Source organism: Primulina tabacum, chromosome 6 (genome assembly GCF_025594145.1).
Source record: "Primulina tabacum isolate GXHZ01 chromosome 6, ASM2559414v2, whole genome shotgun sequence".
In the NCBI taxonomy this organism is placed as follows: domain Eukaryota; kingdom Viridiplantae; phylum Streptophyta; class Magnoliopsida; order Lamiales; family Gesneriaceae; genus Primulina; species Primulina tabacum.
This window is the reverse complement of record NC_134555.1, coordinates 39191018-39243452: the sequence shown is the minus strand read 5'-3', so window position 1 is coordinate 39243452 and position 52435 is coordinate 39191018. Positions and strand designations below refer to the sequence as shown.

The 52435-nt window shown below is 36.4% G+C and overlaps 5 protein-coding genes and 1 pseudogene across 11 annotated transcripts; 3 read left to right on the top strand and 3 right to left on the bottom strand.

Moving 5' to 3' along the window:
* Positions 1–1466: 1466 nt before the first annotated feature.
* LOC142549434 (subtilisin-like protease SBT6.1) lies at positions 1467–9300 on the bottom strand. The gene is made up of 10 exons (XM_075658378.1): positions 8718–9300; positions 7378–7506; positions 7126–7278; positions 6625–6741; positions 5642–5826; positions 4228–4491; positions 3085–4153; positions 2151–2648; positions 1982–2042; positions 1467–1884 (listed from the first exon to the last, which is right to left on the bottom strand). Exons 1-10 carry the CDS (start codon positions 9210–9212, stop codon positions 1793–1795), a joined length of 3063 nt encoding a protein of 1020 aa, XP_075514493.1. The 5' UTR covers positions 9213–9300; the 3' UTR covers positions 1467–1792.
* A 1149-nt stretch (positions 9301–10449) lies between these two features.
* On the top strand, positions 10450–13506 carry LOC142548196 (uncharacterized; annotated as a pseudogene).
* Positions 13507–15726: 2220 nt separating this feature from the next.
* Positions 15727–24981, bottom strand: LOC142549436 (uncharacterized). Of its 2 annotated transcripts, none has more exons than XM_075658382.1 (15): positions 24655–24981; positions 24471–24548; positions 24232–24281; positions 24027–24080; positions 23790–23842; positions 23491–23563; positions 22897–22958; positions 22273–22341; positions 21723–21828; positions 19259–19326; positions 17935–18035; positions 16893–16988; positions 16739–16806; positions 16200–16242; positions 15727–15816 (listed from the first exon to the last, which is right to left on the bottom strand). In XM_075658382.1, exons 1-15 carry the CDS (start codon positions 24844–24846, stop codon positions 15739–15741), a joined length of 1191 nt encoding a protein of 396 aa, XP_075514497.1. In that variant the 5' UTR covers positions 24847–24981; the 3' UTR covers positions 15727–15738. The 2 variants fall into 2 exon arrangements, with proteins under 2 accessions (XP_075514497.1, XP_075514496.1); XM_075658381.1 differs by having other exon boundaries at positions 19259–19329; positions 24655–24980.
* A 1128-nt stretch (positions 24982–26109) lies between these two features.
* On the top strand, positions 26110–30533 carry LOC142549435 (calmodulin-binding receptor-like cytoplasmic kinase 3). Of its 2 annotated transcripts, none has more exons than XM_075658380.1 (8): positions 26110–26317; positions 26799–27419; positions 27560–27811; positions 28177–28481; positions 28953–29112; positions 29205–29294; positions 29396–29691; positions 30063–30533. In XM_075658380.1, the coding sequence occupies exons 2-8, from the start codon at positions 27131–27133 to the stop codon at positions 30270–30272; spliced, it is 1602 nt and encodes a 533-aa protein (XP_075514495.1). In that variant the 5' UTR covers positions 26110–26317; positions 26799–27130; the 3' UTR covers positions 30273–30533. The 2 variants fall into 2 exon arrangements, with proteins under 2 accessions (XP_075514495.1, XP_075514494.1); XM_075658379.1 differs by having other exon boundaries at positions 28947–29112.
* A 4514-nt stretch (positions 30534–35047) lies between these two features.
* LOC142550258 (transcription factor DIVARICATA-like) lies at positions 35048–37150 on the top strand. Its single transcript, XM_075659495.1, is given in 3 exon segments — positions 35048–35427; positions 35461–35520; positions 36781–37150. Coding segments are annotated over 3 exon segments (810 nt in total).
* Positions 37151–41240: 4090 nt separating this feature from the next.
* LOC142549433 (plant intracellular Ras-group-related LRR protein 4-like) lies at positions 41241–44362 on the bottom strand. 5 transcript variants are annotated; one of them, XM_075658371.1, is made up of 5 exons: positions 44052–44362; positions 43091–43757; positions 42084–42997; positions 41811–41994; positions 41241–41540 (listed from the first exon to the last, which is right to left on the bottom strand). In XM_075658371.1, the coding sequence occupies exons 2-4, from the start codon at positions 43731–43733 to the stop codon at positions 41848–41850; spliced, it is 1704 nt and encodes a 567-aa protein (XP_075514486.1). In that variant the 5' UTR covers positions 43734–43757; positions 44052–44362; the 3' UTR covers positions 41241–41540; positions 41811–41847. The 5 variants fall into 5 exon arrangements, with proteins under 5 accessions (XP_075514486.1, XP_075514492.1, XP_075514489.1 ...); XM_075658377.1 differs by having other exon boundaries at positions 41883–41994; XM_075658374.1 differs by having other exon boundaries at positions 43091–43754.
* Positions 44363–52435: the final 8073 nt, after the last annotated feature.

Genomic DNA, 52435 nt, shown 5'->3' with positions numbered 1-52435 from the left:
TTTCATTGTAAACAATAAAACTATAATCGTAATACATTGATTTTATATTCATGTTGCCAAACACAACCTCAGTCTCTTTGTCAAGAATAAAACAACTGTCCTTATCGGACATAGGTCCTGTATGGTATGTGTGATTACCCGAGGATTACAAAATTGTCCGATGTTTGGCTGGTTTTTAAGGTAACACGTGATAACCACATGTCCGTGAATATGGAAATGTAGACGAAGAAAAAGACCATAAAATAATCTTGAGTTGGGGAATGTATACTCAATCAATATTTGCACAGTAGCAGATATTATCATGATCATTAACACTAATACCATTTCCCTAGGAAGACCAAAAAATTTCTTTGTACACTTATGTAGGGATTGCAATTTTCCCCGCGAGTTCAGGGCTCCGCGGAGAAAACCCGAAACGGGACGGGTTCGGAGATATGAGTTCGAGGATATGTTAATGGGTTTGGTTTCGGGTTCGGAAATTTTTAAAATCCCCGAAATATATTGGGACGGATTTGAGAATCCTATCCTCATACCAAACCCGCCCCGATAATATATAAATATATATATATATAAATTCAGTAATACATTCGGGTATTTCAAACGGGTTCGAGGACGGGGATTTTATCCCCACGGGTTCGGGGACGGGGATTCCCCGATTAGGCAGATCCAGGGATGAGTACGGGGATGAGAGCGGGGATATAATTAGGGAACGAGGATGGGGATGGGGATGGCAAACCCACCCCGTCCCGTCCTATTGCCATCCCTACATTTATGTAGAGCGTAGTGACTGGCCGTTCACTGTTATGAATTAACGCTTGAAGGACCTAAAAAACCAGTACCCAAAAGAAGAACTTGCATCACGTATGAAGATTCACAAAATTGGTAGACGTAAAAAATTAACAGCAAAAATATGATTTCCATGTGCGCGAGACATTAAGATATTATGAGACTGCAATGCTTTCACCTACTCATTCGCCCTCCACAAATTTGGTCGCAAGAAGCATGATTGTTCAAATGCTAGATCTGGCAAGCTATGGCGCTGACAAAGTTTAGTTTAGGAAGAGGAAAGTTTTTTGATGCACGAAAGTTATTTTATTATTTTATGTTGTCTAAAAAAGTAATGTAAATTTGGATATTCCAAAAGATATTTTCGAGAAAAGTTAAATTAATCACAATATTCACAAAAAACCAACCAAACAAAAACATATAATCTCAAATGATAAATATCCTCATATAAAAATAACTTATCCCTCACATATTTTTATATAAATAATCTAATCCCACGTACCAGGAGTATCATAGTGTACCAAAGATAAGTTTGCACTTAGCACATGCAAGCAAGTCATTTTAAAAAATGCGTGATTGAGAAAAAGAATATATATGTATAGTACAATATAATGATTGATGTAGCTTATTCTTTACTACCATACCAAAGTTGCCAGACCATATAACTCCTAATTTTACCAGAGCAAAAAAACATATTACCTATTACATACTGCAAATTCTAAGCGGCAATTGCTCAAAGACTTGCGTTTTCATTTCCTAACAAAATAAACCATTTCAGAAATTATTTCCTATTGTTCATCAAATGACAATCATATGTGCATTAGTGACTGAAAATCAAATACTTTCTTCTTCGTACAAAATTAACGAGTAGCCCTTGGTAAAATATATGACCATCGATACAAACTGATTCCGGTAATTAGAGCTACCCAAGAATGTCATAATACACTAGGAAAAACTTGTGTACTCATTTGTAGAATGTCTTCATTTTCTAATTCTGTATCGAAAACTAAGGGATAGTTAAACGAGAAGAACCTGATCCTTTTCTCCTCCTCCGGCCTTTCTGCCTAATTTTCCAAAAACTGCAGAGGAGCAGAAACCCTGCAAAACAGCAGAACAAAATTTTAAAGCCCAACCACAGGAATGGGCCTACAAATCATCCATCGACATGGGAAATCAGCCAATGATGCTCACTCACCAGCAACAGCAACAACAACAGGGATAAGCCAATGGCTGGCAACTAATTCTGGTAAATCGAGCTGCAAACAAAGTTAAATTGATAGTAACCTTCAGTCAGTGCAGTACCAATTACTGTTTATGATAACTAACTAAATTTAGAGCAGTCATGTCAAAAGTATGGTTCTTACATCATTTCTATATAAATAATGCAGGTATCGGTTCCCTGAAGGATCTTCATCATCTTTCTCAGTTGACTTAGAGTCACTAAAAATTGGAATTTCACGAGTAAAATTCAAACCTCCGCCCAAATCAATGCCAGCATAGCCAGGCAATCTACGATTTCTTCCCCTGACATGCAAAGCATAACCCTTTGTTCCCCGTACCTCAAATCTTGAGTCACTACCGCAGATCAACTCTTTCCCAACAACCCTGGAGTATGCTGAGAAATTTACATCAGTTCTACGGGAGGGTAATTGATTATCATTCAGGTATAGTGGTTGATCTTGTCTACTTGAATCTGAGAAGAGGACTGGATCTTTTATGTTTTTGGCAGTAAAATCAAGTATTTTTTTCAGGAGCCAATAACAATTTGTAACCATATGGCTGCTGTCCAAACAATTTGAATCTCCATAGATTGCAATTCGTCCGCCAGCAACCTCCAAGAGACCAAGAATAGGGGAATCTGCCTGCATTGATAAGAACTCATCATTAAGAACAGAAACGGAGAAGGGAATTTCAAATCATGCTATGGATATTAAAAAGAAAAGAAAATCATAACGCACAACCAACATACTAAGATATTAAGTGGAAAGAAGGCCAGTCTTGAGATTAACTGATTCCCTGACAAAAGTTTAGCCAGAGAAAACTCAAACCATGTGAAAGAAAAGTGACAGGAAGTGAGCGGTTTACACAATATTCAGGCACATGGTCATCTAGCCAAACGTTTATCATCACATCAGAGGTGTATGGGAAGGACGCTCAAACAATTATACAGTTCCATTAAATTTGGAACGTATTGATGGCCATTATTTCATCTTAATTACCAGCCATCCAGTTCTTGTGACCCTTTCAAAGACAAGATGACAATTTAAGAGAGATCAAGAACAAACCACATCAACTCACCTTACTCATACCAGACAAAAGAAAATTCTGGGTCGCACCACTCTCTGAGCTATCCAGGAAAGGGAAACTGTGCAAGTATCCTCCTCCAGGAAACTTCACGATATCAGTTCCAGATGCATATCGACTCTGCTCGGCATTAATCACAAAATCACCATTCAGAATCTTATCTCCAAAAGCAATTCCAAATGGGGCCAAGAGATCATTCAGCGCAGGCACGTTTGCACCTCCAGTGACTGGAGTCCACCAGCTTCTCGTGTTATCATCAAAAAATTTCATTTTCATCATAGAATCCACATTGTACCAATCAGCAAACACTGCAATACCTAGTCCATCATTAATGACATCATCTCTCAATTTTTTCAGTTCTTCAGGAAAGTATTCATCCTCAAGATCCACTAACAAAAGCGTCCCATATTGATGAGCATCAAAACAAGTAAAGGGTGAACCCAGAGTTTCCACATAATATCCTGCATCTCTCAACATATTAAACATGATGTGGAAATTTGTATGGAGGTGGTCCCCATGCCAGTCGAGGATGTCATTCCTAACATCCAAGGAATCTCTTGGGATATATCCAGGAGGGTATTTGATACTATGAAATTGATCCCATAGGATCCTTACTGATCTTGCAGGAGTAGGAACAACTTTTAGTTTCAATTGAAGTATACAGGTACTTCTTCGAGGGCTTTTCTCTCCTTGAGCAGGTGGGCTGTAGATATCAACAGTTATATTACCCTCGATTTGCCCAGAAAAATGTGCCCCTTCATCTTTGATTTGCATGTGAAGTGCCAGATAACCAGTCCAGGGCCAAATAACATTAGAGTGGGTGAAGTGAATGCTGAGAAGATTGCCTTCCTCATTTGTAGGATGCCAAGATGGAGGACTTTCAACATAACCAATTACACCCATTCCATTCAAAATGGTGGTATTAAATATGACAGGCATGGCCCCTGCATACAGAGGTTGACGGCAGAAAGGCCAAGAATAAGGGCAATCCATGTTGTCGAGGACACTGGGAAATATGCTAGCTCGAGGTTCATAGTTCTTTAAAATTTCATATGATTCCAGCCTGACACAATTCAGCATCAGCATTAAGAATTTGACAATCAAATATTATGTATAATGCTATTCAAATTTACTTACAGATCAACCCTTCCTGCCCCCTGCTCGTACATGTTCGGACCTAAGAGCTTCGAAGCACCTTCAACCAGCGCTTGTTTCATACTGGCTGGGTTTATAATCTCTTTTCTCTTGTCGTCAGGAATGACACTAACAAGAAGGCAAACTATGCCAGCAACCACAGGACTTGCTACACTGGTTCCAGATAAGCTTTTACAACCTCTACTAATTTTGGATCCCATTATTTCTCGTCCATAAGCAACAATATCAGGTTTAATGCGACCGTACCTATTAAAAAGGTGTCCTCATCACAAATCCATGATCCACCCACCATAAATAAGTTATATGCAGTGAATTGTTCGATGATTGGTAGATCCTCAATCACAATGATTATGATGAACTATTACGGTAATAGTTTCACAATCACATATGTTTTACACACACTGTGAATGATGATTAGAACATGATGACCAACTGCCTACAAACTTGTCATGCCCAAACATCTTTCTATTCACATACTAGCATCTCCCCTGACCCCCCTCCCTCCCCCAACTTCTCATGCTCCACAATATGCAGCCTCTATATCATTTGAAAGGATGCTTAAAGAACTCAATAGATAATCTAAGAGCAGAAGTATCTCTGAACAATGTTGTGGGATGGCTTTCCATGTGTTAACACTTCAAAGTAGAAGCATTTTACAATAGTTGAGATGAGTAAAAACTTTACTCCTAAAAAGGGGTAACAAGGATATGATAACGCTGGCGAACAAAAATGACCTAGTGTATGGCATTAGTATCATCCTTTCCCAAATCAACCACAAAGATCTAACGTTCGCAACTGGGTAAAAAACTTGACATCATGCTTTATTTTTTCCTCTTTCGGATAATAAACGATAAACATCAACTTTAAATGAAAATGAAATTGTTTCAACATTCACATCTACACATTTGGTACATGTCCCTAAGAAAAATGATGTCTCACAAAACATCTTAATATTTTTTTTTTATAGGAAACATTACTTTTTTATTATAATAATAGACTTGTTACAAAAGTAGCGGATGAGTAATCCGCAAAATATAAAAACGCTACGACAGTATCATCATGACCATATATACTTCCAATCCCTAACTAAGTTTGAAATAGATAATAATTAAACTCTGTCAGCTTAGTCGCCCAAGTCGCAACCCTGAATTTGATCATCTCCCATACAAAACATCTTAATATGTGATAATGTTTGACTTCAGATTCAAAACAAATTCAGGCATAAAAGGATTGCATGATCATTTTTATCTATGTCTATCAATGGAACTGGCAAAACTCTCTGAATATCATCTCAAAAAGAAAACAAAATCCATAATCACTTATAATCAAAAGAATGAAAGATTAAAAAAGAGAACAAAATTCAGGAGCATAGACAGAAGAAATGAAGATACAGTACCCATGAGGAATCTCCCAAGTACTCATGCCACGTGAAGAAAATGATGCTATGTGATCATTATAATCAATGCCACCAACACCAATAACATCACTTTGATCAGCAGGATTGTTCAGAGTTCCATAAAGCGGTCCATCGTTTCCAATCGCTGATACCATTATAATATTATTAGCTGTAATTTCCCATACCTAGTAAAAACAAGAACAAGAACCAAAAATAATTTTAATCAACAGAAAAGCCATAAATTCAGATGTTGGATGATATTCCATTCTTAACGTAGAGAAAGACATGCAATGTTTTTAAAGCAAGAAAACTTGTTCGTTAAAAAAAAATGATATATTTTTTAACGAGTTGTCAATAAACTCATTCTTCGATGAAATGCAGAATGTTTGATACATACAGTCGATCCAGATCGGACAGACTTTTTCAAGAGAATATTCAGTCCTCATCTAGATGAATGCCATGGGAACAATTCTAATTATTCCAGTCTGTTTACTTTTATTGCACTCTATTTATTTACAATTACAACACATTCCTCGTGCCTAACATCTTTATTCATTGGCAAGTCCAACACCACATAGTTCAAACTCAAATTAATCATGCAACTGAATTCAGGTAAAATAGATCTTTAAAACAAGCATAGTGCAGTTAGCTAAATCCATAAATGGATTGGAATGCGAGAAAAAAACTCAATATCATAACATGAAGTGAATATCCATAAATGGTCTATATCGCTGGAGAAATCCAATAACATAGTACGAAGAAAACATGTTTTAATGAATCAATTCCAGACCATAAACTACTTCAGTTTTTTCCAAGATCTCTTGAACAGAAAGCAGAAAACCAGAGGGAAAAAATGTTAAGTAGCTAAAAGTTTTTAGGGGAAAGTACATAAATTGAAGCCCCAAAAAATTCTGAATATTATCATCATACACCGGTCAGAAAAAAGGTGTTGAAGCAAAACCAAAAGGTCAATGCAGTTTGACCTTCTCAATAAACGGGAGATCAAGATAATCAGGTCCACCGATGCTCAAATTCAGCACATCCATCTTGAGTGCAATAGCATAATTGAATGCATCAAGGAACCATGATGTGTACGAGACCTGCAATGAGCTGAAAAAGTTTCTCATAAACTTCCTTAGCATGTTTCCAAGTAACAATAAGAAATGGAAACATTTGCAGAAGAAACCATCATGCAAGCTTCAGGAACAAAATAGAGTGGAATGAGCTCCATTCTTTGCTTTCTTGTGATTATTTTTTATGTAAGATTGTAATCGGTGCATGTGCATAAATTGATTGGATGAATTCAGTCGGATGTATGTTTCTTTGCATATTATTCAACCTTATATTACTTTGCAAATGATTTCAACCACAGCAATGAAATTAAACAAAGGTCAGCAATAATTCAAATAAATTTGAGTATGCCTCTTATCATGTTCTTGTAACTAATAGTCACAACATGTTTTGCAGTATACAGTTTCTGTTACCTGTGCATCAGTGAACACACGAAAAGCATAAATCTCAGTGTCTGGAGCAAAACCAAGGCATTCTTCATCTTGACTAGCAATAACACCAGCCACAAATGTCCCATGTCCAAGATTATCATTAAGAGTATCCTCACTGGTCCAATTGGTGCGTTCCTGAATATGGTGAGTAATTATCAACAACTGAAATGAGAAAAAGAAGAAGATGAAAAGGAAATGTGGCATGAAATCTTTTTTCTGTTAGCAAACACAAACCTTTATATTGCGGAAATGTGGGTGATCAGCGCGAATCCCGGTATCAAAAATAGCCATTTTCACTTTAGAGCCAGTATACCCCTTTGACCAGAGGGTATCTGCTCCAAATAGAGATGTAACTTGAGATTTCTGCAATATGGTTAATCATGATAGGTGAAGATACGCTTAACCAGGGAAATGGAAGTGAAAAAGAGAGACTAATGTTGAGGTGTCCATTTCATAGCCAATTCCTAAGTTACCAAATAGAGGTCTAAAGTATTTACATGTTATTCAAAGCGCTAGGGAAGCAGGTAAAACATAACATAAACAACAGTTCAGAAAGTTTCTCATGTGAATACAAGCTACGGAAAACAAAGCATGTTGTCCTACAAGTAAGAACTAAAGAAATAAAAAATAAGAACTACAATTTCCTTTTTTCTATGGATAAAAAAGGATCTAATTGTTAGTTAAAGGAAAAGAAAACCACCCTCACCCAACCTAAGGCATGCCAATAGTACCTTATGACACATTAAGAGAAGATGCATGACAATCCTATTTTTCCAAGTAAAAAAAGAACAAATAACTGGGTATTTTCATTTAACTCTCTCTTAAACATTCAATACGGTAATCATATATTTGAGCATAGATATTGATTCATCTTTACTGTTCTATGAGTAGATGCTCTGTTCTTCACGGACATACACAAATCTCAGTAACTAAAAATGTTTGTGCCTACTTACACAATCACTCTACTCTACTAACATTTTACAGGTTGGACAAGCCATGAACACTTGAAGAAAGACTTGGCAAAGGCCTACGCGGACAAAATTGATTCTAAACTCATTAATGATCATGGTTAATCTGCCAATAAGATTCCATATACCAAATGTGGAAAAGTAGAAACAGGCTTCTTCAATGATTTGCAGAAAATCATCAAGACTCCGAAAAAATAACAGGCATCGAGATCCAAACCATCTAGAGCAACTATCCCTTCCCAAGTTCAGCAAAGATAATGAACTCAAAAGACATGCAAGGCACGAGTTATGTAGAATCAAGACTTCTTTTAAACAATTATTCAATTGTATATGAGTATCTCTAGAAGATTTGGTTAAGAGCAAAAAACAACAAAACTCGTTAAACAAGAACATGCATGATTTATCATTTGTGTGGGTAACTGAGAGTAATGAGCGTATTATTTCCTATTTCTTCTCCTTATGGTATCAATTCCTATCAGCATGATTTCCATTATTAATAAAATTGCATTCATTTCAGGTGTTATCCAACATTTTCTGTTTGGATGTAATGAAGACATCACGGATATCAGTTCACAACCAAAAGGCAAAGACATGTCAAAAGGTCACCTGCATCAACAGATTCCTCCCTGCGCTGAGTTCGACCCCACTGCCGTTTGCTAAGTAATTCTCAAACGACATGGCGGTTAAAATCTTGCCGGGTCTCTTCTTTCCATCGCCAAAGGCCCCACGTTTCTCGTAAAGAACATCTCTTTGGAAGCTTAAATCCAAGGAAACATCCTTGACCAGCTCCAATTTCATAAACTCCCCGGTCAGTAAGTCAACAAAACCTTGCCGGATTGCCACTAACGCAAAATCCGTTGGAAACTGCATGGCTGGGTTGTTCCTCCCAACCCATTCCCACCCTTTTGATTTGACATTGCGTGCAAGATATTCCCTGAATTCATCAGCTTTCTTGTACTGAATGAATCGGATAATGAAATTATCGGCACGGGGTTGCGTAGAAGTTTGGGTGGTGCCGGAGTAGAGGAACTGGTACGTATAGATGGAGAAGAGGAGGCAGATAAAACAGACGGAGAAGTGGGAGAGGGGAAGGCGGATCATGGCGGCAGAAATCCCTCATGTGCCGAGGGAGACGAATGGGGTTTCAGAGTGAGGAGGGATCCTGCTTACAAAATCTCAATTCAACGGGATCGATTACTGTATTTTCTAAATAATAAATAATATTCTCTTCAACCCAAATATAATATTATTTCGTCAGTTAAATTGATTGAACTAAATTTTCAAATCTAAATAAATAACTTCATATGTTAACTTATTTAAATGTTATTGACATCTCATAAATTTAAGATTAAAATAGAAAATTCTAATATAATAGAAAATAATTGTCTTTAATCATTGTATAATCTTTTCGATCGTATTGCACGTTGCTTCGCGGGCTTTACCCAATCCGATCGAGTTGCATAAATATTCTTCGATACAACATAGGTTATTGAAGCGTGCATCTTTCAAAAATGGAACATGAGAATATAACCAGCACTTCTCTGGAGTATACTTAGCCAGTTTTGTGAGAAAATTTCTTGATTGTTTCGTTTTTCTTTCAAACTCTCTTCTAACTAAAATTTGAGAGAAGATGTCACTTGTCACTTTTGTGGGTATTGCCTGTCAAATGTTTTGCTTGATATGGTATCATTGGAGTATTTAATTATCAAAGATACATAAAATTTTTAAGCCTATTGAATCAGTTTTGTTGTTGACAACAACTGATTTGTGTTCTTTGCCTCCATGAATGGAAAACTATTCAAATTTCGTTTATATTTTCTATGTATGTCAATTTTGTCTGACAGAATACATTAAAAGTAATCGAATCTGTCCTTGGGTGGATGGTTGGTTGGCTACGACCAAGCCCTCTTGTTCCTTCCGTTCCCGAACCTGTTGGTTCTTATTGTAAAAAATATCGACCGAGAAAACTTTCTTGTTATGCTTGTAGGATATCTCAATGTGAGACCACCGTCGTCAATGAGGAGTTGAACCTAGAAATTCTGGGACTTAAAGTTGAAGGGACTACAAATATGCCGAATTAAAAGATATCACAGAAGGTTCGACTATATTTCAAGACTCGGAAAACTATGGAGGACTATAACCCTCGAAGAACCCAATACATCAATGTGGTAAAAATCACCGTGAGCTGGTTTCTTATTTCTTGGTCAATGTACTTGTCGTTATCTGAATTCAATTTTACATTCAAAGGGTGATTCACCTTTCCAATTTTGAGGTCCTTTTGTGGTAAACTCCATTTGCATATTGGTTCAAAAGTTTCTATGCCTTGATCACTGTATCAATGGTTCACCGTACAGGACGCGCTCACAAAAGAGAGACAATTAATCACCTTCTTATTCTGCCACTGATTTCTAGCACTGTACCCTCTTGCCCCATTGGCTTGAGCAACGATTGCTATCAAATAGTTCGATCAAGAACCAAATTGATGAATATTTTGATCGAAAGGGGGAAGCCTCGTGAAGTGCATTCAGTTTTTAATGTTTTAACTACTCTTTGTGTGGAGGTACTTTCTAGGTCACTCAAGCGCATGTCAAGAGCAAGCTCGTTTGGTTTCCATCCGAAATGTAAGATCTTTCATGTAACACACTTAGCGTATGCAGATGATTTACTCTTGCTTTCTCGGGGTGACGTACAAAGTGTTTCCATGGTTATGAACTGCTTGAATGAGTTTGGGGATATGGCAGGGTTGCAAGTTAATCTACTGAAATCGAACATTTACATGGCCAGCATTGAACCATATGTCCAACAGAGTATTTTGCAAATAACTGGTTTCTGCCAGGGTGGCTCCCTTTCCGTTACCTTGGGATACCGTTAGCTTCGAGGAAGCTGCGGTCCTCGGATTATAGCCTACTTGTAGATGCTGTGAGGAACAAGATAAAAGCATGGTCAAGTCATTCTTTGTCGTATGCAGGGAAACTTGAACTCATTAGATCGGTGATTCAGGGAGTGGACAGTTTTTGGCTATTTATTCTCCCGATCCCGACTAACATCTTAAATGCTATTCATTCTATGTGCAGGAAGTTTGTGTGGCCAAGCAAGCTCCGATTGAGGATGAAGAATTGGGGCTGAAAAATCTTAAAGCATGGAATGAGGCATTGATCTGCAAAACATTATGAAAAATTCATATGAAGAAAGACAGCATGTGGATTAGATGGGTGAATCACACGTACAACATGTTTGGTGATGTTTGGCGGTGGACATGGAGAGGGGAAGACTCACCGTTGGTTAAGCAGATTTTGTGTATCAGGGACAGGTTGGTGGGTGCTTTGGGGTCGGTGCATGCAGCGGCCACGTGCTTAGATGGTTGGTTTAATGGCAAAACAGGGCTTCGTCATGCATATCAGTTCTTTGCTAATTCAATAATCTTTCATCCTCCCAAAACACCGAGTTGCCCTTTGGTTATTTGCTCATAACAAGTTCCTTACTCGGGATCGACTTGGACATATCACTGATACATCTTGTGCACTTTGTACTGTCAATGCTGAATATTTTGATCATCTATTCTTCAAGTACAGTGTCTTGACTCGTATCTGAGATGGAATTCGAAAGTGGCTTGAGATGAGGAAGTCCATGGGATCTTCATCAGCTGTGCTTAAAGCTTTTAGAGGAGTTTACCGAGGTAATTTAGTCCTTAATAAGATAAGGAGTGTTGCTCTTGCAGCTACGGTTTACACTGTTTGGAATGCAAGAAATCATGTTATGTTTGAGAGTGAGAAGCCAGATGTTGAAGCCATAGTTAAGAATATTAAAATTTTATGTTTTCGTCGTATTCTCACTGCGATTTTAGTTATTGATGATTTGTAATAGCATAGGCAGGGTTTCGAACCCATGGTAACTTTTCTCCTGGGGATGCCCAGTGTAGTTGTACATGCACTATCTTTTTACCTTATTTAATGAAAATAATTTCATTTAAAAAAAAAAAGAGGAAGTTCACAGGCCATCTCTTCTCACATACACTACCGTTTTAACAGCACTGACTATCCAGAAACGTTTCAAGTCCATTCCTTCTCTTCTGTCTAAAGTGGAACAAAGTGGCCTCAATCCTGACTCTATATTCTTCAATGCATTGATCAATGCATTCTCTGAATCTGGGATCAAGGAAGCGATGAAAATATTCCATGAAGAGAGAGAAAGGGTGTAAGCCGACCACCAACACTTTCAATACCTTAATTAAAGGGTCTGGAATCATTGATAAGCCCAAGGAATCTTTGAAGCTATTGAAGATAATGTTGAAGGAAGACGGTGTGAAACCGAATGACAGGACATACAATATACTTGTTCCAGCTTGGTGTAACAAAGGAAACACCTGACAAGCATGGAAAATAGTCAATGAGTTGGTTTCTGGTGGTGGGAAACCTGATACTGTGACATATAACATGATCGCAAAGGCTTATGCAGAGAAAGAGGAAACCAGCATAACTGAATCTATGATTTTTCAGATGCCAATTTCCAAGGTGCAGCCAAATGAGCGTACATGTGGTATCATTGTAAATGGTTATTGTAATGAAGGAAACCTCGCAGATGCAATGGCATTTGTTTATAGGATGAAGAATCTTGGAGCGCAACCAAATTTTATTGTTTTCAACTCACTTATCAAAGGATATTTGGACAAAGCTGATACTGATGGAGTACACAAGGTAAACCTTCTAGTTTCGGTGATCACGTGTTGAATTCTCATTTTTGTGGAATGTTTCTCTTATTTGTAATTTTGCGTAGCGTAGATAGAATGGTGAATTCTATTTCATTTTTAAACATTATGATTCGTGCAGACACTTACATTGATGGAAGAGCTCAGGATAAAACCTGATGTAATAACATTCAGCATCATCATGAATTCAGCACCATCATGAATGCCTGGAGTTCCGATGGACTCATGGACAGATTCAAAGAAGTGTTTGATGATATGGTAAAGGCTGGGATAAAACCCGACATCCACGCATTCAGCATTCTTGCAAAAGGCTATCTACGTACTGGATAACCCAATAAAGCTGAGGAACTTCTGGAACTCATGGCCAAATCAGATGTTCATCCTAATGTTGTCATCTTCACTACCATCATCAGTGGATGGTGTAGTGCCATAAAAATGGTCTGTGCTCTTAAAATATTTGAGAAGATGCGTCAAATGGATGCATCGCCAAATTTAAAGAATTGTGAGACTTTAATTTGGGGATATAGAGAGGCAAAACAGCCATGTAAATCAGAAGAGTTTCTTGAAACTATGAGAAGGGATTGAAACTATGAGAAGGGATGGTGTTCTTCCTCAGAAGAAAACAGTACAGCACTACAGCTTGTTGCTGATGCATGGCATGCCATTGGTTTTCTTACCGAAGCTGAGAGACTTGTAAAATGTTCGGAAGATACTTCGATTGTTGCAGCAGATCCAACCTAGTGTGAGATTCAAAAAGATAGTTATGCGGAAAATTTTCGTCATAGAGAAAAAATGAATGGTTCCTTTCTGAGAGTTTTGCCCATGTCTGGTGATTCGGTTGCTGTCACCTCAAATAACCAGATGGTACTAGAAAGGTCAGACTCTTCTTCTGGACGCCTGACTACCTCTGTCAAGTCCGTCTTGCTTTCGAAAAATTGTGGGTTCAAAAACCATTGCTATCACAGAAACAGTACAAAGCTTCAGTAATGAATTGTGGGTTCACGAGTTCATGCAAAGTAGTATGTTAAGAGTTGCCAAAGCTTTGTGTAGAATGTTTACTCACATTGAAATTCACAACCCCTCCAAGAAAAACAAAAAGAACAATTGTAGTCAGAAATTTGCTCTTAGCTGTTCATTTACTAGCGGGGAAGGAATTGAAGAGCAATTCTCATTCAGTTTGTGTCTTGTTTTTTCAGTTCGCAACCGCCTTTGAATCATGCATAAGTTTCATTCTTTGAGCTGCTATGTCTATCAGCTCATTAGGAATTTAGTATGCCTGTGGAAGGATAAGTTGACAGGAAGACAAGATGTATTTGTTCTGATCTATTTTACGTTCTTTAATTTAATGTGTACCAGATACATTAAACAAATTTACGAAGCGCTCTGAATCACACGTTATCTCATGATATGCGGGTGTTTCCCTTGAGGATGGGAAATTATTGTTCTAAAATTATTATCAGTGTTTATTTTATTAATGATAATTTTGGGAAAATAATTCGGGAGAATCTTTTGGAAAATAATATTTATATTCAAATTTATTTCAAGAGAATAAAATTGCTTAAACGCAAAAACTCATTTGAAACAATATTACGGTTCACTTTTATGAGACAATTTCTGATCAAACTTACGGAAAAAATATTAATTTATGCCAAAAATATTATATTCACGATAGTTATAGATCGAGTTGATCCCTCTCACGGATAATCGGATATAAACCTATAAAACTGTCTCACAAGATATTTAATCGTCAATAATTGTCGGATGAGATTAATTTGAATTTTCAAAATTCATGTTGTAGGTCACTTTATAATTTAATAATGGAATGTTTTGGAAGTAATAATCACATGAAAAGTGTTAAGATGTCTTACATCGATTGGATATAGTTATTCAGAGTTGTATATATGTATTTCGACAATCCTCCCACCTTGAGCTAGCTTTTGGGGTTGAATTAGGTCCACGTTTCAATCTTAACATGACATCAGAGCTCATGTTCCATTGTTATATTGTGTACGGCCCATAGTTGGGTCATTTGTAAATATCACGCTGCAGATGTTCATTGTTTGATGTGAATAAGGGTGTGTTAGTTGTCTCACATCGGTTGGATAAAATTTCTGTGAATTGCATACATGGACTTGGACAATCCTCCCCCTTTGAACTAGATTTTGTGATTGAGTTAGATCCAAGTTCCAATCATAACATAATTTTTTTTCCTTAAATCAATTTTTTCAAATCCAAAACAGTTGATACAAATCTATCATTAATGCAAACCATTTGGCCTTAAGCAATGAGAGCTGAGCTTTTCAACTCTTCTCTTTTAACATGATATCAAAATTCAGATCCACCGTTATGTTTTGAACTACCTATAATTAGACCACTCATTAATGTCGACGCTCCAGTTGTTTATTCCTGGATGTGAAGGAGTGTGCTAAGATGTTCTACATCAGTTTGATAGATTTCCTGAGAGTTGTACTTGGACAATCCTCTATCTTGAGCTAAAATTTAGTTTTTGTGAAAAAAATAATCAACAATGCTTGTTCAGGTTTTGGTCCATGTGTAAATACTTATATAAAACATAAAAATAGACCTTGTGAGATTCCTTTCAGTATTTGCGTCTTAACTCTCCGGAATGGGAAAAAGATAATGTACATTAGTTGGTTTTATTATTTTATCGAATACAAATAATAGATAAAACAGAAAGTTCCAAACTGCTATAAAGAGAAAGTGGGATACAATATAACAAACAAGATAGGAGAACCAAGTAATCTACAATGCCCAATGTCAATGAATAATCTCAAAATGCTAAACCAATTTGAATATTCACATTCTAGCACAGAAACTATTGACAAAAAAGAAGGAAAGAAGAAGACAGATTCGTAATGACTGACATACAATGTTTTTTTCCCGAAAGAATCCGTCAACAACCTATTTGAGGTCATAATACTTGTCCAGCAGTTTTTCAGTATAATCTCCAAAAGAAACACACTCGTCGGGCACCATAAACTATGAGGAAAAAACACCAGAAAAAACTATGAATAAAAAAAATTAAAGAAAAGAGAAACATAAATGTTGCTATTTTTCTTCGATTTCTCTTATTTATATCTTCCAAAACTTACAAATGCAACATTTTAACTTCCACTTGAGTTTGGAGTGAAACAAAGTTTTTTGAACATTTTAACCTTCGTACTATTACAAGAAATGCTTCTTATAGATGTATATTTGTACAAAATTTTTATACAAATATTGAATGCGCATGTACGGTGACTATTTTCTAGAACAAAATGTAGCTAAGGAAAATAGATGATTGAAATTGATTTTCAATACCTCATAAGAAGTGCAGCATTATTATAAAATTGTGGTTAAAAAAAGTGAGCCAAAAGACTCACCTCATGGATACTCACGTCTTTGGGAAATCTAAGCTTTTCATCCCTAACAAGAAAACACGGATCAAAGACTCTCAGAAACATTGATACAACTAAAAAAGGCTCAACTGTCACATATACACACCAAAGTCCAAAATATATCAGGATAGGTTGGTTCAACCATTATATATACCCATTGCAATGGGTCTTTCCTATTACAATGGAGATAAATTCCTGTACAGTCTAGGTTCCGTAAGATTTAGGTGCCAAGTTGCGTTGTCACTTTGAATTGCATAACAATTCCCCACTCCATTCATGTATTCGTATTTCTATGTAATTAATCAGCATGCTATATTTTCGTCTCACATGAAAATCAATATAAGAATAAAAATTTTAGCACCAAATACTATATCAGGTAGTACGCGCAGAAATGATACCAATCATGATGCCAGTAATTTAATCTAAGATAAGATTGCTAGCTCCAAAGAAATGCCAATTGTAAATATAGGAAAATAATTACATTGAACAAAAGACCAGATGAGGTTTAACAGTAGCATTTATACCAGTTAGGCTGCATAAATAAGGCAAATGTAGAACGCTCAACACCAGCTGCTGCCTCCCCTTTCGGTGCCTAGAAGAATAAATACCGTAAGTAGTCAAGAATATGGATAAAATCAGTGTTTCCCATCAAACAAAGAAATCAAATAGCCAAATTACCCGAACACAATGAGGTGTTGCACAAAGCCGACCTCTTGACAGTATCTCTGTTGTTTCACCTATTTGATATGCTATTTCATCTTCTCCATACACCACCTAAAACATTAAGAATATGGGAAATTTCGACCAACATACTTCGCAAGAGTATAAAAAAAGATTGACATTTTTCTAAGTTTTAACCCTCAACTCAAAAAATTCATCTCCATTCTAAAATTTCTTTCGATTTGTGACTCATCTCATAAATATTGTTTAAACCATCAGTTTGACAAGGAATTCAAATCACAATTCATAAAACAATGATATTCAAATCTGTTAAATTGCTTGCAGTATCATGCATTATGATAATCTTAAAAGAAAAGAGGAGGGGAAAGAGAACGAAAAAATTGGCGGCAAAGCTGCAGTGGTGTGTTTAATTTTCTTAATTTTGATAGCATTTGTAGCACGCCTTGAAAAGTGTAATTCTACGCTAAATGATCCTTTCCTTTTATGCTGGATGAAATTATCAAACTTCTCTAATATCTTTTCTTAAGAATCAGATCAACAGAGCTTACTTATGACACAAATTTTAACCTCCATTTTCAGGAAGAACATTTTGCATATGCAATTTTTCACCAGAATTTGCAATGCACGGTAACTTTTGTCCAAAATGGGACAAGAAAACACATTGGTCAAGTCCTGCTCTTACATGTGCTGAAATAAAAAAAATATCCACATGTATGAAAAAAGAATCTTGAAAATACTTCTGTTCTACTAATAGAGACCAGGTTTCAACGTAAATAAAAATAAAATTGTTTTTAGGTTCAAAATTTTGCAAGATGTAATCTGTAGATAAAAGCTTGAATATCGATGGCCCATACCACAATACCTCATGTTGTTACCTTGTGTATAATTCATACCATTTATGATTTGATTTAATTTTACTTGGAGAACAATTCAACCTATTGCCTGGTAATATACAAGAAAAGACATTCGAGCTATTTAGCATGGAAACTATCAAAAAACCTTTGGCATTACTCTAGTTATGAGCAGAAGGATATATTACTTTCATAATTTGACCTGACTGTGTTTTCACATAAAGGCCAGCTGCACCGTCAGGGCTGGGCAATTCTACAGCATCTTTCATAAACATTCCGCAAGTAAGACCTACGCTTATGATTAAAGCAGTAATGAGGCACAATATAAGAAAAAGAAAAGCAATACAGAAAATGTTCAGGATAATTATTCATTATGAGATCTGATATATCCAGTAAATCAGAGAAAGACCCGTTAAACTTTAACCAAGATTTCACTTATTTCTTTGTTGGCAGAGGACCATATAAGTTGCCATGAACCATGATCACTAGATTCTCATAATAATGTTATGAATACAAGATTCTGATTACTTCATCATATCCTTGGAGACAGAGCTATTGAAGTTCAACATTCGTCCACCTTCAGATTTTAAAGTGGTTGTTATAGAAAAAATCACCTGCTTGTTTCTGGTTTACAATTAGTGATGATGATTAGTGATCGTGTCCCCAAAATACTTGATACACAAAAAGAGAACTTTACTCATTTGGTAATGCTATGTTTAATAAATTTATGCTGAAATTGCTAAAATAACCTCTTCAAAATTTTTGTTTGGGGGCACAGCCTCCAGAACCCCATCAGGGACATGCTAAGCTGCATTATAATTGGGGGTCAGCGTGTAATAGCTTCCTTGAGTCCTTTTGTTATCCTTGAAAAACTATATTATCGTCCACATAGTTTTTCTGAATAACTTACTTGTAACATTACATATTTGCCTCGTCGATCCAAATACTTCTTTCAGAGCACCATTTGGTACGAATGGTAACACATAAATTATTTCCACATCTTTGTTCATCCAGCAATTGACTCGAAATGTAAACTAATGGAGTTATACATCCTTTTATTTTCCATATCTGACGATTTACTATTCCCATGTCATACAACTTTCTATTATCACATCCCACAAACTAAGTGGTGCCTAAGAATACGAATTTATCGCCATACAAACCATTCCTTATTTTAAATTAAAATTACTAATATTGTAATAAAGACATGACGCAGTTTACTTTATACAAGCACTTTAAAGGATTAGCGGGTTAATCGAAGTGATGAGAAATAAAATCATCTTTCAGGTTCCAGTCATGTGCATAATTGTACATTTTTAATACCAGCTAGAAATGAAACTTCTGTCAAATAGAATCCTGAGGATAGTGGAACCACAGTTCCCATATATGTTTTATTATGCTAAGCTTATATTGATTTGAACATCATGAATATTTACCTCGAGCACCTAAACTATCCAACCAAGGTAACCACATTTGTGATTTTTTTTATCCAAATCTAAACAATCTGCTCACCTGTGAGAGAACCATGATCGGTATGCCATCCACACCATGATGACATTGAGTCGCCATCTTCTATGGAGCTGCTGCAAAGAAAATAATTCATAAAAAATCAACCATCCGTAATGGAACTTCAAATAGCAAACCGCTCCAGAGAACATGCAAATACATTTCTTGATAAAAAGATTCCATGACTGAAACGGAGAATCAATGTCCTCTATACTCTATAGGATCAACAACCAATGGTTCTCATCCTTCGAGGCTCAAATTGGTTTTCCCCTCTGTGAAGTAGTCCATTTAGAAAAAGTAAAGATAATGTAAGTGTCCCATATAAATTTCAAACTTCATTTTCCGATGTTGTACTTTTTCAGTTTTTTTTCCTTTAGCCTAAAGTAATTTTGGTTATTAAGTATAACAAGAAATCTAAATATACAAGCCTCGTATTATTCAACTTCAGAGAAATCAATATATTTGTCAATTCTAAACACGTGCATTGACAAAAGAAGCATGTATACTAGTACCCCATGCATTGTGATTAAACAAGTAATATATTAGCTTTCACTGCTCAGCGGTAATACAAGTCCAGGTTCAAATGGAACTGACATCGCCTCCATGTTGGAAGGGAAGAATTTTTTAACAAGAACTGAGGAGGGATGGTGTTATGGGTCCAACGCATCCATATGGGTTTATAAAGCCAAGCTAGGGCAAGAAAATAATTAAGTGAAGAGTCATCATATTTTTTTTGATCGTCTTTTAGAGTTCTAGCTTGTGCAACAGGCAAGGGTGATTTCATTTCTTGTTAAGAGCTACATGTGTTAGGGGTAATCCTTATCTATAAAACAGTTGTGTCACATCAAAATTCTTACTAGATTGATTGCTCAATGTCAATTCTAGGAAAAATTTCATCTTCATGTCTTACAATATGTTTGGCAGAATGGAATTGGATGAAATTTGGTGAGATATGGAATCACAATTCACAAATAACATTTTAGATTTCAAAATGTGATTGTTATTTGATGGGATTTCATAAGATTTCATTTAACTAAGTGAAATTTTTACAAAATTGGTAGGATTTCATGTGATTCTTTTTCCACTATTAAATTTATATTACTTATAAATTTTACGTTTTTTTTTAAATTACAAAATATCATTTATCCAAAATATATATTATCAATTAACACTATTATGTTATATTTTTTTTTGAGAAAATAGAATAAAAAATATTTTTATATTAAAAAATTTCTATAAATTATCTCTTTTTCTAAAAAAAAAATTCATTCTTTTTTATAATAAAAACCTAACTTAACAAAATTTGTTAACTATATTTTAAATTTAATGTCATAAACTTTATATTTTTCATTCTTAAAAAAATATCCAATAAAAATATTTTTTATATGTTAAAAATAACTCTTTTTGTTCTTAATAAAAATATATGAGTATTTATATAAATATTAAATAATTTTTAAAAATAAGTGATTCAAATTTTTTTAATATAAGGAATATTAGATTTAATTGTCAAATCAAATATCAAATTACATTTTAAATATTTGCCAAACACCAAAATGGAACTCCAATTCCATGGATTTATAATCAAATCCCAATTCCAATTTCAATTTCAAATCTAATTCCAAATCTTTTTTATAAATTCAAACAAACTGTTAATATAAAACCTTATTGCCATAATATTGTTTCTTATTCCATTTTACTTCCTTTGTTTATTGTCAAAAGTATATTGTAGGAATAGGCACATGGTGACATAAGATGACAAATATTCCTAAAAAAACTGGGAAAGGCATCCACCGACTACTATCTAAATCACTTCCTCTGGCTCTCATCGTGGAGGTTCGGTTCACCACACAACTGCCCCTATCACGAACTGCTCACTAGTAATAATAGTGCAATCTTTATATGCCTTAATGGCAAAACAACGATCTCAAGGTTTCTAGGAAAATGGGCTCATCCTTGGACTCCAAGGTCTAAAGAAGACTTAACTATATTTGATATATTTATTGTCTCCCTCAACATCATGATATATGAACCATCAAAATCTTGCCTGCGGTCTTCCATAAGCTCCTCGGGCATATTAAACTGTCATGTATTTGCACCTTATGCATAATGTTCACGCATCTGTACCGATTTTTCAAGACACAACCCATGAAAAATAATAACCCCCCTTATAACCTGTGCTTATAGACCTGATCTATTTGCAACATATACCAATGATTTGTGAAATTATTTGAAGAAACAACTCAATCCCCACCATTGTCTAGGAATGCTTTAGGTGGGGGCATCTAAATATAACGAGCAAGTATTTTAATGCTCATGCGGCTTACTTTGATGAATGAATGCATACTGCAAGAGACTTGAATAATGTAAAAACAATGCCCATTTTTACTTACTCAGAAGTAGCCATAAAATTTTGATAACAAAACATACCTCTCTAAATGGTGCTATAAAAGTTTAAAGGAGAACAAAGTACCTCTGAAGAGAAGGAAAATAATAAAGGAGACGACCTTTATGACATCGAGATCGAAGAAGTATTTGTAGAAGACCTTCATCCTCATGCACTGTGAAACCATTTGATGCTGCACAAGTAGAATTCAAGAACCAACGCATTAGATGAAATATTTCAAAACTGAAACAGCAAACACAAGGTGCAATTTAATGCCTTCTGAGTTCTGAGCAGCAAATGCCCAACCAAGTCACCCACAAAGCAGACATGCTTAAAAATTCAGAGCTTATAATTTTTTAATGCATGTCAAATATTTATTCCGTTATAAATTCCCAGCAAGACATGTTCTGATATTACAACAAGACTTACAGAACAGCGTTCAATTTTTAAAGTTGTGGATCTGTTGTTAATCACGGTATGATGACTTTCGAAAAAATCAGTAATTTGAAAAAGAAACACATCAACGATTAAAAATTAAAGCAACAAACAGCAAGAAAAATGGCTCATAAACATTTTGTTGACAGTTGAATTTCATTTAGACTAGTAAAAGAAAAATAAAGTCCCACAAATTTCTTACCATACCGATCACAATGATATGCAAGCAGTAATCCAACATCCAGAATCAACTTTCCAAGAGCTTTAAACTCTACATATTAATATGAAAAAATATAAGCGATATAGCCAACAGTAAGAGTGAAGGAATTGTATTAAAAATGGAAGAACCTAAGAGATATCTCATAGCAAGACAAAAACTAAAAGTCCATAAATCAAGTAATTCCATGAAACTTTTGAGAGGACGAGTCAATTGAAAGCAAAATATTCTGGTGATAAAAAATTAGGACAGCAAAACATTTTATAAAGTATTGATACACAGACAAAATTTCCGGTTTATTATTTAACAGCGAGGAAACACATTAAATATGGTGTGTTAACCATTAGAAATTCAAATTTTAGCGCCATCATAAAACAAATAATCAGAATTTGACTCATAAACTATTATCATATTGCCTGACATATTTTGTAACTACTTCGTGTTCAGATAAATTGCCAAAGGTAACCACCACCAACAATATTCTGAAAACCGGTAATAACTCAAGGGTTAAGGAGAAATCCAATAAATTTAAGTGGGGTTAAAAGTTAACTGTAATAGAAAATCGATGAACACTGCTGAAACTTATAAAAAACCAGCTAGCACTCATACCCGTTTCAAGTTCTGGCACAGCATCACGAGGCCATATATTTGGCCCACAGTACGAGGGATACCTACAAATAGAAGACCCCCATTAAATGGATATGGACACTGATTCGATATTATAGTGCACACAAATTCAAGAAATGAAGAGTGGAGCTCTACTTAACACATACTACTACTCAGTACTCCCAGAAAAATAAGTTTCAGAGAACTATTCAGCAGAAAAGAATAATCAACAAACATATTCCTTATAATAAATTAGGCTTTTCATAGAATGTGTACTGGACAAATTTGAAAAGATTATTTTTGGTAGTACAGTCTCGACCATCCTTTAATCAGTTAAGCATTATAGCCCTTCAAATAATTAAGCATTATAGCCCTTCAAATAAAAGGGGTACACTAATATTTTATACTTCTGTGGTTCAGGAACAAGTATAAAAATAAGAAAAAAAACAAATAGCAAGTTCACAAAAAACCTGAGAAAGAGAGGGGGCATAAAACAATGCAGATCGATATTTTAAGCTATCAATTACCCAATATCATAAGAAATGATGCTTATTATTAGTTATTACTCATGAAAAGGGTGGTAACTTCTAGCAATACCGTTCAACATGTGATAGTTCAGTTGTAGGTACATCAAGTATCGGATTAGCATAGAAGGAGCCTTTCATCATATCTGCAGCAAACCAAGTTCCTCAGGTTAAAGAATGATAAAGTAAAAAGAACATAAATAGAAATTAATCATATTGATTTATCATCATAATGTAATTCTAATTTTACTGAAATTCTACATCCAGCTATTATCTCACATAGATGCCACGAATGCCACATGCATCCATAAGGTATGCTTACGGAAGAAAGCTTAGTTCCTTTAATTTAAGGACAAAGGATCAATTTATTACCGGGTTTTCCAGACTCAAGCTGCTCCTTGCCATGACTCCATCCGATGTTGTACCTACATGCATGTACTCAACAAACTTTAGGTTAATCAATATTTTGAAGTCACAAATGAATCACACCATATAGGAAATCCAACTTATAAAGCAGCGGGGACCGAAATTAAGCGAAGTAGAAAATAGCTGATAAAAAACCAGTAAAAGGTGTGATAGGAAGATTAATCAAGAAATGATTGGCAATACCTGCTACGAGGGTCTTCTAATTTGTTTTTTACCTCATCTGGAAGGTTTGCTAGTCTGTTTAGGAAAATAAAATATTCAAGTAAATTAAGAAGCAAATTTTTCTTCATGCTCTAAGTGAACGAAAAGTTTCAAAATTTAAGTTTCTATCGTCTTTGCCAATTCTATATTCAACGGACAGAGTACAAGTAACTCAGTAAGTTCATACCTAGGTGCAAGTCGTAAAAGATTTTGGCGCAGTGAAGTATACCCTGGAACCTACCAAGAAATGGAACACAATGCAATCATAGACGTACTAAGAAAATTGCCTTAAAAACAAGTCTGATCTCAAGACAGTGTATAAGAACGTGTGAAACAGTGGTAATCTCTCAAAACCACCACAAAGATAAGAGAGTTAGTCATCGTAAATTAAACCAGTTGGCAAGGATGCATGCAATCATTCCATACCTCTGATATGGATAGAATACCCAGGCCATTAGGCCCAAATCCCTGCTCTATTTTTCCTGATAAATCAGCACTCTGATCCTACAATTATGAACACACACAAAAACCAAAAATGAAAAACAAGCATCAGGACACCGATAATCATCCAGAAAACAAACAGAAACGTGAATTTTGAAAAAACATAGACCTTTAGTTCCGTGTAGGGAATAGTAACCGTAGGAACCGATCGATGTGAGATTTGAGAAAATATCCGAACCATTGCAGAACGGCGAGGTTCATGACGGCGGAATTTGGCGGAGATAGCGTCATTTGTAAGCCGCTGGGAGGGGAAACGAGTTCCGGTGTTGCAGAGGGGTTGCGAAGGCTTCAGCGTATTCATTTGGACACTGCAACGGCCAGAAACCTTAAAATTCGTCTCTTTGGAAATATAAACGATCAAGAATTGCAAATCATTTGGAAATCAGATTCCCAGAAATTTTTCTGAATCTTTCCACAATATTATATTCCATACGTAAATATTATTCCATGTATTTATGAGCAAAAATGTACCAATAAAAAAACCATCTTTTGTTACCATAATTGAAAAAATCTTCATGAGCAAAATTTTACCATATTGAATAATAATTAAATACATTGCGGTGTAAATTTTTTTAGTAGACTTTATGATTTATATTATATTTATTAGCTAGTAATGAAACGTAAAATGTAATTTTATTTTTACATCAAAACATATTAAAATTTTTAGTTTTTTTCCCATGATAATCAATTCAAAAAAAATATTTACTTATATTAATTTTTATATGTAAAATATATATATCTGTCAAACAGGTCAACCCATGACGAAACGGGCCCGATCAATCAAAAACTCGTCAAATGGCAGGCTCCCAACCCAACTCATGGTGGGTTGCGGGTTAGACGGATTGGCTAAATAAATAAATAAATAAAAATCATGATAATTAATGAAAAAATTATTTCATAAATAAATAAATATTTATAAAAAAATATCAATAAAATTTCTAATTATTTTTTTCAACACATATACATTTTATACAAAGTAATTAATATAAAAAATTCACAATTTTCATTAAAAAAGGTAATTTTTTTCAAGCTTGTGGGCCAACCACCCCGCGATCGGCGCCGTTTACCATCTAAGAATGTCTTTAAATGAGTTAAACTTAAATTGTATGGCGGGATGAGCCGTTTGACGATTCACAAATAAAATGCAATTTTTTTTTAAAAAAAAATTGTATGTAAATATAAGGAGTAGGTCTCTTGTGAGACGGTCTCACAAATTTTTATCTGTGAGACGGGTCAACTATACCAATATTCACAATAAAAAGTAAAACTATTAGCATAAAAAATAATACTTTTTCATTGATGACCCAAATAAGATATTCGTCTCATAAAATACGACTTGTGTAATCGTCTCGTACAAATTTTTGTCAAATATAAGTTCCTATGAAAATAAATATTTTAAATATTAAAAACTAATATGGTATGAACTTGGTGGTTATGTGAAATAAGTGTTTTAGAAAATTGAAAAATAAAAATATGGAAGGTGGTTGGTAGGGACGATGGACCCCAGCATTAGAGCCCAACAAGGTAATAAATAAAACCAAAAAAAAAAAAAAAAGCGAAACCAAATGTGTTCACACAACGGAGCCCACCATTTTTGTAAGATTGGTCAATCGGAAGCCGGTCTCTTCGAACTTTCCTTTGATTCTTCTTCGACATTACCACTGCAAGCATTCAAATTATACACTACACATTCCACAGCCAAGAAACGCACACTTGTGTTGTGTATGTGTATCCTTTCTCCGGTCCAGCTATCAGCAGCCACCTTTACTCAGGTTTGATTTTTGACTTGCGTTAATTGATGACCTGTCTTAATTTCCCTAGTAGATATATGTTGGTATTTTTTTCTTGGGTACATGTTGGAATTGAAATACGAGCGACTCTGAAGCTGTCTTCGTTTGGTTCTGGTATATTTCTATTAGCCTATGGTGGGTTTGTGGTGGGTTTTTTTTTTTTTTTGGATTAAATTTTTTTGGCCAGTCTCACGTTATCTGAAGTTTATTAAAGGGCGTTTTATGAATTGGGGGTTGGCCTTTATTACGGTCTTGGTCTGTCAAGGCGTGTGGCAGGATCTTCATAGTTCCAGGATAGTCAATTAAAAGTCTGATCGAGATAATATCGGCTTCGGTCTGGCTATTTTCATGGGTTTTCAGAAGTCTATTATGAATTAATGGTTTTCGGTTTCCGGGTTTAAAATGTTTCCTTTTGTGGCAACTGCTTGACCACTGGCATCCTTTTTGGTTTGTTTGTTTGAAGGGAAACTTGAAGTCAAGGGAGTAGATTTTAATTCCCCGTCTTGTGCTTCAAGTATAATGTAAGAAAATTGGAAGTGATTTGGAAATTTGAGTTGCCGAATTGATCTTTTGCTTCATCAGTCTTTGATTGGTTTGTGGAGATTTTGAAGACGGATTGACAGTTACATTTTGAGTTTGTTCTTGAATCTAGCTTGATTCTGGAAAATCGGGGTCTAGCATACGCAATCCGATCATTGCTTATATTTGAATTGCCCAGCTGTGCATTCTATAATGTCTTGCTTATTTTTGGAGATTCATAGCCGAGGATGCCTCTGCTATCGTTGTGTTTGAAAGATGGAATCTCTGCGCCTCTCTTTGCTGAAAATTGCATTAACTTTTTTAAGTCTACTTGTGCTGGTAAAATCCCCCGTTACATCTGCTTCGGAGTTTTCGAAGCAGCGGAAGGCTTGTGGAACATTCCATGTTAGGCATGTGGGTGATTTTGGCCATGAATTGTTTTTTGTAGATGGAAAATTGGTGGACAGATATATATTCTGTGATGCTCTGGAAAGTGATCATGGGAGACATTGCTTCTTTTCAAGAAATATAGGAAAAGAGTATTGTGGGTTGGATTTTGCAGTTGGTATGCACCATCTTTCAATTTTTAATTATTTTTTTGTTCATTAGTCAGTTTTATTTACCATTCAAAATCTCATTTGTTAGATTTATATAATTATCAAGTATCACCGTTGTAAAGTCGGGCATATGTCTATTGCATCGCAGAAAAGTTGCACTTGCAAGTGGGAAGAAAATTTTTAAAAACTGTGGTTAGGGAAGAAAGTGGTGGGCATGATAACAATAAAACATCTCAGCATGGTAAAGATAATCACACTGAAACTTCTCTATTGAATCCCAAAATGCTAGCCATGGCGGTGCCAGTTTTCTGTGTCTTAAGTTGTGTTTTACTTTGCCCATGCTTCCAAGCAAGGAAAAGGGAAACCGAGCACACCGTTCTCTCAAAGGAGCCTAATTCAAGTGAGTCGAATCAGTTTTTTCGTTATCCAATGTTTACATTGCTTTATCATAATTTGCATCTTCTTGCCATCGTAATAATCCGGTTAAAAAATAGCCAAATTGGTTAACTTTGGATTGGACAATCATTTTTAGTCCTGGGAGTCTTTTTTACTTGTTTGAAAATTTTTGGAGTTGCCTCAGCACAATCAACGAACTGTCCATGCAGCATTTCACATATACAACGGGTCCTTGAATAAAATTTCCTTTGGCTGTGTGTTCGTGCACGTAATCAGATGCTCTGCACTTTTTGTGAAATAATAATTTTTTCATACCTTTATCTTGCTTTACTAGAAGTGGTAGTTACATGGGTTTCTCTATCCCTGCAGTTGATTCAGTTTCATCTTTAGAAATGAATCCCGTGTCTGAAAAGTTTCCAGGCAGTCCACTGAGAGTGCCAGGCAGTCCACTGAGAGTGCCACCTAGTCCATTGAGAGTGCCTCCCAGTCCTTCAAGATTTTCCATGTCACCAAAACTTAGTAGGCTTGGATCTGTCCATCTAAATATGAGCCAAGTTGCGAGGTTAACAAATAATTTCTCACCATCGTTGAGGATAGGTGAAGGAGGGTTTGGAACGGTCTACAGGGCTGACCTACCAAACGGCCAGGTTGTTGCCATTAAACGAGCAAGAAAGGTACAATTTACTTATTTCATTATCAACCTAATGTTTGACCCATCCGCTTAATCTTTTTCTGCTACAGTAAATAATAATGACAGTCATTGCTGAGAGGCATGCTCTCGATGTGTGTGGTGAAGAGGAGTCTATTTTTGAAATTTACAGATTTTTTCCTTAGTGAATGTATTGGTCCAGAATACCATCGCCATTCCCTGCATGTATAGATTATTAGTTGGGTTTATTTGGACATGACTTATTTCTCCTGGGGCTGGACAAGACTTTGTTATTTCAAATGCTATCTGCTTTTAGTTGATACTGGCTTTCCTATGGATGATGTTCATAGTAACTTTTGACCCCCTCATATATGTCTAGTGATGAATGATTGAATATATAAAAAGCAAAAAGAAAATTGTCAATTGAATGTTTCTTAGCTACGATCCTCCGTCTGATTTTTTTTTTTTTTGGCTTGATGAATAAATGAAGCAACAGGCTGAAGCTCTGCATGGTGAATTTAGGAGTGAAATTGAGCTTTTGGCTAAAATTGATCATCGAAATCTAGTCAAGCTTCTTGGCTATGTTGAAAAAGGAAATGAACGATTGATTATCACAGAATATGTGCCGAACGGTACACTTAGAGAACATCTTGATGGTAAAGCTTTTTAGATCCTACAATGTCGCCAATATTCCTTTTAACTGTTAAAGAAATATAATGCAATTTTTGTGCTGATATTTACTTGGTAGGTCTTAAAGGGAAGATATTGGATTTTAATCAGCGGCTTGAAATTTCAATTGATGTCGCTCACGGCTTGACCTATCTCCATTTGTATTCTGGTAACAACTATTTCTACATGTGTTTGTTTCGACACCTCTTTATATATTTGAAAAGAGAAGAAAACATATTATCTGGTTAATTATTGTTTACTTTAATGTAGAGAAGCAAATAATCCACAGAGATGTGAAGTCCTCCAATATTTTGTTGACTGAGAGCGTAAGAGCCAAGGTTGCAGATTTTGGATTTGCCAGGCTGGGAGAAGACTCGGACAAATCACATGTATCCACCAAAGTAAAAGGAACTGTTGGTTACCTTGACCCTGAGTATATGAGAACAAATCAACTCACAGCCAAAAGTGATGTTTACTCGTTTGGGATATTGTTATTAGAAATTTTAACTGGTCGTCGACCTGTGGACTTGAAGAGACCACCTGAGGAGAGGGTGACAATTAGATGGGTAAGCTTCTTTCTGTATCTGACTAGGTTATTTGCCATATTCATTGTGCAAAGCACAATTTTTTTGATTTTTTTCCTTTTGGATGCCTTAAAGTTGAAGTGTAAACTTTCCAACAATGTGGTCTTATTCTTACAATATCTGAGTCTCACTATGCTTAAGAACCTGTGAAACTTGCCGAAGTGGAATAATTTTGAATCGCTTCTTTAATTTGTTATAATGGTACAGGATCTTGAAGTCGAACTTTTTATGCGATTCAATAATTTTTACCTGCTACATTAATTTATTGATTGCAAATATTGTTAGTTGATTTTTCACCTGAACAACTTGGATTTTGTTTGCTGAACTCATTACACGGAATGCATGTTATGTAGGCTTTCAAGAAATACAACGAAGGAAAATTTATGGATTTGTTAGACCCTTTGATGACTGAAACTGTAGATGATGAAATACTGGCGAAAATGTTAGGCTTGGCCATTGATTGTGCAGCACCCACACGAGCTGATCGTCCGGATATGAAAACAGTAGGGGAGCAGTTGTGGGGAATTAGGATGGACTACTTGAGAAATGAAAGGAGATATTGACATGTTGTCCTCAGCTTACTCGGTGCTCTTTTTGTATACTCAATTGTTGTTCTTGTTTGACAGGAGATTGGAGTCTCAGGGTATATCATTTTTCAGGTTTATAGATCACGTGGATTGCAGTTTTTAAATCTTGGAAATGAATTGTTTTTTTTTATTCATGCTGTCTTTAACAAGAAAATGACGCTTTTCAGGATTTGTATATGTTTCTTTAGTCTGTTGTACTCGCATTTTATTGTGGTGTAGGTTTGGCGTTTCGGTTGTTTTGTCTTTGTTGATGGTGCGGTCACCGGGTATACTTATGATAGAAAGACATTATTTTTATTATTCCTTGTTTGTTATAAATCCATCAAATAATATTGCCTTCCCACCTGTGAAAAAGGAGTAGATTCTTTTGAAACTTATATTTCAGCAGACCAATATTATTACTCGAAAGTCAAGAGTGATGGGAATAATGGTGTAATTCTCGCTTCAAAAAATGAAATGACATGCAGTACTGGGGGAAGAAAGATAAATCTTATTTTGGGCTATTAAAAATTGTGATATTCATTTAAACATATATATTTTCACCAAAGACATCGGTGTACATAATCAGTACATATAGCATGCCTGATTCTCCAACAGCAAGGCAGAGCAGTGTTGATGGTTTTCTTTATAATGTTTCTGTTAGGGAGCAGTATCAATCCGGTTCTGCCTTGAAAAATCTGCTACTGCTTTATGTCACTAGCACAGATTACAGATTGACATCATATATGACCAATTCAAACGTTGGAATTTGAGTGTCTTCGAAGAGTAGGTCTCTTGTGAAACGGTCTCACGAATATTTATCTGTGAGACGGTTCAATCCTACCGATATTCACAATAAAAAGTAATAGTCTTAGCGTAAAAAGTAATATTCTTTCATCTATTTTCATGGATGACCCAAATAAAAGATCCGTATCACAAAATACGACCCATGAGATCATCTCACACAAGTTTTTGCCATCTCCGAAATTGGGTCCGCTTATCTTTGTCATGACATGGAGAAGTCGCTTGGGGCTAATCTTTATGATTCTGAGTATTTTGAACCTGGTCTTCCATGTAAAATGCCATTGTCATGTCAGTCAAGAGCTCAAGTCTACGGCTTCCGAAATCGTAGTTTATCGGAACTCCTATCCATGCGTAATGGGCTGACAGACTCGTCATCAAGATATGCTGCCTCCTGAGTCCACTTCAGATGCTCTTCCACCACAGCCAATTGTTGAAAAGATTTTAGACCATTTTCCTTCAACGAACAATTTTGACAATTATAATGATGTACACGACAGAAAGGACTTCAATGGTGTTCTTACGTCGCATGTTTCCGATCAAAATTGTAGGGAACCTCGTATAATGATGTACACGACAGAAAGGACTTCAATGGTGTTCTTACGTCGCATGTTTCCGATCAAAATTGTAGGGAACCTCGTATGCTAGATGGGAGAGATTTCTAATCATGGTTTTCTAACTCTTAAATGGAAAGTTTAGCAAATCACTTTTGCCTATTTTTGTTACCATTCTAGCCTTTGCTACCAACCATTTCAATTTATCTCTAGAATAAAAATCATGTGGGTTGCACTGTCCACTTACGCGATGGCAACGAGCGTACCTTCTAAAAGGAAGAGATCTCATGAATCTGGGAAGAACGGGATTAACCATGGAAAACAAGAACGAGAAAATGAGGTTAAATACAGTCATGATGAGAGGGGGTATTAATTTCTGGGAGGACCTTAACCAGCCAATTTCTTGCAGCACTGGTGGACAGACGATTGGTAAATTGTTTGTTTCTAATAAAGAGATTGCAAAATGTAGTAATGGCACCATTGTCCTTGAAGGAATTCACAAAGGTCTTCCACTTGCTGTGAAGCGTCTTGTAAGGGCATATAATGATATCGTCTCCAAAGAGATTCAAAATGTTATTTTGTCAGATAGACATCCAAATATCGTTAGATGATATGGAGTATAACAAGATCAAGATTTTTTATATCTTGAATGTTCGATATCTTTTGGTTAAGTATATCATCGAATATTCTCGTCCACCGTCCAGATAAAGAATCTTTTAATAGTCGAACTATTTCATCATGTATAAAATGATAGATCTAAATGCATAAGAAATAAACGTTTGTTATCCCAAATTTTTATATGTTGAGGTAGGTTGTGCATATGATCAATTTTATAATTTTTTAAAAATTTCTAACTTTACTATTCGTTCTGGAGCTCTTCTCGCTTTAGCTTCACCCTAAAGGACGCTAAGAGTGTGTTTAATTCTCGTCATATTTATAGGATGAGAGCAAATATTAGATTGGATAATAAATCAACCTTAATATATAATATTCAAGATAAAAATTTTCATGTATTATAACAATCTCTCATTCTCAATCTTATTGGCAAACTTTCCTTTGATATTAAACTTATGAAACTCTTATTATGGATCACATTTAGACATTGACCGAAAAAAAAACATGCCAAAAAAATGTTAAACCAATCATGCAATTTTTTTTTTGTTGTAATGCAATTTTTTTTCGTACAAAAAAAATTGCATTGCCTTTTTTTTTTAAATTCTAAAATAATAGTCAGTCAATCGGCCCAAAAAAAAAAAGGTGTACGTTAAGTTTTGTATCTAATTTTCTGTTGTAGACACGTTGCCCATTCTTCATAGAGTAGGTCTCTTATGAGACGATCTCACGAATCTTTATCTGTGAGACGGGTCAACCCTACCGATATTCACAATAAAAAGTAATACTCTTAGCATAAAAAGTAATAATTTTTCATGGATGACCCAAATAAGAGATCCGTCTCACAAATACGACCCGTGAGAACGTCTCACACAAGTTTTTGCCTTCTTCATATTAGAGAAGGGGAAAAAACGAAAACTTTCATGATGTCATTTCATCGAAATCAATTTAGAATACAAACCTAAAAAAACTTACTCTAATACCAATGACAGAAAAAATAACACTAATAGCATATGACTATCGAATAATCAAATGATTCGATTTTAATCTTTTTCGTAGTTGATATACTAATCTTCTTTGATGATATTAGGTCCCTACATAATTTGGGAAACCATCGACATTAGCTTTCCATTGTAACCTTTTTGTAAGGAAAACTCGCGACTCTCGAAAAATCCGTCGGAGGCCGCCGCCGCTTCCGTCAGAATTAATGGGACAACTCTTGTTTTAGGTTTTATAGAGCTCAAATTATTAGCCTGAGTTAGATTTCGAGTTGTAGAAGGTAATTTCATATTTAAGTTTCAAATTTTGGGTATTTTGATTCATTTGAATTCTAACAATTAATATATGTTATATTGTTGATTGTAGGTGATATATCTAAGATGATTGGCGATAAAATAAAATTTCAGAATTTATTTGAGCTTAATTTCGAAAATTCAGATTTATTTAATTGGGTTTTCGAATTTTAGTGTTCAATAATTATATGTTGAGATGATATAGAATTGTCGTATAGTAATTTTAGAAATATTAAAACCTAAGTTATGAATTTTTGAAATTTCAGGCTAAATTGTTCAATTTTGAAAAAATAAATAGAAGTTAATGTGAATTAATGAATTATTTGCCACAGGATTGGATTTTTCGAGAGAGTGAGTGATAGGATTAGATCACTCCTGACATCTCATCGATAGAGCGAGTGATATGATTAGCACACTCCTGATGATTGCATGAGGATTGATCGGGTTGCTACCGGACCCTCGATCTACGTGCATGGATGAGCGGCAGCTTGATGTTGCGTTGCTGCATTCCTGGCACGGGTAGTCAATGTTCCTGCTGCTGATGCGATTCATTTGGACTCCGTTTTAATATCCGTTATTTCGTTGTTACTGACATGCATTGCATTGCATTTTACTTGATTTTATTCCATGTCAGATATATTTGTTATAATTTTACTAGTTCGTCGAACTGGGGCATGACCCCTCTTTTTTTTTATGTTGTGGTTGTTTTTGATGTCATAGCAGGTTATCCAGGTGGATTTGACACGTCTGGTGGAGCGTCAGGTAGCGGTGCCCAGTAGTTGGGTTGTTGTTGAGAGCTCCCAAATATATAACTATATGTGTGTGTGTGTGTGTTATATTATTGAGTCATGCATCTGACAGGGTAAGCCCTGTGTAGCTATATTGTTAACTTTATAATGATTGGGATTGATTTGGCTCTACATGTCTTAATCCTGAATAGTGCGGCTATAGGTTTGTGAATTGATGTTATGACTTTATTTCGAGTATATAAATGTTGTTGTGTGTTGTTTGGAAATTTTGGGATGTCCTACTTACGGGAAGATCATGCCGAAATTTCTATTGGTCCAAAAAGAAAATTTTTAATCGATTTCATTGTTTACATTAACGAATCCTGATTGTTTGGTTATTAAACGCTAATCAGAGCACGGGCCCCACACGAATATGCAAAGTAAGTTTAATTAATTCAAGCTATTTTATCACTCTTTAAGATGGTTTGCAATGGATATTTAATTTTTTAAGATTCTTCTCCATTTTAGATTAGTTATATTTATTCCACAAGCTTCTCAAATCTATTTCGAGCAAAAAGTATTTATTTTTTGTACATTTCAACTGTTGAATTAAATGAGTAATTTATGGTTTCACAAACATTTGCACGAGAGTTATAAACACCAAAACAAGCTAAATTTGTAGTTTTCCTATTTCTAATTATAAATAGTGAGCCATTTTCTTGAAGTTTTCCCATTCACCCTTAGAGACTAGAGAGTACTGTAATATTCACAAACAAAAAACATCAATGGAATTCCCTGATTTTCCTTTAGAGATACATGAACCTTTGTATGATCTCCTGTCGCCCCCGGTTCATAGTGAATCGGCGGCAATAAAAAAGAAAGCCGACTGGAGTTCTGAAGAGAATAAAATGTTTGAGAATGCTTTGGCAGAAGTTGATCCAACTTCTCCAACTTTCTTTGAAGATATTGGATCAAAGAATCCTCGAATGATGATAAAAGAGATCAAGGATCATTATCTGGCATTGATTGTAGATGTAGAGATGATTGAATGTGGTGAAATTCCCATTCCCAATTACAGAAGTAATGGTGATTACGAGGGATCATGATAGTAATTATTGGAAGGCAAAACATATCGAAATGGAGATGACGAAGGAGAACATCTCTGGTGGATCTCCTGCTGCTGCTTGCGCAAATGCAGCAGCTATAAAACGAGACAGTCGCGCCAAAAGGGAGTTCCCTGGACTGAAGAAGAACACCAGTATACATACTTTTCTTCTAGGGTTCTTTTCCTTGTTTTCTGGTTAAGATTTAAATAATATTTTCGTATGGGAAAATATAATATTTTTATTATTTACAAAATTTAAAAATTTTGTAAGTAAAATATAATCTTTTAAAATATTGTTTGTCGATTGCCCACAAGAAAGATATGTCATAGAATATTAACTTGTACAATTTCGAATTTTGATCCATCAAATTTTGATATATTTTTTAATTATTTTTGTCATTGACATCATGGTTTGCTGAAACGGTATCGGAATGTTCTGGCCATTCCGGAACAGGAACGAGGCCCACCTTGACGAAGTTCTGGGGGGTGAACGTTGATGTTTTGGGGCATCGTTACGTAGCTAGAAAACGACGTGTCATCGGTGGAATGGAACGGATCGACGAAACGACACGTAACGGTAAAAAAAAAAAAGAAATACAGGAGGGTTGAGCTCGACCCACTCTTCAGAGCTCGACCCAGGTGTGAAGAGCTTGACCTACTCTTCTTTTTTTTTTCTTTTTTTTTTCTCTTCATTATTTTTTTCATAATCCTTATTGTGGGTAAATGATTTCATAAATTATGCATATAATTTGTAAAGATTTCATAATTTGTATAGCTCAACTCACTCTTCTTAATTTGTATAGATTTCATAAATGATACATATAATATGAATTTTTAACAAATTGATAGAAGAACATAAAAGTACTCGATCTATTTTATCAATTATTTATTTAATAAAGTTAATTTTGAAAGTATATTTAAATATATTAAAAATAGTTTTAAAATGTAAATTTAGAATATAAGTGAAACTTGTTGGAGATTGCAATAATTACATATTAATTTAAATAATATGCAAATTTTGAAAAATGATATTGGTCAAACTATTTTTTTCGAAAAATAATATCTTGTTTCGATATATAACAAAGATATGTTTTGTGATTCAATAAGACGTGAATAAAATATAAAAAATATATTTACTATATCGTTTTAATCAAAATGATATTTATTTTGATTTAAATATTTTTAAATATTTTTCCAAAATTTTCAATTTATATTAATTTTTAATAAATATATGCATCGTTGATCATTCCGTGAAATGTCATGAGAACTGAAACGGTGATCTGCGCGACGGTCTACGCGACCGCGATTGCGAACAATGGTTGACATGACGCCGTAATATACTCAGTATTGTCAACTTATTGGTAAATCTGTTTTCATGAATAACTCATCCATCTCTTAACAACATGAATGCAGGCTATGTCTTATGGGACTCCACAGATATGGAGAAGGAGACTGGAGGAGCATATCAAGATACTACGTGATTACCAAAACCCCAACCCAAGTAGCAAGCCATGCTCAAAAGTATTTCAAACGCCTAACGAGCACCACTCCAATCGACCGGCGTCGCCCCAGCATTCACGACATTAAAACCGTAAATCCTACTACATTCACAGTTCCCCAAATCAAGCGAACTGATCAAGGTGGCAACAATGTCTGTTTAAGCAAGATTCAAGAAAATCCTTTGATCTTGCTGCATAATTTCTCAGCTGATTCTTCTAGCCATGCCCATAACATTTATCCATCCCTTAACCTTCACAATTACATTTCTAATGGTGATGGATAATCAACAATGATCAATTCAAGAATGTTTTCACCCATCAATTACTCAAGTGCCGGTGCTATTACTTTTCATCAGCAGATTCAATTGTGAATCAAACTTCTGGTGTCGCTAATCATCCTCGATCCGCCACATGTTCGTTTTCGTCGATGAGCAGGAATCATATCAACAGTATATGAACTGATTGATTAGTTGTGCTTATAGCTTGGACTGTATGAATAATTGTGCCTGAATGAATGAATGCATGCATGCATGGCAACGACCATCTTTATTTTTTTTCCTTCCATTTTTTCATAAATTTGTGTGCTCCAAAATAAAACAAAAAAAATGTATTATGTTATTTAAATGGTACTTTTATGAATTATCGAAAATAATTTATAAGCTGCTTTGTTGTTTCTATTTTAATAATACGGTAAGCTTTAGTGGTGAATTTTTGAATTATAATGCATAAGATTGCTAGAAAGCATATTCATGTCATTTTCTCTTTTTCTTTTTTCTTTTCTATTTAGTTGATGTGAACATTGGTTTAAATTTTCAGGATTTTTTGTCGACCTAAGAAAAAGAGATTAAATTGGGTTTTAATTTTAATTTGTCAGATTTTCATCGAAATAATTTCACCCAAAAAATTTAATAAAAAATAAATATTTTCACTATTATTAATTAAAATTGTTGTCTTTTCGTCAAAAATGAATTACTGAATACTTCAATAAATCACAATCTATAATATTTATATTGATTATTGCATGCAAAATCATGTACAACCATATATACATGTTTCAAAATTTTAGTTGAAGGGAAATCAAATTTTTCACGTGGCTACAAAATTTTTATCAAAGAGTTTCTGTAATTTTAATCCTATCGAACTTGGAAAATGAAAATACAAAATAGACCAATTAGTTGCTTGAATGACGTGTTTTGTATGTATTTTTTGTGTTGGAATATTGAATGAAATGGAACATGGGTTTGTCTAATATTGGAAATCAAACCAAGTCTTGTCCTTTTTATTAGTTCTAAGTTTGAACTATGAGATTGGGTCTTTAAGGGCACCAGAAGTTTTTGAAAGGATGAAGACGCTGATAGCCTGAGTCTCGGTGGAACACAAGCACGTCCACGGCCAGATGGACCAAACAGTGCGTCCTTTAGCCTATCACCTGCGTTCGGTCCAAACAGTGCGTCCTTTAGCCTTCACGGTAGGCTGCATCTAGACCAAGCTGCGTTTGGATCAAACAGTGAGTCCTTGGCTTATCACAGAAAGTTGTGTTCGTATCTAGAAGATTGTGTTCCTTATCCGCAACTGATGAATAGGTACAAATAATCCTTCCATTTGCATTGACCATACTTTTCGCATATTTGCTATATTTTCCTTCTCTTCATTGTATACTTGAAAATTCTGCATATTTTTGTTAAGTTCTGTATATTTTTTTTGTTGTTCGTCGTATGTTAGAGACGATTACCGTCAACGTAGAGTAGTACTGTTATACAGACAATTTCTTCTTGCAGGTAAAAGATTCATCTTTGCCTAGATGCTGCACATTATTCCAATGACAAAGATCCGGACCACTCACATTTTGTCCACCAGCTTTATCCAGAAAATGAATTTGAAGATCATGGATTTCATTATTTGTGAGATTACATAAAACTAAACCATGTAATTTACATTTTACAAAATCACTAAACTAAATTAATGCACAAAACTTGGAATTTATGCATATATAAAAAAAACTAATTATTTATAGACACTTATGTTTGTACATAATGGATAATATACATTATTAGTAGTAATATTTTGCACAAATTTTTTGCGTATAAATTATTTTTTTGTGAAAATTATTTTTTTGTTTTTCAATAATTTCCGAGTAAGAAATTTAGGAATTATATGAAAATTTTAGAACTTAAAAGTCTTAGACATTGATAAAAGAAGGTGTCACAAATCTAAGTAATATAGTTGAGAGGGTGCAAAATTCAATGATATATCAATCAAAAAAGTCATTAATACATATACCTCAAAAGAATTTTACACTGAAATTACAATTGTTCTTGACAAGTGATCTGAAATCTTGGCATCAGAGTATCCAATTAACTCAAAGTTTTCATTCTTAGGGTACCATAGACCTTTTTTTTGTTCCTCTAAGATATTTTAATATTCTTTTAACTACTGTGTATCGTGATTCTCTGGGATTTTCTTGAAACCTTGAACACACAAACAACAAACATTATATCGGGTCTGCTGACAGTAAGAATATAACATATATACTTAGTTATATATACTGTTAGTTCTGATTCATCCTTGTCCAATTTTAAGTTGGTGTTGCTGCTGGTTTTCCTTCACCAGGCTCGAACTTTTTCATCAACTCTTGTGTATACTTCTCTTGGCTGATAAATATACGTCTTGAGCTATCGGCAAACACTTACTGCTTTCTGTTGCATCACGTTATTCCAGTCACAAAGATCCAGTATAAACACATGATGAACATTCAAAAAACTAAATTTTGCAAACCATTATTCTGTATAATGATTTTCTTATTCCAATAGTTGTGTGTATTTCATGTGCAGTATATAATAATTGATCATATGCGCACACCTTTCTTTCATGTCTGAAAAATGTGTCTTCATTACTGCAATTATTAGATAATTAATGTGTTTTTCATTAGTTTACTCCATCCAAAATATGCAAATGTTGTGAATGTTAGGCTGTGGTCTTTGGGAATAAATAATCACCCAAAAAAAGGGCGTACGTAAATTGCATGAAATATTGTCTGTCGAATGGCCACATTGACTAATTATTCATCGTCATCATGGAAATTTGAATGTTCTGGTTTAACTTATATCTGAATTGGTAGGTCTTCATCATGTTTCCACTCATGTTGGCTTACATATAATCTCACCCAAATGAATTACTTCAGAAACTTATGAATAGAAAATATTGTTTCCTTTGTAAAAGAAAGCATTATTTTCTATTCAAATTTGTAAATTTAACTGATTAAATTATCCTTGAATTTATTTTTAAAAATATAACAATTTATTTATGCACATCTACATAAAAAAATATACGTGTAAGAATCTGTCAGACTCCATCGATGGTGTTTCGAAAAAAATATTGATACAAATAGAGACTAAATCTTTAAATTTAAACTTTTTACAGGAGTTAAATTGTTTTTACTTAATATTAATGGGAAAAGAGATGAAAAGTACTCGATCGTGTGATTTAGCCGGAAAACAAATATAAATTTTGGAAGCATGAGAAAATAAATATATAATGGCAAAAATTTGTGTGAGACGGTCTCTCGATTTGTATTTTGTGAGATGGATATCTTATTTGGGTCATCCATGAAAAAGTATTACTTTTTATGCTAAGAGTATTACTTTTTATTGTGAATATCGGTTGGATTGACCCGTATCACAGATAAAGATTCGTGAGACCGTGTCACAAGAGACCTACTCATATATAATATAACTCCTGCTTTCATGTTTGGCAAATGATTAAAGTAAATGCTTAAAAAATTATTATGAATTTTTTTTATATATAAAATCGTGAAAGAAAGATCTAAAATCAATTTTTTTAAAGTATTTACAAACACGACTTAAGTGATAGACTCGTGTCTTTAGTCATAAACGGTTGGAACTTCACGGGCGCACACCAGAAAGAGAAGGTTGAAACAGATTTTCTGCTACTTTCTGTAAGGACAAGTGTTGGGAATGTGAAATTCACCAATTAAAGCAGAAAAGCTCACATTTACATATTTTCTTGTGGTTCTCACTTTCTCCAATAAAATCATGTCCAAAAGTGTAACAGAAAGGCCAAATTAATACATTTAATATCAAATTTTGAATCAATTAGAGGACCAAAGACCGAAACAGATAACTCTCTAGGACTCGCAGGATCAATGTTGGTTTTTCCAATATAAAAATTCTGACTCAATATGACCAGAGCATCACCCCCTATGGTTGTAGAATACCTGGGAAAGTTCAATTTCATGTACATCATCAAAACAAGAAAATCCCAAAACGAAATATGCAAAATTAATCATCAAGGCGTTAAAGATTCGACGATGGGAAGAATAATACGAATTATAATTAAGGTTCTATGGATCATACGTAAGCTGCAAGATTTGAAAAATTCTATAAACAAAAAGAAACAGGGACCGCAAGCTACAATAACGCAGTGAATTAGTGTTGTGACAGTGGAAAATACATTTTCATTCTCGTTTTAACCAGTTGAACTCATTTTTACATCTCACACTTGATCAAAAATGCAAGTGACAACAACAGTGGATGGCAAAAAAAAATTATAAACTGTAACGAGTCTTCGAATTTTCTAAAGCTGAAATAGGTACATTGTGCGCCAAGGCAATTGAATTCGATAAGAACTATTAGCCCCCCCATCATCTGTTTGCTCCTGTATGGAACATAAGAGAGCAATGATCAGCACAAGAAGATACTATGATTGTAATCAGAATGAGTAACTTAAACAATGGAATTATCAAAGGGTGAAGCCGATTTACAAGAAATTGCTCCCCCTCGAATCTACTTCCAATTATATGGATTCGAGCACGTCTTAGAGGAGATAAAGGGAATCTTAATTGTCATGATACATTGCATTTAGCCAACTATCTATAACATAAACCCCCCTAATGGAGAAATCCATCAACATGAGAGATGGTTATACCCAAGAAGTTCAATTTGGTTTTCCAAGGTGCTCCATTTTACGCTTTAGCATAGCCCACACCATCGCGCTTACGTTTGTTAGATGTTGAAAAGAAGCACAACTGAGCCCATAATTTTTTTTGCTTGGCTGGCTGCGACTTGACATCCTTCTGTGCATAAAGGTTAGCCATGTACTGAACAACAGCCTGAGGGGAAAAAGAAAAAAAAAGAATCATATTTAGTAAAACAATAAATTTAAAGGAAAACACAAGGAAGAAAATAGAGTCGGATTTACCTGAGCTCCTTCTTCAATTACTTTTCTCGGCGGCTCCAACAGAGGATTTCCCTCAACTTTCAAGACGCGCAGCTGAGATAGCATTCTAAATGAGTCTGGAAGGACTCTTATTTGGTTATTGCTCATGTCCAACTCCTCTAGCATTTCAAGGTTTCCAATGGATCTTGGCAGAGATTGCAAATCGGCAAAGTTGTTGCTTATGTTCAACCGTACGAGAGTTGTAGCAAGGCATAAGCTCTCAGGGACATATTCAAGCTCGTTGAAACTAGCATTGAGCTCTCTTAAGCTTGACAAGGAGGCCATAGTCGTGGGCAACTGTTTAATGTTATTGTACCGCAAGGTTAGAATCTCCAAAGTTTCAATTCGTCCTACTGCTTCAGGGAGGGCTTTAAGCCGATTATAGTCTGCGTGAAGCTCCACGAGTGAAGTACATTGGCCAATCGTATGTGGGATTTCCTCGATATCGTTGGTTTCGACATTCAATTTCTTGAGACTGACCAACGATCCAATTGTGTCTGGAAGCACGGAGATCGCATTAGAGCTCAAATCAAGATCTTGCAAACGAACTAATCTGGTAATGGTCAAAGGCAGTGATTTTAACTGGTTTCCTCTCAAATCAAGATTAACAAGGGAAAGCAAATCCCCGATGGATCCGGGTATTTCACTGATTCTATTTCCATGTAAATCCAACGTTTTTAACGAGGATAGCCCCCCTATAGATTCTGGCAACCCTGCAATCCTATTTTCCGACAAATCCAATGTGATCAAATTCGAAAGCTTCCCTATCGAATCAGGAAGCCACTCTACTTGATCCGATAATTTTCCCTGCAAAATCAGCTCTCTAGTTCCTTTCTTTGCCGACACTTGAATAAAACTTGCTAACTTTATAAGACTGAGTTTTTCCCCCTCTTGTCCTGTAAAATATCAATTGTTCCAACATCAAAAACAGAATCTTGATTGCATTTAACAAGTCAAAATTACCTACTGAGTAATATAGTCGACCTAACCTTGTTTCAGAGTGGAATCTACATGTTGTGGCACATTCAATACATCTACAGCTCGATTCCTGGGCACAATTCCCTCACTTCCACTTACATGAAAGGCCGTGATCGGCTTGTTCAAATAACTATCATCTTTAGCAAACAACACCTCCGAAGCCTTCACGCTCTCCTTCTCATTATAGAAACTCGAAGAAGACGGTGAAGTGACCGTTGTCAATGGAGAATTCAAACTGTTGGTGAAGAAAGAAGAAGTGGTAGCCAAGGACACATCGCTCAAATCTCTCGATTGAGAACCTGAACTCATAGGCAAGCATTTGGTAGCTCTCTGAATCAAATCACCAAAAAATAAGTGTACGCCCTCCAGATCCAACAGTTTCAGAGCCTCCCTCTTAATGTCCTTGCTCTGGAAATGGACCATATTTCGCTGCATCTCCAGCAAGATATCGAACAATTCTTGTGGGACGTCTTTTCCTTTGATTTGCTTCGCAATACCCTCCAATCTCAACTGATCTTCCCTCTCCACATTCTGAATCAAAGTTCTAGCTGCTTCAACCTCTTCTATTGCGGGCCGGGCCGGTAATGATCTATGGATTCTCATTATCTCTTCCACCACGTCGTCTACTGTTGTCGTGGGCGGGCCCAACGTCATTTTTCTTCAACTTTATCCTGTCTGCTGGAATTTATCAAAGGTACGCTGAATCATGAATATAATAATACCGAAACCAAGAAATCGCCCACAGAAAATGAAAAAAATCTTCTTTCAACACAAATATTTCACAAAAACACAGTAAAACAAAGTTCAATTAATCCTCGTAGAGAAACAACTGATAGGTGTCCGTATTCGAATATACTTGGTTCTTAGGGTTGAAAAATTCAACAGAAACACAATTCAACTATGCTGATTAATGCATTATATAAGCAAAACCCCAATCACCCCAAACAAAAAAATTAACACGCAGTCACCAACCCGTAACAGCGAATCAACGAAATGGCGTATCAAATCCAAATAAATTTCAATGCAAAAACTGTTCTTGAGAGCACGGTTTTGTACTATCCAGAGTCCAGTTTCTTCGAGAAAATTCAGAGAAATATATAGATAAGGGAAGAAAATAATGGTGGGTACTTGGAAATTTGATCCAAGACAGATCAGTCGATGGGGTTTATCAACAAGATCTGCTCACGGTTTCATATTTCACCATTGCAGTAAAGAAAGACTTTGATCCATATTAGGAAATGCAATTAGTATCTCAAGAATGTTTGGTCTTCATATTTATTTCAAGAAATTTATTTTGTATTTTTTAGAGATTATTTTGATAAATTTTAGAAAATACCAAAATATTTAATTCGATAATCACACATCTTGTCCTAATAAAAATCTTCTCAAGTCACTCCATATTTTACATAAAAAAAATTTAAACAAAATTTTCCTTTTAAATCGAATAACTCTTCTAAATTGAAAATAATTTTGTATTAATTCTTTAATATTATTTGTTCAAATTTAAAATAATAATATATGTTTTACTAGTATATATAATGCGTGTGTCTCGTAAAAAAAATTAGATAATGAAAGAATTTTTTTAAAAAAATTAAAATGAAATTTATTTATTTTTAAAATTAAAATAGTAAGAGAAAAAATAAAATTTTTTATATAGTTTGACGCTTTTTTGGGAATTATTAAAATCTAACCAATAATATTTCAAATTAGATATTCTCTCTCAATTCATTAAATAAGCGAAGAAAGTTATTGAGCTGTTTGATCTTTTCAACTTTATTTTAAGAAATATCTTTGGATAAAATTTTATTTGGATTATATTTATGTGATATAGAATTCCATTTATAGAGTTGATCATTTGCTGTGGTCCGTTAAACATCATTACGACACTAGGTTTACGCCAAAAAAGTCAAAAAACTAATTAATAATGCATATAAATAAATATATATATATATATATATATATCCAACATTTCATAATCTAAAAAATATAATATTATTTATCATCTACATGTTTTATACTTTTGATAATCTTGGCAAAAACTTGTGTGAGACGGTCTCACGGGTTGTATTTTGTGAGACGGATCTCTTATTTGGGACATCCATGAAAAATTATTACTTTTTATGCTAAGAATATTACTTTTTATTGTGAATATCACTAGGATTGACATGTCTTACATATAAAGATTCGTGAAACCGTCTTACAAAAGACACTTACTCTTGGATTTTATTAAATTATCTTTTTTTATATTATTTTATTCATATTTACCATTCGCTTCAAACGATATCTTATATGATAAATATCACATATTTTATTCCCGAATTAGAGATTTTTCCCTCTCAATTTGGTATTATTCCTGACTTACTTGAATTTTAATCTCAATATTCCTCTACTTAATAATGATATCCTACTTTGAGGTAATCGTCTCTGCTACATATTTCATGATCGTTATTGATTTATAATGTGGGGTTCATTTTATCCCACATAAATTATTAAAAAATAAAAAAAAAATTGAACAATGACATTCGTTAGATCCATCATAAAAATAATAGGGTGAACTCAATCTATTCTTAGTTAATTATATTTTTAATTATATAAATATTGTTGAATATAATATTATACATATTAGAATCAATTTGAGACTTCCTTAAAAGTATTTCAAGATTGTATTAACAATTGATGAAAATATTTTGATCTATACTGATAAGTCTATAACTTTAATGTGAAAGTGCAAAAACTCAAAGTTATAATACAACAAATATTTTGGTCAAACTGACTAATAAATAATGAAAACGGATTAAAGATGAGTTTATTTTTTGAAGTTCGAGAACCAATTCTCTCTACGTTCATCTTCTTGAGTTACCGAATGTTTTCATTAAATGACTTTGATTTATACAATGATGTTGTGAAAATTCATCTCAGTTGATGTCACATTCTGAACTGAGAATTTAGCATACAGAACCAATCAAGATGACAAGATCTAATTGACATACTACCTATTAACTAGAAGACAAAGCCTGGAGGTAACTTTTACAATTGTTCTTCTTCATTTTCTGAATCGAACTTGATACTCACGAGAAATTTAGGGTCCGATTCCAGCAAGTGCCACTAGTCCAGACGCAGATTTTTGAAATTGTCCTGAACCTGAAATCACGAAGAAGACCGTTAGAAGGGGGCCAGGAGGGTGTCCTGGCGTAGCCCCTCCGACGCTCAAGTCAGTGACTGAGGATATATGGGGGGAGCAGCTAAGGGTGCTGCTGAAAACAATATATTGAATGAATCAACTGACCACTCAAACCTGATATTTATAGGAGAATACATGGGACCTTGATGGACCTGTCTTTCATTTGGGCTAGAGATGAGCCAAGGGTAGCGGGCCCATCCATGGGATATCACCATTCTCCCCATCCCGAGTCGAACTGAATCGTAGGTTCAAAGTTCGATTAATTGTCCTTCTCACTACATCGCCATCCCCTTGCCCCAGCGCTCGCCCAACGCCAATCTCACCCTCGTCGAGTGCACGGCGCTCGCCTAGCGCTCGTGCGCTCGCACGCCAGGCTCTCGCCATCCCCTCACCCCTGAGCTCGCCCAGCGCTCGCCCTCGCTGCTGCCAAGCTCGCCATCCCCTCGACGCCACAACAACCTCGCCCCAGCACACTCGGCGCTCGCCCAACGCTGGAGGCTCGCCCCTGCCAGGCCCGCCATCCCCTCGATGCCACAGCAGCCTCGCCCCAGCACTCGGCTCGCCCTCGTCAAATGCGCGCGCTTGCCCAGCGCTGCAGGCTCGCCCCTGCCAGGCTCTCGCCATCCCCTCATCCCTGAGCTCGCCCAGTGCTCGCCCTCGCCTGTGCCAAGCTCGCCATCCCCTCGACGCCACAATAGTCTCGCCCCAGCACACTTGGCGCTCGCCCAACGCTGCAGGCTCGCCCCTGCCAGGCCCGCCCCACACCCTCGACACCACAGCAGCCTGCCTCGCACAGCCCGCCAGCCCCTCGCCATCATCGCTCAACGCACCTGCTCGCCCTCGCCGCGAGCCTCGCCCACAGCACCTAGCACACTATCGCCCCTCACCCAAGCCATCACCCTCGCCGGCCGCCCTCGCCCTCACCGTGCGCTTGCCCAAGCAATCACCCTCGCCCAGCACGCCAAGCGCTCCCCCTGCGCAGCCTCGTCCTTTGTCACTTGCGACCTGACCGGACAGGTCAATCTCCGTAATTTTCGCAGCGGCAAACATCGTTCTTCATCGACAAACCAAATAAATTTCTCTAACAAGGTATGCCCTTGTCGCCCCCATCTTCAAGGTCCTCTACTAAACTTTTGAAGGAAAATAATTTCCACTTCCTCGTGCCTTTGATTCCTCTGCTAAAATAGTCCTTAGCAGGAAAAATAAAACTTCAACCTCCTCAACTCCCTAAATAAAATTTTTCTCCTCCCCACTCTGCTCCTCTGCTAGGCGGTGCCTTAGCAGGAAAATTTAATTTTGTCTCTACTCCACTCTGCTCCTCTCCTAGGCGATGCCTTAGTAGGAAAAATAAAATTTTTCTCTTTCCTCACTCTGCTCCTCTGCTAGGCGATGTCATAGCAGGAAAATAAAATTTTTCTCCTCCCTAACTCTGCTCCTCTGCTAGGCGGTGCCTTAGCAGGAAAATTTAATTTTGTCTCTACTCCACTCTGCTCCTCTACTAGGCAATGCCTTAGTAGAAAAAATAAAATTTAATTCTCCGCCTCCACTCTGCTCCTCTGCTAGGCAATGCCATAGCAGGAAAATAAAATTCTTCTCCTCCACTTTTCTCCTCTGCTAGGCGATGCCTTAGCAGGAAAATTTAATTTTTCTCCTTGCTCACTCCTCTGCTCCTCTGCTAGGCGATATCATAGCAGGAAAATAAAAATTTTCTCCTCCCTAACTCTGCTCCTCTGCTTGGCGGTGCCTTAGCAGGAAAATAAAATTCTTCTCCTCCACTCTTCTCTTCTGCTAGACGATGCCTTAGCAGAAAACTTTAATTTTGTCCCTACTCCACTCTGCTCCTCTACTAGGTGATTCCTTAGTAGGAAAAATAAAATTTAATTCTCCGCCTCCACTCTGCTCCTCTTCTAGGCGATGCCATAGCAGGAGAATAAAATTCTTCTCCTCCACTCTTCTCCTCTGCTAGGCGATTCCTTAACAGGAAAATTTAATTTTTCTCCTTTCTCACTCTGCTCCTCTGCTAGGCGATGCCATAGCAGGAAAATAAAATTTTTCTCCACCCCAACTCTGCTCCTCTGCTAGGCGAAGCCATAGCAGGATAATTTAATTCTCCTCTTCTCTAACTCTGCTCCTCTGCTAGGCGACGCCTTAGCAGGTTTATTTGCCTAGCAGGAAAATTTAATTCTCCTCTTCTCTAACTCTGCTCCTCTGCTAGGCAACGTCTTAGCAGGAAAATAAAATTTTTCTCCACCCCAACTCTGCTCCTTTGCTAGACGATGTCTTAGCAGGAAAATTTAATTCTCTTCCTCTCTAACTCTGCTCCTCTGCTAGGCGACGCCTTAGCAGGAAAATTTAATTCTCATCCTCTCTAACTCTGCTCCTCTGCTAGACGACGCCTTAGCAGGAAAATATAATTTTCTCCACCCCAACTCTGCTCCTCATCTAGGCGATACCTTAGCAGGAAAATTTAATTCTCCTCGTCTCTAACTCTGCTCCTCTGCTAGGTGACGCCTTAGCAGGAAAATAAAATTTTTCTCCGCCCCAACTATGCTCCTCTGCTAGGCGATGCCTTAGCAGGAAAATTTAATTCTCCTCCTCTTTAACTCTGCTCCTCTGCTAGGCAACGCCATAGTAGGAAAATAAAATTTTTCTCCAACCCAACTCTGCTCCTCCGCTAGGCGATGCCTTAGCAGGAAAATTTAATTCTCCTCCTCTCTAACTCTGCTCCTCTGCTAGGCGACGTCATAGCAGGAAAATAAAATTTTTCTCCGCCCCAACTCTACTCCTCTGTTAGGCGATGTCTTAGCAGGAAAATTTAATTCTCCTCCTCTCTAACTTTGCTCCTCTGCTAGGCGATGCCTTAGCAGGAAAATAAAATTTTTCTCCACCCCAACTCTGCTGCTCTGCTTGGCGATGCCTTAGCAGGAAAATTTAATTTTTCTCACTTTCATAATTCACCAACATTCATGAATTGAAAAGAAGAACTTGATTTTATTGAATTCCAACTAATTACATGGGAAAATGCAAAGATGAAATACATCAACAATAAAATACAGAATGATTTTCCTTAAGGTGGTAAGCATTCCAAGGACTCCTTAAAGCCTTGCCACGAGCATTCTCCAAGTAATAATCTCTAGAATTAAATTTTCTCAATCACTCTGAAAAGACCATCCCACTCTGGGTCCATCTTTCCCCCTGCTCTTCTTGTACCTTCAACAGGACCCAGTCAGACACTTCTTCCTTTTCTAATCATGTTAACCTCCAAACGCGCTCTTTTCCCCTCCTCCATCACTACCCCCTCATAACATCGACGCGCGGCTTTCTGGTCCCTGCACAAGACTCCAACTCCTTTTCTCACAGGAAACTTAAGCTTCTGATGATAAGTGGAAGCTACGGCTCTAAAATCTTTCAGGGATGGCCGTCCTAGAATTTCATTATACGCTGACGGGGTATCTATCACGGTGAAGGCTATCATCTTTGTTATCCGCCGAGGATCAGTCCCCAAGGATAGGGGAAGAACAATCTGATCAAGGCGGGATGGCGTGTCCTGCAAACCCATACAACGGGGTGGATAACTGCTCAAACTCAAATCCTTCCATTTCATTTGATCCAACGTGCCCTTGAACAAGACGTTCACGGAGCTTCCATTATCAATAAATATCCTCGCCACATCATAATTGGCAATAGTGGTCGTTACCACTAAGGCATCGTTATGTGGATTCACAATGCCTCGGAGGTCTTCCGGCCCAAAGATGATGACGGGGTCTTGTGGTAAGTCTGCACCCCCAGATATCTCAAAGTTCTCCAACTTTCTCCCATATGCCTTCCGAGCTCGCGCAGAGACTCCATCAGTAGCACCCCCCGAGATCATATGAATCATTCCTCTCGTAGGGTGGTTATCCTCATTCATTCCCCTCCTCGGTTCGACGAGCTCCTGAGGGACATCTTGACATCGACCTTCCCCTCTCTGCTCCCCGATCCTCTGATTTATCCATGGAGGGCCTTGACCACACCTATAGGACGAGCGAGACCTCTGTCGACTCCTGGATGAGGATCCTTCTCGTCTATCCCGCGAAGGCAATCTAGCACTGCACTCAAACCTTTGCGACTTCTTTCACCTCCCCTCGGGCTCCCTCACTTCCATCACCTTGTCCCGACTCCCATCTAGAGGAACATGGGATGAGAATTGTCCTCTGCCCCTAGCCTTATCATCCTCCCTCTTGCCCGCGCCTCTCTTCCTACTTTCTCTTTCCGCTCCCTCAACTCTACTTCCCCCAGGTCGCTGCTCCATCCTCTTATGCCGCTAGGCATCTTCAAGATTTACATATTTTTCCGCCCGAGATAACAGATCATCATAGTTTGATGGAGGTTTTTTCACAAACGATTTAAAGAACTCTCCTCCTCTAAGTCCCTGGGTAAAGGCACTTATCATTATTTCAGGAGTGGCCGCTGGTATATCCAACGCTGCATTGTTGAAACGCTGGACAAACTCTCGCAAAGTTTCAGCTTCTTGTTGTTTCACCACAAACAGGCTCAAATAGTTTTTTTGGTGTTTTTTGCTGCTAGCGAATCTGTGCAAGAAAGTAGCGGAAAAATCCTCGAAAGATCGTATGGAGTTGGGCTGTAAGGTGTTAAACCATTGCTGGGCTGACCTCACCAACGTGCCCAGAAACACCCTGCACCTGACTCCAATTGAACATTGATGTAACAGGGCCGCATTCTCAAACCTCCCCAAGTGTTCCTCGGGGTCAGTATTTCCATCGTACTCTCCCACATTCGACTGTCGAAAATTTGGAGGAAGCCCTTCTTCTAAAATGGCTAGTGAAAAAGGACTTCCTCTCTTGGGTGCCTGCGCTTTACTTCCCAACTGCTGCCTCAACATCTGTATTTCCTTCCACATTTCTCTCACCTCACTAATCTCCCCCCTTTGGTGGGGCTGTGTCTCTTCAACCCTGCTCTGGTGGCCCTCAGCATTTTCTTCACGCTCCTGACAGGCGGCCTGTTCCTCTACAAACACAGACTCTTGATTCCTTTTCATGGCTTTATCCACTGTCTGGTTGATAAATTGGCCCAACTGCTCCAGGGTCAAGTTCCCCACGTTCTCATTGAGAAGGATTTGCTCGACACTCGTCTCGTGAAGGGGCTGCTCATCTCTTGTCTCTTGACGAGGTTGTTCATGTCTCATCTCAAGACGCTGTTGTTCTTGTCTTGTCTCAACATGAGATTGTTCGGGTTCCCTCTGAGGACGCAATGATGCTGATGTAGCTCTTCTACTCCCTCTCTTGCCTACCATCTCTACGTTTCAACTCAAGTTTATCACAGACGGCACCAAGTGATATTCACGGGAAATTTAGGGTCCGATTCCTGCAAGTGTCACTAGTCCAGACGCAGGTTTTTGAAATGGTCATGAGCCTGAAATCACGAAGAAGACCGTTAGAAGGGGGCCAGGAGGGTGTCCTGGCGTAGCCCCTCCGACGCTCAAGTCAGTGACTGAGGATATATGGGGGGAGCAGCTAAGGGTGCTGCTGAAAATAATATATTGAATGAATCAACTGACCACTCAAACCTGATATTTATAGGAGAATACATGGGCCCTTGTTGGGCCTGTCTTCCATTTGGGCTAGGGATGGGCCAAGGGTAGCGGGCCCATCCATGGGGTATCAGAACTAGTGTGAAAACTGAGTAGGGGTGCAACACAGCACATTGAGCCTTGATGATCGTATTGGCGATGAGACTGTGCTATGATATCGAAAGTGCTCGTTGTTTGAGTTTACATGGCAATGATGTGTGAGCATAGATATAGATGTTTCTTTGCTTGAGATGTTGGACATCCATGGTGCTCGGATAACTTCTTCTCGTTATTTGATAATGCTGATAAACATTCTTTGTGTACTTGATCACTCTCATTTCTTCTTTGGGAATTCTCTATTTTATATTAGCTTATTAAAACATTCATATTTGATCTTCTCGATGTTCCCTGACATTTTTTGGAAATACCGATGTACTTTGTTATTGACTGTAGTCGTATTGAATGATTTTGTCCTTCATATTCAATGAATATTGTATTGGCCCGATCCGACGATTGTCCTCATTGTACCAACATGAGTCCTTCTAGTGTGTTTATCTCCTAACACACGCTCTCTATGAAACTTCTCAATAGGTCACCTATCACAGA

What these genes read in the sequence shown, in the direction of transcription:
- LOC142549435 (XM_075658379.1), top strand. Translation starts at nt 27,131, where the DNA reads ATGGAATCTCTGCGCCTCTCTTTGCTGAAAATTGCATTAACTTTTTTA. An exon ending in TGGGTTGGATTTTGCAGTTG is followed by an intron (nt 27,420 to 27,559) that starts GTATGCACCATC and finishes ATTGCATCGCAG; the next exon opens with AAAAGTTGCACTTGCAAGTG. An exon ending in CTATCTCCATTTGTATTCTG is followed by an intron (nt 29,295 to 29,395) that starts GTAACAACTATT and finishes ACTTTAATGTAG; the next exon opens with AGAAGCAAATAATCCACAGA.
- LOC142549434 (XM_075658378.1), bottom strand. Translation starts at nt 9,212, where the DNA reads ATGATCCGCCTTCCCCTCTCCCACTTCTCCGTCTGTTTTATCTGCCTC. An exon ending in CACATTTCCGCAATATAAAG is followed by an intron (nt 7,279 to 7,377) that starts GTTTGTGTTTGC and finishes CACCATATTCAG; the next exon opens with GAACGCACCAATTGGACCAG. An exon ending in ATCTCCCGTTTATTGAGAAG is followed by an intron (nt 5,827 to 6,624) that starts GTCAAACTGCAT and finishes TGTTTTTACTAG; the next exon opens with GTATGGGAAATTACAGCTAA.
- LOC142549433 (XM_075658371.1), bottom strand. Translation starts at nt 43,733, where the DNA reads ATGACGTTGGGCCCGCCCACGACAACAGTAGACGACGTGGTGGAAGAG. An exon ending in AGATTCCACTCTGAAACAAG is followed by an intron (nt 42,998 to 43,090) that starts GTTAGGTCGACT and finishes GATATTTTACAG; the next exon opens with GACAAGAGGGGGAAAAACTC. An exon ending in TAATTGAAGAAGGAGCTCAG is followed by an intron (nt 41,995 to 42,083) that starts GTAAATCCGACT and finishes TTTTCCCCTCAG; the next exon opens with GCTGTTGTTCAGTACATGGC.
- LOC142549436 (XM_075658381.1), bottom strand. Translation starts at nt 24,846, where the DNA reads ATGAATACGCTGAAGCCTTCGCAACCCCTCTGCAACACCGGAACTCGT. An exon ending in CTTTTACGACTTGCACCTAG is followed by an intron (nt 24,081 to 24,231) that starts GTATGAACTTAC and finishes TTTCCTAAACAG; the next exon opens with ACTAGCAAACCTTCCAGATG. An exon ending in AGTCAGGTCAAATTATGAAA is followed by an intron (nt 16,989 to 17,934) that starts GTAATATATCCT and finishes TTAATGTTTTAG; the next exon opens with GTGGTGTATGGAGAAGATGA.